The following is a 72,089-nucleotide window of genomic DNA, read 5'->3' as shown; positions in this document are numbered from 1 at the left end:
CTCAGTTCCAGACTCCTTGCGGAATTTCTCAGCAGCTTCAACGAAACCCTCAGTGACAAGGAAATTCATCACCAATTTATTCATGTCTTCTTTCCTAATCTTGACATTATTAAGCTTCCTCTCCCACTCTTCCCTTGGAATCACTTTCTTTGATGCCGCCTATACACATGTATTTTAAAAACAAAAATTATCAGTTTACCGTTTCCTTGACACACACAGGAAATCAGAATCTCTAAATTTCCACCACCCATTGACTATAACCAGTCATATATAACAAAATACTTCCAGCAAAAAGACTAAATTTGACCCCTTAAAAAACACACTTCCGTCTAATGCAAAATAACAGAAATTAACATTCATCATTTTACTTGACTACACATTTACATGTAAACTCATATTCATATCTTCACTTTCCACATCATTTCTAGCAAACTAATACACAAATTCAAGATCCTTATCTAAACATCTTCACTTTCCACATCATTCCTAGCAAATTAATACACAAATTCAAGATCCTTATCTAAACATCTTCACTTTCCACATCATTTCTAGCAAATTAATACACAAATTCAAGATCCTTATCTAAACATCTTCACTTTCCACATCATTCCTAGCAAAGTAATACAAAAATTCAAGATCCTTATCTAAACATCTTCACTTTCCACATCATTTCTAGCAAATTAACACACAAATTCAAGATCCTTATCTAAACCTCTTTAAAAAATCAGAACTTTTAACCAAACACAAATTCAAGATCCTTTGAACATTAAAAATTCATAATGATAATTAATAAACACCAATCCACATATAAAATTTGGGGAAAACAAAAAGTAAAGAGAAAAAGTAAAATACCATTGCCTCAATTTCTGCTAGCTGACGAACTACAATCCAAAACAATGACATCAGTGCACACGCTCGAACCTCATTTTAACCCTAAACAACGCAATACTCCTTCAAAATTCCAACAATTGCACCAAAACTGCAATTCAACATCAAAACCGTCACATTCCTCCGATCAATAATCAATAATTAATTTCAAAAACCTAAATCTTGAAATTCAAAACCCTATTCAATTGATTCAGATTGAAAATTCCGTAAAGAAGAATACGAAGTGAATTTACCTCGGAATGATTCGGATTGGAACGGATTGCTGATCGTTTTCGGTGGAAATTGGAGTGTTGGGGAGTGAATCGGAGAGTGCGGTGACGGTGACGATGGTTTCTTGTTCAACTTCTTCAATCGAACGGTTTCTGAACTTCAAGAACTTGATTGTGCTTCGGCTTGATTTTTTTTTTGGTTTGGTTTCTAATTGGGTTCGGTTTTTGACGTTTTTAATTGGGCCGGGTTTTTATTGCTTTGAAAGTGTAGAAGCTATACTATCCACACCCCCAATAGGTAGGATTATACATCTTTAGTTGAGTTTGAGACTCCTTTGAAAAAGTGATTGAACTAACCCTTTGAACAAAGGTTAAATGATTTATTTTTGTAATTTAATTAATAACGTGTAAAAAAATTAATTTATTATAATGTTTCTACATCATTTAGTTGTGTCCCGCATCATTTAAAATATATCATGTCAATGTAATTTTAGTCCACATAACTAAGAGATGGAACAAAATAATAGAATTTTAAAATTGAATGAACCAGTTTCGTAAGCATGCAAAGAGACCAAAATTTGTTGATGATAAATTTGAATTGCATACATTATACATATTTGTTTTGCCATTAAATAATGTGATATGTGTGTCAAATGTTGTTGTGATACTCCCTCCGTTATCCTTTATAAGCAAATTTTGACTTTTAGATTCACTCATTACCAAATACATCAGTTATTTAATGAATATAAAAGTCAAAAGTTGCTTATAAAAGAGAATAGAGAGAACACCTCAAAACTCATTTCCTCAATCCAATGTGTTTAACTTAAGAAGTTTGTCAAATTTGAGGATCTCGTAATTAGAGACACCAAGGGGAAACTTGGGTATTTTGGGCCTTGAGAGTTCAAAGAAGTATTTTCCTAAATCAAATAAAAACCAAAAGTAAAGAGCTTTTCTCATCGTTCCCTCTTGCACATTCTAACTTGATTAATACCTAATGGTAGAGCATATGGTTGTTATACGAGCTACATATGTCCTGTGAAGAAAAAGGGCAAAAAAAGCTAACTTGATACATATAGAGAAATATATGTCTTGTTGCATATGCCATATGTATAACCTGGAAGCAAGTAGAATCTCACAAAATCGTAGTTAGACGTTGATGAATCCATAAACTAATCTCGAACGTGAGGGACCGTTGCAGTTACGATTTCTGGACTATATAGGTGTATGGGGTAGCATATAATGTTCTTATAGTGTATGGGATTTATTATATCTCGGATCCCCTTTGAAGTGTTAAGCATCTCTTGTATTTGTATGAGTCTTTATCGATAGTGGTAGTATGTTACAGGTGACCTAGCTAGCCATTATGAGTACTTATGTTTGTAGTAAGAACTCCGCTGAGATTGTTTATCTCACCCCATGTTTGCTATTTTCTTACAGATGAGCAGGTAATCGATAAAGGCAGAGGGAATATCTCTTAAAGTAAATCAAATAGTTATCTTTGTGTTTTACTAGTTTCTATTACGTAATGACATAGGATGGACTTATGTCGTGATGTATTATGATACTCTTGTTATGTACCTTCATGTTAATTAATGTATTCGCACTAAAAAAACATTTGTAGTGTTATATTTGCAAAACACATTGCCTATGGTGATACCCCAGGGTCGCCCAAAGAGAAGGCGGCGATACATCGTCGCCTGAAGAGAGGTATTGCCTCACCCTTAATTTTTCCTTGCCCGGGGAGAAAACTATGGGGAAAGACGTGTCTAGGAGAAAGAGAAAATTGGAGTCATTACTGACTCATATCTTCCTTGGAAATATGGATTCAAATGTCTATCCTTTAACTAGGTGGTTAATGGCCTTTCCCTAAAAAACCCTAAATGTTGGAAACTCCTATAAACACATCATCCCTCAAGGGGATGAGGACATACTCTAAGTTATACATATTCTCCACTACTTAGAGAACACTACATTTGCAACCATCATAATGTATCAAATCAATCTAACTGCCTACCTACAATCCAATTATGTCGACCATATACCTGATCTCTCACCCCACGTGAGTGGGTCCCTTAAGCAGCCTAAAAAACCACCATACACAAATATTCTCCATTGTGAGTGTAACACACCCTTTTTTTTAAACAATAACAAGTGTGTGTGTGTGTGTGTGTGTGTGTGTGTGTGTAACAAATGGAGTGTGCTAAATTAAATGGGAAGTCGGCTCTAACACTTCCAAAGGAACCACATCAAACATTTTTATTAAAAGTAGTACAACTGTGTTTAAAACTGAATAGTACTATATGCATCAGTACTGCCTCTCGGGGAAACAAAATGTATGTACCTGAATATTACAATTCCCAAAAGAAATCTCCTAGTTCATGACACCTAAACACTTGTGTGTCATGTACTTAGGGCATACCCTAGCCATATACATAATAAAATTTGCTCACGAAAGTGTAATAACATCAAGTACAATCATCCAAAAGCTACCAAAATAAACTACGACTAGTCATCATCTACGTCAGTGCAGTCATGTCAGAGTAAGTCTATACAATCAAACTGGGAATGCTAGTAGGAACCCTAAACAACGCAATACTCTTCAAAAATCCCAACAATTGCACCAAAACTGCAATTCAAGATCAAAGCCGTCACATTCCTCCGATCAATAATCAATAATTAATTTCAAAAACCTAAATCTTGAAACTCAAAACCCTATTCAATTGATTCATATTGAAAATTCCGTAAAGAAGAATATAAAGTGAATTTACCTCGGAATGATTCGGATTGGAATGGATTGTTGATCATTTTTTGTGGAAATTGGAGTGTTCGGGAGTGAATTGAAGAGTGCGGTGACGGCGACGATGATTTCTTGTTCAACTTCTTCAATTAAATGGTTTCTAAACTTTAAGAAGTTGATTGTCCTTCGGCTTGATTTTTTTTGGTTCGGTTTCTAATTGGGTTTGGTTTTTGCCGTTTTTAATTGGGTCGGGTATTTTATTGCTTTGAAAATGTAGAGGCTATACTATTCACACCCCTATGGTTTATATATAATTTGTCTTTTATCCTAACCGTCCAATATATAATAAAGAGGAATGGAAAACACGCCAAAATATCAAAACACAGAGTGAACACTCGATCTCCTATTGGTGCAAATAGAGGATAAGGTTGCGAAAGTCAATCGCTGAAGTCGAAGGTATAACTTAACCAAAAACTCACATAAAGGGCACGGAATCAAATTATTATCAAGGATCACCTATAACTAAGAAAAATTCTCTCTAGTTGAATGGTGAGGATAAATTGCTAACAAAATTGAAAAAGTTGGCAAGAGAATAACAAGATCTTAGAAGGAGCTCAAATGATCCAAATAAGAGGAAATATCTTACTCACTATTGATAAAGGCACCGAAGAAGTGATCGAACTAACCCTTTGAACAAGGTAAATGGATGCCTCTAAGAAAGTATCCTCTCTGACATGTTCTTAAACCCATTTATCATTATCCAAGGAAAGAGTGATATGTCGAAGCATAGAAAGTAATTCCTCAAAGACAGAAAATCTTTAAGAAAGAAATGTCTTTGTCATCTAAGATCCCAAGTTACAACTCCATTAACCGTCAGACTAATCGCTCCCACCAACCTGTCGAGTTGGACAGAGCTAGAAAATAAATTAGGGAACTTGGATTTTAAATAAATGGTTCCCAACCAATGGTCCTTCCAAAAAGAGGTTTGAAAACCAAAACGCATTTTTTATAATTGTCATACCCCAATTTTTTACCCTAAGATCCCACCTCATTTGAATTGAATTTCAAAGAGTATGATCATCATTATCATCATTCATTCATGCATCATTTGCTAACCAAATATACAGAGATTGTGTTTGCTTGCTCACTTGTTTCACAAGATAGGTTATTGGTCAAGGAGCTCAAGCAATTTAGGGTTTAAAGCTCACAAGGTGACTCAAGCCTTATCATATGCTCAAGTGATTTCCATCATCAATATTCAAGCTCAAGTATGGTTCAATTCAAGACCAAAAACTTTCTAATTCATCTGGTACACAATTAGGGTTTTAACCTAATTCCCTGAGGAAGTTGAATTTTGGTCAAGGCTTATGACTCAAAGCATGATTCATGGATCTAAAATGCTCCATTATAATCCACCCATATCATCCATTTGGCTAGAAGAGCTTAATTTAATTGGTATTTGGAAGAATCCATTCAATTGGAAAAAGTCAACTATCCAAGATCAACTTTGACTTTTGGGAAATTTGCTCAACTGTGGACTTCTAAAGATCAAAATCATGAATATATGATTATTGAAGTCATTTGATCAATATTAATCAAGAAAATTAATCAAAGATTCAAAAGTCAAAGATTATGGTTTTGACTTTTTATAAATGTTGATATTCTGCTCTGTAGAATTGTCTTATTGGCATCCATGCTTGGCTAAAACATAATAGCAGTTGAATGTAATATTGTATAAGTCTTGCAAATATGAAAAGAACAAAACAGGTACTGAAGCAAGATGTTATATGGAATTTCATGACTTCAACCATGACATCGCGCCTGCAGAACTGAGGAAGAAAGATTCAGTTTGATTTAAAACAGATACAGAATATTCCATGAGAATATTATGTAATCCTATGTGGCGCATATTTAAAGGTCAAAGAATCAAATCAGAATATTAAAGAATCAAATCTGAAGATTGAAGATTCAACGGTTTCTAATTTAGGAGATAAATTATGAAACTTATGATTAAAGACCTTATTTGTAACAGCAAGGAATGCTGCGATTGTAAGCTCAAGTCCAATTGGGATCAGGTTATAAATAGAAACCTTTGTAACCTAATTTTGGGATGACAGCCAGAGCTAGAAAGATGTAGTCTCTAGGGTTAGCCGTGTATGTGAACCACCCGGTGTGTGGGATGGTCACTGATTTGTGCCTCAAAGCCTGTAGGTGAGAGGTTTGTTTTAATCACTCAGAAGCTGTGAAGCAATGAGTGAAGTTTTGTTCTTGGAGAAAGCTTGTAAGCAACTTCAAGTTAACGTTGTGTTTATTTGTGCTTAAAGTGTTGGGAATTAGGTTGTCAATGCAGTGGCTGAGTTGTTGACTGCTAGACATCATTGCTATGATTGGGAGTGGAATGGAGATATTCCATATCTAGGGAGAACCTAGGTAGAGATTGCATTGGGTAGGGTTTAAGTGAGAAGTTGTAAACGGGGGAGTTTAGCTTCAAATTAAGACTACTGATAGTGGATTTCCTTCCTGGCTTGGTTGCCCCCAGAGTAGGTTAGTTAGAACCGAACTGGGTGAACAATTACGTGTGTTGTTTATGTTTCTGCATTGTTTATTTGTTTGTTCAGTTTGGATGTCATAACATCGTGCATGACATTAGTGTTTTGCTTAATGACAGTGTTGTCACAGAACCTCTGCAAAGCAGTTTTATTTGTGTTAACTGAACTAATATGATCCCAGCACTCATGGACTTCTGCATGCAAGAAGTAATCAAAATTTGGGGGATCTGTATGTACTGCCTCAGCTAAGCTGATGACAGAAAAGGTGTCGTGACATTGTGTATGACATTCTGAGTCTGTCTTACCAGAATTTTCAAATGGTATCAGAGCAGGCATCCTGTCTGTTTCTGGATGAGATCCATGAAGGATACTTTTTGGTTGCTGAAGGTAGAAGATTATTTGAACAGTCTTGTTCATATTGTATGGTCCCTAGAAGTGTAGGATGGACCTATGTGTGGTAGACTAAACCAATATGACCAAAACAGGTGTACTCTCTTGGCAAGAGAAGATGGTGTTGCTGGATCCAAGAATATCCAAAGGCTTCATGCGGGAGTGAAGAATTTGTATTGCTCTATTCAGCATATAGCAAAGTACAGGAGAAGAGTATCAAAACCTTCATGCGGGAGTGAAGTTAATGATAAGGTAATCTTTGTGCTTATTTTGTTTTTGGTCAGAATATTGGTTAGGTCTCGTTGTGTTGCTTGGAGAAGAATCAAGCATATTGTTGGATTGTCCAACTTCAATCCTTGGCTGTCATGCTTACCACTGGTTCGTGGAGTAAGCATTGTGTAATCTCTGTTGATATATGGCTACTTTCCGCTGCATAGCATCTGATGCAAAATCCTATCTTTGAAAGAAGATGTCTATGGTTATATGGTTTTCAACAGAGTTTGTAGCAGATTTTCCAGCTTTAGTGCAAGTGTCAAAGATACTTGGGATCTCTCTCAAGTCCACTCATAACAGCATGGTTATTAAGGTTGAAAAGGTTCAATTGATCATTGTTCCTCATATTCGTCTACAAAGTTGTTCGATGATCTTCAAGATTGTCAAGTGTTGTGTGTTCCAAGGAAAAAGAACTGATGGTATACTGGTATGCAGCTACCAGTTGAAGAACAGATGTTCTGGTGCTAAACTAATGTAGTGTGAGTACATTCGTTTGGAACCTACTCCTGATCTGGAAGAGGAGACATCTGCCTTGTGTGTTGATTGGTCAGAATACAATCAACTGAACCTTCCATCCCAATTGTCAGTTTATTTCGGAGATATATATGGGAGTGTGGAAGTAAAGCTCAATGCAAGTAAAAGGATTCATTCAGGTTTCCTTTAAAGACCTATATGAGAATGCAAGATGAGCTTATATCTGGTATGCTCTTCTGATCAAAGGAACCAGATATGTGGAAGGTTTTCTTAACCATAGAACAGTTAGTGGTGAAAAACTGAATACTGTGTCTCTTTCACAATGAAATATGGTTTTGAATATTGTGTGATGACTTAAGGGAATCAGATTACTATTAAGAATTTGAGTTGGTTTCAAGTGTTATGTCATAACTGAATCCGTTCCAGAAACCTTATTGAGGGAATCTCCTCTGTAGGTACATATTGTGACATCCATTATCTCAAAATTAGAATGAAAGTCTGAAGAAAAGATTATTGAGATATGGCATATATTATCCCTTAATCATGACTGATGTGTAGCTGAGTTGATGGTGTATGTCGTGCTTTCTCTGTCTTTCCTCAAGTATCATAAAAGAGATGATGAGTGTGAAATCCAAAAAGCCTTAATAAATGATGTCATAACATATGTTGAAACATCATTGCCAAGAAGAATGCTCTTATGTATGAAGAAGAAATCATTTAGAAGGATCTGGTGTGAGCAGTAAATTCTATCTAAGTGTATAATAGGTGCTTTGACGGGAGACTTAGTACTTATTGAATGTACAACCTGAATACAAGACTCATATACTCTGTCGGGAGCTAAGTATGTGTATAAAGTATCCATGGTCTGGTTTGAACTATGTATCAATGGTAGTTCTGTGTTATCTTCTCTTAAGCATTAAGAAGGGCAATGGTTGGCTGGTGAGTTGATTCAAGAAGAAGTAACATGTAAGTGATGATAAATATCTTGATGGGAGCTGGATATTAACATCTACTATTTGATAATTTGAAGAAGAAGATGTATGTAATACTTTGTTTATTACATCACAACACTTGAAGACACCAGTAAAGTTTAGGTTCAGACCTATCTGTTGAAGACATGTTCAGGGCTATTCAAAAGTTTCTTCTATTTCAAGGTACAAGAAGTGGTAGTCTGGATCTTGTGTAGCAAGCAAACTAAGGATTCCAAACTTGGAAAGTGTGGCAAGTTCCAGATGAAGAATGCTTCAAGAATAAGGAAAATCATTCAAAACATCTGTATGTTGTAATCCTCAGGGGGAGTATGAAGCAAGACAAGACATCACATATTTATATAATGCACAGCCTTACATGTTGTAATCCTAATATTTCTTCACCATTTTTCTCCCCTAATATAATGCATAGCCTCACATATTTATATTGATCAGAACTAGGGCAAAAGATTGCTTGAAAATTAAGTTTATAAAAAGATTGAAATTTGATTTAGAAAAATATATGAAACTTCTATTTTAAGCTCAATCTATTTCCAATCTTCTTGAACGAAATTTGATGAGATTATATTTAAATATATTCTCATGATATGATTTTAAAATAAGCCAAATGTGATCTTTTATTTTTCTCACCATTTACTTGATTTAAATTGAATTTTAAGAGAATAAAATCCAAAATAAACTAAATAATAATGATAAAAACAAGATATTAGTCATGTGGGTCGTGGATAAGCTTAGGATCAAGTACCAAGACCAAAAGTTAGGCCCATGGACCCAAAAGATCAAAATTCTTCATTTTGTACTTCATGCATTTTCTCAAAATTGATCAACTTGTGCAAGCCATAACTCCTTCAATATTTGTCATATGGGGATGTTCTAGGACTTTCCCAATATGTCCTTTATAAGCCACTTTGGAACATATTTTGCACTTGAGGAATTTATCTTGAAGATATGGCTTCTGACAAAAAACAGCTTTTTGCGAGCTTTTAGAAGGACCTGTAATGCATTGGTCATATCTCTTATGCGGAAGCATTTCTTGACCTTGAGCCCAACATCAAAGTTGTAGAGAATGAAATTTCCTTGAGAATAGGCTTTGGTTGAGGAATTTATGATAAAGTATGAGAGAGATACGATCAGTCAAAGTTGGGTTGACTTTCTCCTAGAAACCCTAATTTAGCAACTTCAAGATCTGATGATTTATGATCTTTCCTCGACGAGTCATGATCAACCCTTGATCAGATGATGGATGATACTTCAAAATAAGGATGTTGACCAAAAATCAGGGATTTTGACTGTATTTTGATCACAATTGACTTTTAGGTCAAACTAGTCGACTGTTGACTATTTGAGCTTTTGTCTGGGCAATCTTGTGAATCAGAGCTTGAAACTTGATGTGAGGTTTCTTTTAGGCATGTGAGAGGCCATGGGATCTATTTGAGGTATCAGAACCTGATTTTACTTGGAGAGAGACAAAACCCTAGTTTGAGGGTTGTTGTTTAGGAGAGTGTACATTCAGTCAAGTCCTGAGCCTTTGATATTCAAATGAGCTTGAGTATGAAAATGTGGTGGGCAAATTTTGGGGTATGAAAGCTGCCCATGTTCAATCATCTTAAACCTGAGGATGTAGATTGGTTGGTATACCAGTCGGAATCTGAAGGTGGAAGACGATTGAACACTAGAATACCGAGAAATTTGCCCTTGCTGATGTAGGGACCTTTTATAGAGACGGGCTTAAAGATGCCATTTAGTTGATGTATTGACGTGTATTAGCATGAGTCGTACGTTAGACTGTATCTGCGGTGTCAGAATTAAATTGTTGGCTCGATTGCTCTAAGCGTCGGGATCATATAAGTGAATTGATTGAGATGGGCTCAAAAGATGCCATCTGGATGTTGAGAGTATGAAGTGGGCTTAAATATGCCACCTGACTTGATAGGTTGAAAGTTAGAATGAGTCGTACGTTAGACTGTATCTGAAAGGATATACTTAGGATGAGTCGTACGTTAGACTGAATCCACTGTATTGATGAATGTCAAAGTAAACCGTACGTTAGACTGTAGGATATGTCGTACATTAGACCAGGTCCCCTGTGTTGATAGTTGTCAGAATACACCATACTTCAGGTTGTATCCTAGGATGAGTCGTACGCTAGACTGGATCCTTTGTATTGAGAAGTACCAGAATGAGTCGTACGTTAGGCTGTATCTGAGCTCGATGTATTGAGAAGTGTTTGTTGGAGGTTGATCGTGTCAGCACCGTTCGTAGTAACTGAATTAGATCTTGGAAAGATGATCGTGTCTATACCGTTCGTGGGGATAGAATTAGATCTTTGAATGTTGATCGTGTCAGCACCGTTCGTAGTAACTGAATTAGACCTTGGAAAGATGATCGTGTCTACACTATTCGTGATGATAGAATTAGATCTTGGATCGTCGATCGTCTCGGTACCGTGTATAGTAACTGATTTAGATCTCAGAATGTCGATCGTCTCAGCACCTTATGGGGTAACCAATTTAGATCTTGGAATGATCGTCTCCATCATTCGTATTGATGAATTTAGATCTTGGATTGATCGTCTCCACCGTTTGTATTGATGAATTTAGATCTTGGATTGTTGATCGTCTCGGCACCTTGTGGGGTCACCAATTTATATCTTATAATGTCGATCGTCTCAGCACCTTGTGTAGTAACTGATTTAGATCTTAAGAAGATGATTATCTCTGAACTATCTCTAGAGAATACCTGGAACTAATTATCAGAATTAAATCTTTGTCTTGATTATCTCTGAACTATCTCTGGAGAATACCTGGAACTAAGTATCAGAACTAAATCTTTGTCTTGATTATCTCTAAACTATCTCTCGAGAATACCCGGAACTAAGTATCAGAACTAAATCTTTGTCTTGATTATCTCTTAACTATCTCTGGAGAATACCCGGAACTAAGTATCAAAATTAAATCTTGGTCTTGATTATCTCTGAACTATCTCTGGAGAATACCCGGAACTAAGTATTAGAATTAAATCTTTGTCTTGATTATCTTTGAACTATCTCTGGAGAATACCCGAAACTAACTATCAGAATTAAATCTTGGTCTTAATTATCTCTGAACTATCTCTGGAGAATACCCGGAACTAAGTATCAGAATTAAATCTCTGTCTTGAATGAGTGTCAGAATTAAATTGTTGACTTGATTATCTCTGCACTATATCTAGAAGGTAATGTTCACTTGATTTGTAGGAATATACTAAAAAAGCAACATTAGTTTTATGCAGTATCGTGATGCATGTATTGTAATGTTTATTTTTTTGAAGTGAATGAGAGTGTTATGCATATGCCATGAGACGTATGTATGTTATGTGTGTGCCATGAGGCGTATGATGTATGAATGCAAAATGTTGTTAATGATGATAGTAGATTGTAGTAGCGTCTGGCGGGGAAAATGAATCCCTGTCTGTTGTGGAGAATACAGAGTACAAGTCTTTCTTTTTAGTAGGAACTCCCGCTTCATGCTCGAGGATGCTCGGCTGGGGATTTATGATTTCTGCTTGGGGATGAAAGCAAATTGAATGGTTGATCTTGATATACCCTGACTGGGGATAAGAGAGATGAATAGAATCTCTGATGTTCCATTTGACTCAGCTCAAATGTGAGTGCCAGCCTTTATGGAGATAGCTCCTTGAGGACTACTCTGTGGGGATATGATCCAGTGGGAAGACATGGATAGTAACTGCCATTCCTGGGCTTGTATTGATTGGGACACACCAATGAGTATTGATCTAAGTGTCAAACGGGCCTTGCATAGCTTTGCTCTAGCTAGTAGGGACTTTGAAGAGATTCGCCTCGCGAGGACTTTATGAGATGTGTATTATGGAAGACATGCCCCCAGTAATCATAGACTTATGACAATGCCCCATGTCGATTGGGAAGTAGCTTCAGACCCACTGGGATGCATGCCCCTGGTTGTTTGGCATTCTTGAGAGATTCTCGGAATCTTGACCTAATTGCCCCAGATCGACTGGATAAACTGTGTCATGCCCCTTGTACACATAGGAGACGTTGCTTCTGAAATGATTTCGTTTGTCGAGATAACTTTTGGTCATTATTTATACCCTGTGCAAATTCTTCCTGATGCTAACATTTGAAATTATGTAGCAAAATACGTTTAATAATGGATTCATGAGATGCAATGCATATGTTTGTCTTGAGTTTTTGAAAAACATTAAAGCAGGAGATGTAAAAGCGTGATATTTATAAAAACGTGATGTTTGTAAAAACGAAATATCAGCTTAGCATTTATGGCAAACCTTAAGGAGTCAGGATACCTTTTGGTGACAGTACGCTTTCGAACTAACCATGCTTCAGTTAGAACTTTCAAGGGTAGTAACGTGGCTTGGTTCACGGTTTAAGAAACAAAGAATAATGGCTCAAAGTTTATTTATACCCATCTCAATCTTCGTGATGTTCTTCGATCCTATGCTCAGTTAACTTTGTGTTTAAGTCCTAGCAGAGCTTGAAGTCGTAACACCGACATTTGATGATGGTTAAAGCACTGACTGTTTATTTGGACATGCAGTCATCCTTTTTTGTAATGTTTTCTTTTGTTGAGGATTTGTAGTGACCTCTTTTTTGACTTTGCTATCCCTAACTTTTGCCTGAACTGTTTATTTTGATTACGGTCAGCAGGATGTTTTAATTTTCGATAAGTATCCTTCACAGGTTTTGACATAACAGTTTTTTTTCTTTTTGATGGATGTTGACTGCCTGACTCAATGGTTGCGGGAACCCATCACTATTTGTGTAAACAACATCTAGTATAATTGAGTTAAATGAGTAACTACCCTGCCCCAGGTTATGATTAAGGTTTCAATTTGTACGAGAAAGAAAACTTCTACTTCTTAGGTTCAAAGGGGTTGGCGAGGGATTAACATCCTTATATCTCCACTATTTAGGAATTGAAACAATGCATGTACATCGCCAGCATAGTCCGTTCAAAAGCATATTGTATGAGGTTGCGGTATCGTTTTCGTCATCCTCCCTCAAAAGGCTTACAGCTTAGCAGGAGTTGAATATCACAAAACAAAGTAAAGACACAGTTTAAATGAGTGATAGCGAAATAATTTATTCAAGACAACCATATGCAATGCACTAATGATGATTATTAAAACAGATAATGTCTATCATAAGTCGAATGTTTAAACAAACAGAATAGAAGTTGCAAATGAAAGTAGAACTAATGATCTGAAAGTCCATCCTTCTAGCCATTAATCAGTCTTGTCACGACTAGGCGTGGGAGCGGTGATCACCACAGGAGTCTTAGGAGGATTGAACTCAATTTCACCAGCATCGATCATGTCTTGGATCTTAATCTTTAATGCCTAACAGCTATTGGTGTCGTGCCCAGGACTATTGGAATGGTAGGCACTTCGCACGTTTGGATTGTGTTTAGTAGAGGAAGTGTTGATGTGTTGAGGAGGATCCCTCATAGTAATCATTCATGCCTTCAACAGATGTTGCAGCGCCTGATCTAATGACATGTTAATTTTGGTGAATTGACGCTTAGATGCATCTGGCTTGCTTCGTTGTTGTGGAACCGCTCCAACAGATAGGTTGTGTTCATTACGACCTTTCTGGTTGTACATAGCATTAGCCATATGAGGCTTCTCAGGTGAGTTGAAGTCAATGATCTTGTCGTCAATTAAGTCTTGAATCCTATGCTTCAATGGTCCACAATCTTCAGTATCATGACCAGGGCTATTCGAATGATAAGCACGTCTTGCATTATACTTGTACCCAGGAGCAGGATTGGCAGGAACAGAATGTGGAGGCAATAGAGTTATCAAGTTCTGACTGAGCAGTTGTTGCAGAACTTGAGACAACGGTATATGCAATGGAGTAAATGATCGCTTAGGTTTGGATTTCCGATTATCTTTACTACCTTGATGCTTATGTTGATTCTTCTCTTTCTCGATCAGAAGTGCCTTTCAAGGATCTTCTGGTCAAGAAGGAGAAGAATCAACATAAGCATCAAGGTAGTCAAGATCATTGGAAATCTAAATGTAAGCGATCAAACTCCGTTGCACATGCCGCTGTCTCAAGTTCTGCAACAACTGCTCAATCAGAACTCGATAACCCTATTGCCTCCATATTCAGTTCCTGCCAATCCTGCTCCTGGGAACAAGTATCATGCGAGATGTGCTTATCATTCGAATAGTCCTGGTCATGATACAGAGGATTGTGGACCATTGAAGCATAGGATTCAAGACTTAATCGATGACAAGATCATCAATTTCAACTCACCTGAGGAACCTCGTATAACTGACGTTGTGCACAACCAGAAAAGTCGTAATGAACGCAACCAATCTGTGGGGGCAGTTCTGATCTCCACACTGGCGCCACAACAAAGTCGTCTAAACAAGTAAGACACGCCTAAGCGTCAGTTCAAAAAGATCAATATGTCACCGGCTTAGGTATTGCAACATCTGCTGAAGGCAAACTTGATTATTGTAAGGGATCCTCCCGTGAAACCCAACACTTCCACTCCTAGCTATAAGCCCGATGCAAGGTGCGCATAGCATTCCAATAGTCCTGGACATGACACAAATAATTGTTGGTCATTGAAGAACAAGATCCAAGATATGATTGATGCTGGTGAAATTGAGTTCAACCCTCCCAAGACTCCTGTGGTGATCACCGCTCCCATGCCTAGTCATGACAAGACCGATTAATGTCTAGACGGGCGAACTTTTGGATCATTAGATCTACTTTCATTGGCAATTTCTATTCTGTTTGTTTAAACATTTGACTGACATTATTTGTTTTAATAATCATCATTAGTGCATTGCATATGTTTGTCTTAAATAAATCATTTCGCTATCACTCATTTAAACTATGTCTTTACTTTGTTCATATTTTGTGATATTCAATTCCTGCTAAACTGTAAGCCTTTTGATGGAGGATGACGAAAATGATATTGTAACTTCATACAATATGCTTTTGAATAGACTGTGCTGACGATGTACATGCATTGTTTCAATTCCTAAACAGTGGAAATATAAGGATGTTAATCCCTCGTCAACCCCTTTGAGCTTAAGAAGTAGAAGTTTTTCTTTCGCGTACAAATTATTAAAACATTTAAACATAACCTGGGGCAGGGTAGTTACTCAGTTGACTCAATCACACTAGTTGTTGTCTACACAAATAATTATGGGTTCCCGCAACCATTAAGTCAGACAGTCAATATCCATCAAAAGAAAAAAACTATTAAGTTAAAACCTTTGAAGGAGACTTATCAAAAGTTGAAACATCCCGCTGACTGTAATCTCAAAATGAACAATTCAGACAAAAGTTAGGGATAACAAAGTCAAAAAAAAGAGGTCACTACAAATCCTCGACAAAAGAAAAAACATTACAAAAAAAAAGGATGACTGCTTGTCCAAATAAACTTCCGGTTTCAACCATCATTAAATGTCAGTGTCATGACTTCAAAGCTCTGCTAGGACTTAAACGCAAAGTTAACTAAGCATAGGATCGAAGAACATCACGAAGATTAGGAAGGGTACAAATAAACTTTGAGCCTTTATCCTTTGTTTCTTAAACCGTGAACCAAGCCACGTTACAACCCTTGAAAGTCCTAAATGAAGCATGGTTAGTTTGAAATCATACTGTCACCAAAAAAAGGTATCCTGACTCCTTAAGGTTTACCATAAATACTGAGTTGATATCACGCTTTTACATCTTTTGTTTTAATGTTTTTCAAAAATTCAAAACAGACGTATGCATTACATCTCATGAATTCATTATTAAACATATTCTACTACATAATTTCAAATGTTAGCATCAGGAAGAATCTGCACAGGGTACGACTAATGACTGAAAGTCATCCCAACAGACGAAACCACTTCAGCAGCAACATCTCTTACAGCTGACTCAGTTGATTAAAAGTCATTGAATACCAGGGGCATTACAGGCTTTGTCCAATCAATCTGGGGAAATCAGGTCAGGATTCAAAGAATCTCTCAGGAGCATCGAACAATCAGGGGCATTTTCCTAAGTCTATGAGTACTAGGGGCATCACCCATAGTATATATCCCAGAAAGTCCTCACAAGGAAAATCTCTCAAGAGTCCCTACTAGCTGGGGCAAAGCTATGCAAGGCATGTTTGACACTTCGACCAACAAGCACTGGTGTGTCCCAATCTACACAAGTCCAGGAACGACAGTTACTATAACCATTGGGGGCAACATTCAAGGAATTCATGTCTTCCCACAGAGCCGGTTTCACAAGATCATATCCCTACAGAGTAATCCTTGAGAAGATATCTTCAAATGTTCCCTTCCCAACAGAGATTTAGTTCCCCAACGGAGTTAACATCTTCGACACTGCCAGTTCTCCGATATTTCTTTTCTCCAAACAGGGTTATTCATCTCCCTTATCCCCATTTAGGGTACATCAAGATCAATCATTCGAATTACTTTTATCCCCAAGCAGAAATCATAAATCTCCAGTTGTATATCTTCAAAACAAGATCAGGCATCAGAGTCCTGATTGTAACACCCTTCTAAAACCCCGCGGAAAATTTAACAATAATCAGAGTAAAACATGAAAAGGGCATTACAACTTCCAAATAATTAAAACAATACTCATGTCATGCCATAAAAGAGAACGTTAAACCAAAATTATCCAGATTAACATGTTAACACAGCGGAAAATATCTTTAACATCTGAATAATGAAACAACCAGAGTCATAGACTCAAAATACCACCATAAGCAAAACACCCAATGAAAAGAGTTTAACAAGTAACTCTAAATAACGTCCCCAGTGTTACACGACCAGAGCATGACACGGACCCAAGTGACTCTAACGAATTACTTGACAAGCTAATCCTCACCAAGTACAAAGCTACTCCTCAATCTGAAAAATAACAACAGTAAGGGCGAGTCTCATTCACATTTAACCAATGTTATAAGATATAGATAATAAAATATCAATCACATATTATGCACCTAATTACAGTTACGACCAGATTCACAACAACACAATTAGTTACAAAGGATATACAATCAACACGTATTATAACATTGGACAATCTTCCATTCATGTTATAATAACACAAGTAGCCTAATGCAATGCAACTACATGCATGTGGTACCAAATATGGGATAACCCATCTCACCGATCCATCATCGTCAAGGATACGGCAACACCCACTCACTAATTCCACACAATGGGAATTAGCTACCACTGATCCACCATCGTCAAGGATCAGCCACATAATGATTATGAAATGCATGCATCAACCATAACATGCTCGTCATCAATATTAATCAACCAGATGTCATAATCACCAACCAACACAATGATCGCGACTTTACGTGTCTATTAATCTGATGACTGCAAGTGCACAGTCGTGTCGTGTAGTTTTAAAAGATATCGAATCCACAGGGACTATGAATCGATCTACCGTTATCTAAGGTTACTATGTAAAGCTAGGGCTACTAAAATTTGGATTGTTCCTAAGGGAGAGTGATAGTGAAAAATAAAGAATATAATAAAAGACAGGTATCAGTATGTATTTCGTTTAACTTAAGGTAATCCGAAGGTCCATTGGCTTTTGCATAATTTAATTAAAAATCTTTACTAATTAAATTGATTAAAAATCCTCGTCTCAAACTTTCGCTCTGTTGATTCAGATTACTATCCTAATCCTAATGTACGCTTTCGCCATCCCATTAGATTTTAGAAGAGCTTTTTGGAAACAACGTAATTAATAAAACGCCTATTTTATGAAGTTGTTATCTATTTAAATCTCCTAATCTCAAACTTTCGCTCTATTGACTCGGAACAAGCTAATATCCCTAACGTACGCTTTCGCCATCCCGCTCGGGTGTAAAAACAATTTTTGAAAATAAATAAGTCCCAATTAGTTTTAATACGCTTTCGCCATCCTTAAAACTAATGTCCTATGTCTACTATCCAGTTAAAGATCTCAAACTTTCGCTCTATTGATTTTAACCTTTGACCGTCTTAACCCCTCAAATTTTCGCTCTATTGGTTTTAAGACTTACTAATTAAATTAGACATATAAACCAAAAATAAGTGATATTTAATAAAACATAATTAAGCCAATTTATTTCGGATCCCTCGGTTAACTTACTCTACATACCGACACCTTAGTAATTTAGCCAGACATATTAATATGGTTAAGCATGCATAAATAGATTCGGTTTATAATAATAGGCATGTTAATAGGCATACAATATATCATGCAAATAAACATATAAATAAGGCGGTAAATATTAAACCTGAATTAAATAAATGGCAAGTAAATCTTCAAGTATGAACCTCCACCACAAGTTGGCTGGATCGTTCTTCGGAATTTAAACGGGCAGAAAATAAAACAAGGAAATAAAAACGATAAATCTAACGTAAGGCTAGATTTATAAAAATTTCACAACAATTTCCGGTGTAGAAATCGTTGTGAGAAAATAAGTGTTTGAATGAAAGCAGAATGAAAAATATGATTCGCGGTACAATTTCGGCAGCACTTCGTTAGCAGGAAATCGGACACTTTGGACTGAAGTGCTTCTATTTATAGGGGATGCTTTGCAGTGACGTTGCGTGAAAAGAGGAAATTCCTCAGACTGGTTTGGAGACGTGCGTCTCCGATTCTTCAGGAAGACTGGGCGCGTGACTTGAGACGTGCGTCTCAAGTGGAGAAACTTTAGGGAAATGGAGACGTGCGTCTCCCTTTTGCTGATGTGGCATAGGTGTCGCACGCTCGCGAAAAATGAACAGAGTCGCCACCAATATATTTATCCCATAAGGGAAAGGAATATCAGAAAACCTAACAAAGGAAGGAACAAGGTCTTGCGACCAGAGAATCTAGGTGCGGGAGTCGGTTACGCGAGGGGAAGGTACTAGCACCCCTCACGCCCATCGTACTCGATGGTATCCACCTATGTTTGTTTCTATCTAAAGGGTGTGTATCTATGTCTATGTCTAAGTGCGAATGAATGCAAAATGTAGGGAAAAGAAAGAATTGTACTCGCACGGGCCCTACCCTGCTGCCTACGTATCCTTTTCAGGAATCAGAGTTACCGTAGCTCGGCTAAAGATTTTCTGTTTGTTTTTGTGTTTTTTAATTGGGCGGAGTCAACGTTCGCGCTTTTGCATAAGGGATCGACCTAGGATGCGTACAAGCGGAAATGACATTGCCCTTAGGTGCCAACGAGGCAAAAGAAAAAGAAATGCTTGGTTTGTGTCTTTTAGGATAGATGAGTGGTGAACAGTTCCCAATACCGGGCCACTCACCACTTTCTCTACTTTGCTTTAGTCTGAACCATTGTTAGGTGTTTTAAGGGTTTTTGGTTGTGTATTTTTTAGGGGAATTTGTTTGCGATTTGAATCACATAAAAAGTATAATGATTGAGAAGCAGATTAGGGAATGAATCCCACTCACTTCCATCCCATTATGTAATGTTTGAGAAACAGATTAGAGAATGAATCTCACTCATTTCTCTCCCATTAATTAATGTTTGAGAAACAGATTAGGGAATGAATCCCACTCGTTTCTCTCCCATTAAGTAGTGACTGAGAAACAGATTAGGGAATGAATCCCACTTGTTTCTACGCCACTAAGCGATTGAGAAATAGATTAGGGAATGAATCCCACTCATTTCTCTATCACTTTCTTAATGTGATTCGCATCTTCCTTTTATTAACGTTTTAAAGAGTTGAAAAAGAAAAAGAAAAAGAATGCAAAAGGGAACTAGATCTACCATTCTAATCTATGTTATTCTAATCTACTAATGGCCCTAAGGTCAAGGATACCTATCCTATCTCAATTCCTCTTAGCAAAGAAGGAAGAGTCTAAGGGAACATGGCAAGCAAATGGCAAGATGTAATCAAAATCAAAGTAAGAAATGAGAGGCTAAGCATGGAAACAAGAGAAAGAAGCTCCAAGTCAGTAGCAAAACATGGGATTGAATGTCCCAAATCAAATACAAAAGCATCACGGTACCCTACAAAAACATCCACAAGAAATCGTCAAAGCATCGCATGCATCGTTACTTACCAATTAGCGGGCAAACATCAATTAATCAAAACAAAAGCAAGTGAACACAATGAGCTAGACCTCAAGTCAGTAGCAAACTCAATCATCTAGTTCTAATATCCTATATTAATCTATATTAGTCAATTAGCACGAAGCAATACGAAACTCTAACCAAAACTAGACAACACTAGGTTAATACTAGCTAAACGGTTTCAAATTGTGAATGAAGTTAGAAACATGTAATCAAATGGTACAAGTCAGTAGTAAATGGCCTATAATAGATGCCTAAACACTCACAAAATCATGCCAAGGAGTTCCGCACAAAATTACGGGTCATTTGTACAAGTTACGGTGCAATCGTCAACAAAAAGCAAGTTATTTACATGTGATAAAGAAAAATCGAGTAAAATAGGAAAACATGATCTAAAATTTTCAATTCCAGGTCTTAGGACCTCTAAACATCCCTAATCATATGTACAAAAAGGAATCGACATTATTGCATGAATGCATTTCAATTTGAGAGCACAAACGTCACGAACATCTATTAGAAACGCATGTTAATCGAGTCAAACAACACTTAACCAAATACCAATCGAAACAAAGAATTAGAAAATCATTTTTTGCACACAACATCATGGATTAGTCTACAGTAACTATACAAAAATTGGTGATTAAATTCTAATCCTAAGGTACTAAACGAAATGGCTTTGCAAAATCTATCGAAACATGAAGGAGGACGAACATATATGAAGAAAGGATTTATTAGAAATAGCAAAATAAAATCTAAAAATATGAAAAAAATACTACAATCATGTACACACAAAATCCTACTTAAAATCTATTTTTACTCATTTTTTATTGCATAGAAGAATGATTTGGTAAGCAAAAATTAGAGGAACAAAACAATTGCAAACAAGAAATAAATCTGCTGGCCAGGGGGTGTGTATTAGTAAAAGCTTTGAACTGAGTTTTGTTAGAGGCGCGTTTGGGCCTAACTTTGGGGATGTGTGAAAAGCAAAGTGCCAAGCCCAGGTAATGTTTTATTTCCACTTATTCCTTCTACTATGCAGCATGCGTTTTTCATTTTTCATACATAGACTATAGTATTTATTTGAACGTGACATGCATACATGCAGACATTGTATCAATTGGTCCATCTTTATTTAAGTCACTAAAAGACAAACTACACACAAGCCAATCAGAAGCTAACACTGCACCATTCCAATCATGTTAGTAAAACAAAAATGATCAATCTGATGGGAACATGGACCAGTCACGTATCGCCACGTAAGTCCAGCATGAAAAAGAAAGATGAAACCCTCGCCGGACCGTGGCCATTCCGGTCATCTTCTCCGGCGGCTTCACCACGCCGGAGATCGACACTCTGCCCAGAAATCCACGGCACCTACCCTATATGACTCGGATTTTACCACTGAATTCAGATCCGTGCTCGGTTTTACCTAAATCGCACTCTAACATCATGAACAGAAGCCACAAGATTATGCCACAACTCACCGGCTTTCACGAAATGATCTTAAACTATCCTAAACGATTAGCACAACTCACAGAATCAAGATACACTGAATATATACAAGGGAACATGCGCGTATACTGTAAATCAATTGCAATCGAAATCTGAACAAGCAACGCAGCTAACAAACACTATGCGAACCTAACATGGTAGCTAAGGGTTTAGAAAGATTCAGAGATCACACCTGAGAGAATTTAATGTTTCCAGAAAGCTCCTCTACGCTCTGTTGTTCTTGACGTGAGCAGTGATGATTCCAATCGATGCGAACCGTTTCGTTTTGCTTTCTTTGATTATGGCGGTTGATAGTGATTGTTTGGAGTTGGTTTGATGATGGTGAAGGCTGCGTGCTATTGATGATGGTGGAAGAATGATGATGTTGATCGATGGAGATTCTCGAAGGTTGATGGTGAAGGCGGTTACGGTGGTGGTTAAAGTTTGTGGTGGTGGCCGGGAGAAGTTGTTATGGCGGTGGAGGTGGTTGGAAGTTAGTTACAGATTGTAACAAACTTGTTGAGGGTGGAGAGAAGAGCCGTGGGAGAGAAGAAGAGAATGAGAGTGTGGTGAGAATGAATGAGAGTGAAAACTAGAAAAAAGAGTGTGTGTCCGATTTGTGAAGAGTTTTGGCTTTATATGGTGAGTGTGTAGGTAGGTTGTGGTATGGTGTGTTGCATTAGATCTCTCCTCCAAACTTAATGAGCAAGAGTTTCTTCACATGGTAATTTTGTTCATAGCTTTTTCAAATATATGGTATGCATGGCTACTTGTAGTAAAATGCATTGATGACATGCTGGGCTCCATACATGCCATGCCATGCATAAAATCATATTGCCACCCTACCTTTGAGAATCACCTCTGAAGCAGACTTTGAAGCTATACATCTCTTGCCATGGCTCATGATATGACTCATTCTCGAGCTTGTTACGAAGAGGACATGAGATGGACTGACTTTGATGTTTGGAACTTGATGAGATGAGGTTTATAAGTGTGAGAAATATGGCCCTGAACTTAGAACATTAATGCTGCCAATGCCTCATGCGTGTGTGATAGGAGTTTGGCTTACGTCCCAGTCGAAACATGGCTTGGCGATGGCAAGACTTTAGACTCATGTACCTCATTCTATACTTGGTCAATTTCCATGATCATTGTCTTGTTGTGTAGGGGGCATGGGAGAGATTATATTGCCATTGAGTTTGATTCAAATGAACACTTGTAACTTCCAGCCAACGGGTTTGAAAATGGCACGTTAGGTGCTTGATGAAATGCCTGGCGTATGACTAAGACTCTGGCCCAAACTCTTGCTCACGCGTATCTTGGTGAGGTCACGACTTTGAATCTCTCCAATTTGTTCAATACTTGCTCAATCGACTCAATTCTTGTTTTGTTACATAGAGGACATGGCAAAGAATGGGAGCATACCAAGTTTGCTTCCATGGAATTTTTATAGAACTCTAAAATTGGCTTGAGATATGGCACACCACATGTTTGTCAAAATGCTTCACGTATGACCAAAAATCTGCCTAGCTGAATGACTTGAACAAATGCATTTCTTCTAACTTCAAACCAACATAACTCTTGAATCAAGCTTCAAATGGAAAAACTCCCAACTAGAGAATTGTAGAGGGCTATGATTTGAACACTTTTGATGTTGAGCTTGTCTTAAAATTCTGTCGTTTTCAACATGATAATCGGACCTGAAGTCAGCTGCCCAGCCAATTGGAAATTCACTCAAAGTGTAGAACTTTCCTCTTTTGGCAAGTTCCCATTTCAACTAACTTTCCAAATTTGGCAGTTTTGATTATTTCTTGATTTTTTCTCATTTCTTTGACTTTATTTGACCGGTTTTCCACCAAAAGTCAATATTTGAATAATTCTTCTGATTTTGACCCAAAGGTCAACTGTTTTGATTTTCTCTGATTATTGATGAAATTCCCGATTAAATTTTCTCCAGTCAGATCCAGTCAAACGAATGTGTCCTACATGGTCAATATGAAAGCTTCTTACTCATAAGATCCGTTCTTGATTAAATGTTGACCAGAAAGTCAACTGGTTGACTTTGGTCAAAGAAACCCTAATTCAGAATAATCAGATAAGCATCAAGCTTGTACTTCCCAACCAATGCCTTGACTTGAAGGTGAGAAAACCACTGATTCAAGAGTGCCCTCAGAAGGATAGTGCCACGAGACCATACCTCAGATCCTCATATTTAATCAGGAGTTCTTTGCCATAAAGGCTCTTTCTTTCCAGTCTTCGATTGGTAACCATGATATGAATGCGTGAGTTGAATGACCTATATGAAACATGAATGTAAACCAGATAATTAAGGGTAGCACAAATTTGGGGTATGACAGCTGCCCCTATTTAATCGTCTTTAACCTGAAGGTGAGATTGGCGCTAGCCTTTCGAACATTCGAGGTAGAAGAAGATTAAATATCAAGACCAGAAATTTGTCCTAAAAAGGAGATGGTGTAAGTGTTATCTTTATTTTTGATATCTGCTGGGGAAAGAGAAAATTTGTTTTTTCTGATGGAAATATTTACAGTGAGTCGTTGGATGAATGGTGATAGCTTGTAATGTAGCCCAAGGTGCCAATACAAGGTTCTCAAAGGAAATGTTTACTACATGGAAGTGGTCGAAGCAGAAGTATGTCTGGTGGGAAAATAGGATGGACAAGTGTTTTAAAAGAGATACAGACGAGTATCGAAGGAATGACACATACGGGCATCAAAAGGGGATACAGACGAGTATCGAAAGAATGACACATACGAGCATCAAAAGAAGATACAAACGAGTATCGAGAGAATGACACATACGAGCATCAAAAGGAAGATACAGACGAGTATCGAGAGAATGACACAGACGAGCATCAAAAGGAGATACATACGAGTATCGAAAGAATGACACAGACGAGCATCAAGAGGAGATACAGACGAGTATCGAAAGAATGACACATACGAGCATCAAAAGAAAGATACAAACGAGTATCGAAAGAATGACACATACGAGCATCAAAAGGAGATACAGACGAGTATCGGAAGAATGACACATACGAGCATCAAAAGGAGGATACAGACGAGTATCGAGAGAATGACACATACGAGCATCAAAAGAGATACAGACGAGTATCGAAAGAATGACACATACGAGCATCAAAAAGAAGATACAGACGAGTATCGAGAGAATGACACATACGAGCATCAAAAGAGATACAGACGAGTATCGAAAGAATGACACAGACGAGTGTTTGAGAAGCTTGGTAGATGGACCTACTGGGGATTGGAATTTAGTTTTGAAAATGGTGTGCCTGGACGAGAGGCAGGGGATGCACAACACAGGGGTTGGATCTGAAAAATTTTCCCGTACGAGGGAAGGGATCACGGAGACTAGGGACGACTGGGCTCGGCAATAAGATGACAGTAACCATGGGGGTTTACGGGGATACTGATGCTTACGAAGCATAAGAATTACATTAATCCCTCAGGCCAAAGGCGGGGTGTAACTCTTCAAGAGTGGCAATCGTTCGAATTGCCACACACCAAGTATGGTTTATTCAAACGATTGAAAAATGAGATGGGTTGAATACCCACCCTCATACGCACTCTAATCTTCGCGCAGCATGCGGGAAATAACCTCGGAGGCAACGATTCTGACGAAGAAAGGTATTGTATCCGACCCAAATTGGGGAGAGAAAGTAAGATTTCTTTTTGGGGATTGAGAAAACCAAGTATCGGCACCGTGGATGGAGGAGACTTGTAATGGAGTAGCAGATATCAAGTGAAGTTTATACAGATGACAACTTCTATGGGGATGCGCCATTGGCCTGATTTAGCATTGATTTCTGTTATCTGGCTTACATTTTGTATGCATGTTTGAATTTTTCTATGGCGTAATGTTCCGCTTTTGACGGATATGCTACGCTTTTGAGGATGCAATGTTATATGCAATGGAAACTATATGCGGAGTGCCAAATAAAGGCATTGGTGTGATAGGGGAGCAAGATCATTGGGGTCCGTTGCTTGTTGTCTTGAAATGCCGACATGAGTTGACGTTAGAACCCTACAGCACCAAAGACTATTGGAAACTGTGCTGAGGGTTAGAGCATAGCTCTGCTGGGGAGGAAGTGACTTCGCTCGACTTTCCTTACATCCTATACTGCTTGGGGAATCGTGAGTTTTGAGGGACCATTCTTTGTCCGCCATATTGAAGAGGGACATGGATCTTCTCAGGTGCCCCATGTTTACCAGTGTTGTTGGATTACACGTTTGAACTTCCACGCGGGCGGACGATGATGATCTTTGTGATAAGAGAGAGGTCGGAGCGACCATTGGAACCTGCAACCTGCACAGAAAAACAACGTTTGGATGCAAATGGTGCTCCTTAGAGCACTTTTGTGTTTATGTAACATCATGTTTCGTTTTTATTCAAGATTATTATCCCCCATGTTTTCGATGCAATTTTAATAACGAATTAAATCACACCTCGCATGCGAAAAATGAAAGGTAGGAAAGAACGCTTTTTATCAAAAGATCATTTCATTGATGGAATGCCTATGAATAGGCTTCTGTACAAGGAAGCAACTCCTAAATGAGGTAGTTGCGAAAAGAAAATAAAATGCAAAGAGCAAAATAGCAAAGAGAAATGCTCGAATTTCCATTAAAACTGATATTGCTACAGTCCCCATATCCTCGATCTTCTCAATGCTTTGCTTCAGAAGGGTAATGGTTGGATTGATCTGTCCGTTCTGCCAAGGGTGTATAGTGATTTTTGTGAAGAGTATTCAGACTGCAGCCTCTCGCTTTTGATCCCTAACTTTTGCCTGGATCGCCCTTTCGGGTTTTCAATCCAACGGGATACCCCTTTTTGCCTAAGTCGCCCTTTCGGGTTTTCAACTTAGCGGGTTATACTCTTTTTGTTTTATCCCTAATTTTTGCCCAAACCCTTTTGGTTTGCCGGGATGCCCTTATTTTTGCCTAGGTACGTCGACCTAGCGGGTCTTTTATGCGTAGTATTTTTTGACTGAGTCTGAATTGACTGGAAGCGGAACGTCTTCCCCATCCATCTTTGTCAGGATTAAAGCACCACCTGAAAATGCTTTCTTCACAATGTATGGTCCCTCATAGTTGGGAGTCCATTTGCCCCTTGGATCGGTGTGAATTGGCAAGATCTTCTTTACGACTAGGTCACCTGTGTGGAATTCTCGAGGCCGAATCTTCTTGTCATACGCTTTCTTGATCCTCTTTTGGTACAACTGGCCATGGCAGATAGCAGATAAGCGCTTCTCTTCAATTAGATTGAGATGATCAAGCCTCGTTTGAACCCATTCTGTTTCATCGAGTTTGGCATCCATCAAGACTCTCAACGAAGGAATTTCCACTTCGACAGGTAGTACGGCCTCCATACCGTAGACAAGAGAGAAGGGAGTTGCCCCAGTTGAAGTACGAACCGAAGTTCTATAGCCATGCAAGGCAAACGGTAACATTTCATGCCAGTCTTTGTACGTTCTAACCATCTTCTGGACGATCTTCTTTATATTCTTGTTAGCAGCTTCGACTGCGCCATTCATCTTTGGCCGATAGGGTGATGAATTGTGATGTTCAATCTTGAACTCTTCGCACAACTCTACCATCATCTTGTTATTAAGATTAGACCCGTTATCAGTGATGATCTTGTTCGGAACCCCATATCGGCATATGATTTCTTTCTTGATGAAGCGAGTAACGACTTGCTTGGTTACGTTCTTGTAAGAAGCAGCTTCAACCCATTTGGTGAAGTAGTCGATAGCAACAAGAATAAATCTGTGTCCATTTGAAGCTTGTGGCTCAATTCGTCCAATCATGTCTATACCCCACATAGCAAAGGGCCAAGGCGATGTCAGGACATTCAGAGGAGTTGGAGGAACATGAATTCTGTCAGCATACACTTGGCATTTATGACATTTCTTCACATACACGTAACAATCACTTTCAATGATCATCCAATAATATCCTGCTCGCAAGATTTTTTTGGCCATAGCGTGTCCACTGGAATGGGTTCCAAAAGATCCTTCGTGAATTTCCCGCATGATCAATTCTGCTTCGTGTCTATCCACGCATCTGAGCAAAACTGAATCATAGTTTCTTTTGTACAGGACGTCTCCTGACAAGAAGAATTTGGATGCTAACCTTCGAAGCGTTCGCTTATCACCAATCGTAGCATCTTCGGGATACTCTTGCTTCTCAACATACCTTTTGATGTCATGATACCATGGCTTTTCGTCATACACATCTTCAGTAGTAAGACAATGAGCAGGGAATACATGGGCGGGCTCTTTGTAACGGAGGATCCTTATGTCTGGCACTTCTTTAGGGGAACTAACTCTGAACATAGCTGCCAAAGTAGCCAAAGCATCTGCCAGTTGATTCTCCTCTCGTGGGATATGATCGAAAGTGATTTCCTCGAAAGCGGGCAACAACTCCAAGATATAGTCCTTGTAAGGAACTAAGTTGGGGTGTCGTGTCTCCCAATCACCTCTTACTTGATGTATGACCAAGGCAGAATCCCCATAAACCTCAAGGATCTTGATCCTCATATCAATGGCTGCTTCGAGGCCCATTATGCAAGCTTCGTACTCTGCGACATTGTTTGTGCAATCAAAGCATATTCTAGCTGTGAAAGGGATGTGGGTTTGACGAGGAGAAGTCAAAACTGCCCCAATACCATGGCCCATAGCATTTGATGCACCATCGAACGTGAGAGTCCATCGCTCTCCTGGTTCGGGTCCTTCATTATCATCCAGTTTCATGATATCTTCATCAGGAAAGTCAAACTTCATTGACTGATACTCTTCTAATGGCTGATGAGCAAGATGATCTGCAAGGACACTTCCTTTGATGGCCTTCTGTGTGACATACTGGATATCATATTCTGATAAAAGCATTTGCCACCGGGCTAGTCTTCCTGTAAGGGCCGGTTTTTCAAAGATGTACTTTATCGGGTCCATTTTGGAGATCAATAGAGTGGTGTGAGTCAGCATGTACTGCCTCAGTCGGCGAGCAGCCCATACCAAAGCACAGCAAGTTTTCTCGAGTAGTGAGTAGCGGGATTCACAATCGGTAAACTTTTTGCTCAGGTAATAAATGGCGCACTCTTTTCGACCAGACTCGTCATGTTGGCCAAGCACACACCCCATAGATCCTTCAAGCACAGTTAAGTACATAAGAAGTGGTCTTCCAGGAACCGGAGGCATAAGGATTGGTGGCTCTTGGAGATACTGCTTGATCTTTTCAAAGGCTTCTTGACAATGATCATCCCAACGGATATCTTGATTCTTGCGCAGCAATTTAAAGATGGGTTCACAGGTATCAGTGAGATGAGAAATGAACCTGGCTATGTAATTCAATCTCCCAAGGAACCCTCAGACCTCTTTTTCATTCTTTGGTGCTGGCATATTCTGTATTGCTCTTACTTTGTCAGGGTCGACCTCAATCCCTCGTTGACTCACAATGAATCCAAGTAACTTTCCAGATCGCACTCCAAAAGTGCACTTATTTGGATTAAGCCTCAACTTGAATTTTCGCAAACGAGCAAACAATTTCTCAAGGTATACCAAATGTTCCTCCTCAGTTTGGGATTTTGCAATCATATCATCGACGTATACCTCAATCTCCTTATGGATCATATCATGGAAAAGAGTCACCATAGCTCGTTGATATGTTGCACCAGCATTCTTAAGACCAAAAGGCATCACCTTATAACAATACGTACCCCACGGAGTAGTAAAGGTAGTCTTGGTCATATCTTCAGGAGCCATCTTTATTTGATTATAGCCAGAAAAACCATCCATGAAGGAGAACACCGAATACTGAGCAGTGTTGTCGACTAGCACATCAATATGAGGCAGAGGGAAATCATCCTTCGGACTTGCCCTATTCAAATCTCGGTAGTCAACACACATGCGTACCTTTCCGTCCTTCTTAGGAACAGGTACTATGTTTGCAATCCAAGGAGGATACTCACACACAAATAAGAAACCAGCCTTCAACTGTTTTTCAACTTCTTCCTTGATTTTCAAAGCCATATCAGGTCGAGTTCTTCGTGGTTTTTGCTTTACAGGCGGACATTCTGGTTTGAGAGGTAGCCTGTGCATAACTATATCCGTGTCTAAACCAGGCATGTCTTCATATGACCAGGCGAAGATATCAACATACTCTCGAAGCAACTCAATCAACCTTCTCTTTACATCACTTTGCAAAGCGGCACCTATCTTGACTTCTCTCTTTGCTTCTTCTGTACCGAGGTTGATGATTTCTATGGCTTCTTGATGTGGCTGAATAGATTTCTCTTCTTGTCTCAAAAGTCTTGCCAATTCTTCAGGGACTTCACAATCTTCCCCACTATCCTCATCAGCTTGGTCAATTGGATTCTCAAGGATATCAGGACGTGGAACTGTAACATTATCATTTTTGATGGAATTCGAGCCAGATCTGCACGATGGATGATTTATGCCTTAGAATGCAACACATAAAAAGGAAAAAAGGAAAGCTTTGCCATTTTTTGAAAAAGTTTTTAAAGTAAAAAACAAAAAATGAAAGAAATGGAACAGTAATTGCATGCGAAGATATGATTTTCATTCAATATTAAACAAACTGAAACAACATGGGGGCCCTTCTTTATACAAGTGGTCAAAATGCTTAGGGCGAAGCATATGACTTATCGAAACAAGAAAATTACATCTCCATGAAAGTGACTCTAGGGATGTCCAAGATAGTCCAATTGTTGAGTTCCTGTCCAGGCGCAGCATGGCAAATGAATTTGGAGAGATCTTCTTCATCATCATCGTCCACGACGAGAACTTGACTTCCAGAACTGGTGCTTGCACTGACAAACACTTGAGAAATGGGGGGAATCATCTTCTTTCCAGGAATTATGCTGAGCTGAGTAGAAGAAGATGGTTGATACCCAAGGCCATACTTGTCTCGCTTCTCATGAACATCAATCAGCTTGCCCCAGGCACTATGGGGAGTACTAGCTTCTAAGAAGGCCTTAGCATCATTTAAAGACGAGAGGGGTGCTCCGAGTTCCTTCTTATTCTCAACCACGGGGAGTTTATCAACCGACACAATCTCTAAGGCTTGAAAAGGTGTCTCTTGTATCTCCCCCTCCACTTCAACATAACGGTATGATGCCAGATTATTGACTATCAAATCCTCTTCACCAGTGATCACAACAATCTTGTCATTCACCACAAATTTCAAACACTGATGGAGGGTAGATGTCACAGCCCCAGCAGCATGGATCCAAGGACGACCCAAGAGGCAAGTGTATGAAGGACGTATATCCATAACATAGAAGGCAATATAGAACATGTGAGGGCCAATCAAGACAGGCAGATCAATTTCCCCTTCTACGAACCTTCTAGAACCATCAAACGCTTTAACACTCATGGTACAAGGCCTCATCATAACCCCATCCATACTCAGCTTAAACAAAGTAGTTTTTGGCATCACGTTAAGAGAAGAGCCTGTATCAATCAAAACCCGAGACAACACAGCATCCAAACATTTTATGGAGATATGTAATGCTTTGTTGTGGGCTCTACCCTCAGGCGGAAGTTCATCATCACAAAAACCCAAACAATTACCAGCAGCAATGTTGGTCACAACCCCTTCGAACTGAGGCACAGTAATGTCTTGAGTTACGTGAGCAGAAGCCAGGACTTTCATGAGAGCATCATGGTGAGCTTCTGAGTGCACCAAAAGGGACAAGATGGAGATTTTAGCTTGAGTTTGGTCAAGTTGATCAATCACCTTATAGTCACTTTTCTTAATGATTCTCAGAAGTTGCTCAGCGTCTCGTGCAGTACGGGTCTCAGGAGGATCAACAACAACTTGCTTCCCCTTCGTTTGTGCACTGACATCCTTATTGGTCTCCTTAGGAAGTGGAGGAGGGGCAGTAAAAATTCGACCACTACGAGTGATGCCACTAGTCCCAGCAATGTTAGTGACACTCGAATTACCCACTGGAGGACAGTCATACTTCTTCCCTCGAATATACACAGCATTATAACTCCAAGGAACAGCCTTGGAATTACTCACAGGAGAAGGAACGAGAGATGAGGTCGAAGAGGTCAGAGGGGCATCTGGAACCCGAATAACCAACGGAGTTCTCGGGGCCTGAATGACCAAGGGAGTACTCGGAGCACGAATGACCAAAGGGGTGTTTTGATTCTTTGAAACCTCAGCAGGATAGTAAGGTATCTCTAGGGTAGCCACATCTTTGTCAGAAACAACCCTCTCTACTCTAAGAACGCCTTCATTCATCAGCTTTTGAATCTCTTCTTTCAATTTAGCACATTCTTCCGGATTAGAAGAACATTGCAAACAGTAGTCATGTAGCTCACACAAAACTTTTTGTTGCAAAAGATGTTCTCTGATAGTTGCTAGCGGCATCTTAACCTTACTAACATCATTCACCAGGATCTGATCATCACATAACTCAATAGCATTGGTCGCACCAGCATGAGGAGGCATGGGATTATTCTGTACATTAGGACCAGTGGGAGCGAACGAGATAAGCTTGTCATCAAGGAGATCCTGAACTTTGTACTTCAATGCTCTACACCTTTCGATCGTATGGCCTGGAGCACCTGAATGAAATTCACACCGAGCATTAGCATCATATCCGGGAGGAAGAGGGTCAGGTGGAGGACCCATTTCGTGGAGTTGCACTAATTGACCAGCAAGCAATTGGGGGAGAAGCTGAGCATACGGCATTAGAACCGGATCTATACGCCTGTCAGGGTATCTTTGCCTCTGCGGACCTCTTTGACCTTGAGGCCTAGGATTCTGTTGGCGATTCTGAGGAGCAGCAGCTTGTTGTTGTGGCACGAAAGGCTGATGGGGTGCCATCCATGGTTGTGGAAGAGCAGCAGCATATGCCTGAGGGACATATGGACCAGGAACAGCATACGGCATCGGATAATAAGGAGGTGGAACAGAAGAATATGCAGGAGCTCGGCCTTGGTCAACAGAAGCGGTGCTAGTCTCACCTTCCTTCTTCTTCACAAACCCAGAATACGGCTTCTTACCATTACCACCCGAGTTGCTAGGAATAGTAACACCTTGAATGGTACCAGCTTTGACACAGTTCTCGACCCTCTCACCAATGATGACCACATCCGAAAAGGAAGGAGAAGTATTACTAACCATGTGCTGAAGATACGGCCCCTTCAGAGTTCCCATAAACAGATCAATCAACTCACGGTCCAAGAGAGGAGGTTGGACACGAGCAGCAAGTTCACGCCACCTCTGGGCGTATTCCTTAAAGGACTCTTCAGATTTCTGTGACATATTTTGCAGCTGTGCGCGGCTAGGAGCCATAGCAGTATTGTAGTGGTATTGTTTTAAGAAGGCATCAACAAGTTCTCCCCAAGTACTGACATTAGACCTCTCGAGTTTCATATACCACTCCAACGGGGCTCCAGTGAGACTATCCTGAAAGAAATGCATCAGTAATGGTTTATTCTCAGCATGAGCGGCCATCTTACGGCAGTAGGAACGAAGGTGAGTCTCTGGGCAGGTGACTCCTTTGTACTTATCAAAGTTTGGCACCTTGAACTTTGGGGGAATCACAATCCCGGGTACCAGGCATAGAGCAGCAGTGTTGAAACTCGAAGTTTTAGCAACCTCAACGGCCTTAAGGCGTTCTTCAAGAGCTTGGTACATCTTAGCAGTTTCAGTCAACTCAGCAGTAAGATCATGTTCGAGATCAATAACCTCATGATGGTCATCCACTACTTTTGGTATCCCCTCAACAAGAATCTCTTTAGTCTTTACTCCCCCATCAGCAGAGTTGGTAGGAGTATCCTTGACCATCCCAGCGACGCTTTTTCTGAGCTCTTCTTGTCCTTGGACAACGACATGGAGAGTCTCCATAAGTTGAGTCATTCTTTCCCCCATAACATCCATATCCCTACGGAGGGCAGCTTGATTCTGTTCAAATTGGTCCATGATTCTCTTCTCGTTGTTCCTGGTGCGGTAAGGATGAAAGGAAGTCAGCTTTGTCGTTGAAGCAGAAATCTGATCGCTAAAAAGGACCCCAATTAGTTTCTTGTACAATAACCTGAAAATGCAATGTGATAATGTGAATGCATGAGTGCATGTGTGCGTATGACGTGATGTGCCATTTTCAGAGTATCCAAGATTTAATATTGATCCAGAATAGCTAACAACGTGACAAAAGATAAGTATCAAGAGAAACTAGTTCTTTTTCATTCATAACAGAAATTTAAACTTGGGCAAGCCATACATCAACAAGATAGTTCAACAAAGGAAATAAAAGACCCCATCCAACAAGTCTGGTGGTGGTCGAGACATACAAACTCAAACATCAATCCATCTGAACATAAAACAGAGGTCCTCCTTGTCTGAAGTGCTCGTCACTCCACTTCTTAGTTTCATCAAACAGTTTCTTGGTTGCTTCTCGATCTTTTCCTTTAAGAAGGCTTTGAATCACCTCATCTTTGCGAAACAAATGCCCATCCAACTTCTTGCAGCATTCCCTAAGTTCGTCACATCCTTTACATTCTGGGAGATAATCCTTCTCAGGTGCATTCTCCATATTTGCCATTTGATTTCTGAGCTTGACATTCTCTTCTGTTAGTCGTGCGGAGCGGAGGTGACTTCCTTTCAGCTGTGTCTCGACTGCTATTCTCTGAGTAGTCTCATCTTCCAGTTTCTTTTTCATAGTCCTCAGCTGGTATTTAGTCTCTTTTTCTAACTGGAGCTTGTAGGCCTTCAAGTCTTCTCTGTACTCTTGCTTGAGCTTCTCTTCTGCCTCTTTTATGGCCCTTTTTATGATCTTCTCGTTATCCTCGACAATGATAGTGGTAGCTTTTTCACCCCTTTCAGTTCTAGTCCTCTTTTGAACTCTGGAAGATCCTCCTTTCAACATTTTAACCTCATGTGCTAATTCAGCCCTTTTCTGATTCACCAAGAAGTACTCTATCTTAGCATCTTGCCCCTTCTCACGCAACCGGATGTTTTCCACATGTACTTGGGTATAGTCTTCAGCTGGCACGGTGGCAGTTAAAACTTCAGGTGGTTGTTCATACAATGGTTTAACCTTCGGGAAAGGCAACAGGCGCTCCTTGACTCTATCTTTCACCCAATCAGTGTAAGCTTGTTTAGCAACGGCATTCTTCCCTCCTAAGGAAGTTCGGTTATCTGTATGAATACTATTCCAGGCGCTCCTCACTTTTTCTAGACCCTCTGGATCAGCCCCTTTCTTAAAGCAAACGGATTCGAATATTTCTTTGTCTAACGGCTTGTCCTTTAGCGCAAAACCCAACTGGCGCAGCGCTAGCCTTGGATTGTAATTGATAACTCCCTTTGTTCCTATGAGGGGAACGTTGTCAAAACTACCACATCTAGTAATAACTTCCTCTATCCCTTTCCCAAGGTGATACCAAACGATGTCATTCGCTGTAAGCCCCATGATCCTTTGAGGCCATTTCTGTGAGTCTCTTGTTGTGACAAACGGTCCACTTTTAGGCAAGTGTGAAGTGAACCACTCGTATAACAACGGTAAACAGCCTCTAACTGCTCCCTTCGTCCCATACCTGGAATGAACAGCATCATAAGTATCTGCCAAGAGAGTAGGCACGGGGTTTTGATCCATAAAGAGGCAAATGGCAGTGAGATCGACGAAATTCGGGATATTCGGGAACAACACCAAACCATATATCATAACAGCTAAGAGAGCATTGAATTCTTTCCATTTCTTCTCAATAACAAGGGCATCAGCTTTCCTCATCAGAAATTTAACATAGAATCCGTGGGTTCCACCATTAGGCTTCCAGTTATCTGTAACATCTTTCATGCTCAAATAAAGAGCACCAGCAATTCGGTCCATTTTCGGTTTCTCAGGTACACATACAAAAGGAATCCTGTGTTGAACCTTAATCTTGAGGATGTCAGCATATTCTTCAAGGGTTGGTGCCAGTTGGTAATCAGGAAAGGTGAAACATCGTAACTCAGGATCGTAGAACTGAAGAAGTGTGTATAGAGCCCATTCATCAACCCGAGAAGTTAACATATGTAAGATATGGCCATATGTCTTCCTGAACTCATCCAAGTTATGCCCAATAACTGAAGTGCTCAAACGAATCAGAGGCGTTATATCCTCACGGAAGAAACTGCAGCTGAAAGTACGCCTAGTAACCTCTTTGGTAGCGGTCACGTTGTTAGCCATTTCAAGTGAAGAAGATAATAACCTTGGATACCCTGAAAAGAATGGCATGCACATGAGAAATAATAATACTTTTTTCTTTCTTTTTTCTTTTCTTTTCCTTTTTTACATATCTTTTCTTTTCTTTTCTTTTCTTTTTTCCTTTTTTTTTTGAAAGGTAAACATGCCATGATGTAAATGATGCAATGGAGGTTTCCCCACATAGGAGAAGTGTGTGTGGCCTCTGGATGAGATCGCACGTTGCAGGATCAAAGGTCCGGCATAGGCACAATGAAACCATAAGAACACAAGTCACCAACAGAACAGAACGGTCACCAACGGTACCTGTCATGTATATCCCACCCCACTTACAGGTGTAGTCTAGGTCAAGGTAGGTCAATGGCTTCCAGCGTTATCAGTTCTCCTGAAACACCATCATTGTCGCAAATACATGCCAGCAACGGTATCTCATTTGAACCTCGACTGGTCGTGGGTCTCATGATCGCAATCAACAGAACCTGACATTCTGTTGGCGTCATGACTATCCACTCTGTCCTAGGTATCCTATGTGTCACTCTGGCCTGGGTATTGGGCCTTTTACCTCATAGAACATCCCACCCAACCTGCAAACAGTGAAAATATGTGGCCCCCACGGGGACCCATAATATAGTCCAGATGCATGCGGAAAGTAAATATGATATGCAAGCGGGAAAGTAAACAGGACATGCGAAACATAAAATAAATACATAAAATAAATAAAGGCACGTATAGACAAAACATAGCACACCCAGTAAATAAACAAACAAACGGATAGGCTAGGATCGACTCACTAAGGATGGACCAGCAACAGGTCTAGCAACATCCCCAGCAGAGTCGCCAGCTGTCGCACGCTCGCGAAAAATGAACAGAGTCGCCACCAATATATTTATCCCATAAGGGAAAGGAATATCATAAAACCTAACAAAGGAAGGAACAAGGTCTTGCAACCAGAGAATCTAGGTGCGGGAGTCGGTTACGCGAGGGGAAGGTACTAGCACCCCTCACGCCCATCGTACTCGATGGTATCCACCTATGTTTGTTTCTATCTAAAGGGTGTGTATCTATGTCTATGTCTAAGTGCGAATGAATGCAAAATGTAGGGAAAAGAAAGAATTGTACTCGCACGGGCCCTACCCCGCTGCCTACGTATCCTTTTCAGGAATCAGAGTTACCGTAGCTCAGCTAAAGATTTTCTGTTTGTTTTTGTGTTTTTTAATTGGGCGGAGTCAACGTTCGCGCTTTTGCATAAGGGATCGACCTAGGATGCGTACAAGCGGAAATGACATTTCCCTTAGGTGCCAACGAGGCAAAAGAAAAAGAAATGCTTGGTTTGTGTCTTTTAGGATAGATAAGTGGTGAACAGTTCCCAATACCGGGCCACTCACCATTTTCTCTACTTTGCTTTAGTCTGAACCATTGTTAGGTGTTTTAAGGGTTTTTGGTTGTGTATTTTTTAGGGGAATTTGTTTGCGATTTGAATCACATAAAAAGTATAATGATTGAGAAGCAGATTAGGGAATGAATCCCACTCACTTCCATCCCATTATGTAATGTTTGAGAAACAGATTAGAGAATGAATCTCACTCATTTCTCTCCCATTAATTAATGTTTGAGAAACAGATTAGGGAATGAATCCCACTCGTTTCTCTCCCATTAAGTAGTGACTGAGAAACAGATTAGGGAATGAATCCCACTTGTTTCTACGCCACTAAGCGATTGAGAAATAGATTAGGGAATGAATCCCACTCATTTCTCTATCACTTTCTTAATGTGATTCGCATCTTCCTTTTATTAACGTTTTAAAGAGTTGAAAAAGAAAAAGAAAAAGAATGCAAAAGGGAACTAGATCTACCATTCTAATCTATGTTATTCTAATCTACTAATGGCCCTAAGGTCAAGGATACCTATCCTATCTCAATTCCTCTTAGCAAAGAAGGAAGAGTCTAAGGGAACATGGCAAGCAAATGGCAAGATGTAATCAAAATCAAAGTAAGAAATGAGAGGCTAAGCATGGAAACAAGAGAAAGAAGATCCAAGTCAGTAGCAAAACATGGGATTGAATGTCCCAAATCAAATACAAAAGCATCACGGTACCCTACAAAAACATCCACAAGAAATCGTCAAAGCATCGCATGCATCGTTACTTACCAATTAGCGGGCAAACATCAATTAATCAAAACAAAAGCAAGTGAACACAATGAGCTAGGCCTCAAGTCAGTAGCAAACTCAATCATCTAGTTCTAATATCCTATATTAATCTATATTAGTCAATTAGCACGAAGCAATACGAAACTCTAACCAAAACTAGACAACACTAGGTTAATACTAGCTAAACGGTTTCAAATTGTGAATGAAGTTAGAAACATGTAATCAAATGGTACAAGTCAGTAGTAAATGGCCTATAATAGATGCCTAAACACTCACAAAATCATGCCAAGGAGTTCCGCACAAAATTACGAGTCATTTGTACAAGTTACGGTGCAATCGTCAACAAAAAGCAAGTTATTTACATGTGATAAAGAAAAATCGAGTAAAATAGGAAAACATGATCTAAAATTTTCAATTCCAGGTCTTAGGACCTCTAAACATCCCTAATCATATGTACAAAAAGGAATCGACATTATTGCATGAATGCATTTCAATTTGAGAGCACAAACGTCACGAACATCTATTAGAAACGCATGTTAATCGAGTCAAACAACACTTAACCAAATACCAATCGAAACAAAGAATTAGAAAATCATTTTTTGCACACAACATCATGGATTAGTCTACAGTAACTATACAAAAATTGGTGATTAAATTCTAATCCTAAGGTACTAAACGAAATGGCTTTGCAAAATCTATCGAAACATGAAGGAGGACGAACATATATGAAGAAAGGATTTATTAGAAATAGCAAAATAAAATCTAAAAATATGAAAAAAATACTACAATCATGTACACACAAAATCCTACTTAAAATCTATTTTTACTCATTTTTTATTGCATAGAAGAATGATTTGGTAAGCAAAAATTAGAGGAACAAAACAATTGCAAACAAGAAATAAATCTGCTGGCCAGGGGGTGTGTATTAGTAAAAGCTTTGAACTGAGTTTTGTTAGAGGCGCGTTTGGGCCTAACTTTGGGGATGTGTGAAAAGAAAAGTGCCAAGCCCAGGTAATGTTTTATTTCCACTTATTCCTTCTACTATGCAGCATGCGTTTTTCATTTTTCATACATAGACTATAGTATTTATTTGAACGTGACATGCATACATGCAGACATTGTATCAATTGGTCCATCTTTATTTAAGTCACTAAAAGACAAACTACACACAAGCCAATCAGAAGCTAACACTGCACCATTCCAATCATGTTAGTAAAACAAAAATGATCAATCTGATGGGAACATGGACCAGTCACGTATCGCCACGTAAGTCCAGCATGAAAAAGAAAGATGAAACCCTCGCCGGACCGTGGCCATTCCGGTCATCTTCTCCGGCGGCTTCACCACGCCGGAGATCGACACTCTGCCCAGAAATCCACGGCACCTACCCTATATGACTCGGATTTTACCACTGAATTCAGATCCGTGCTCGGTTTTACCTAAATCGCACTCTAACATCATGAACAGAAGCCACAAGATTATGCCACAACTCACCGGCTTTCACGAAATGATCTTAAACTATCCTAAACGATTAGCACAACTCACAGAATCAAGATACACTGAATATATACAAGGGAACATGCGCGTATACTGTAAATCAATTGCAATCGAAATCTGAACAAGCAACGCAGCTAACAAACACTATGCGAACCTAACATGGTAGCTAAGGGTTTAGAAAGATTCAGAGATCACACCTGAGAGAATTTAATGTTTCCAGAAAGCTCCTCTACGCTCTGTTGTTCTTGACGTGAGCAGTGATGATTCCAATCGATGCGAACCGTTTTGTTTTGCTTTCTTTGATTATGGCGGTTGATAGTGATTGTTTGGAGTTGGTTTGATGATGGTGAAGGCTGCGTGCTATTGATGATGGTGGAAGAATGATGATGTTGATCGATGGAGATTCTCGAAGGTTGATGGTGAAGGCGGTTACGGTGGTGGTTAAAGTTTGTGGTGATGGCCGGGAGAAGTTGTTATGGCGGTGGAGGTGGTTGGAAGTTAGTTACAGATTGTAACAAACTTGTTGAGGGTGGAGAGAAGAGCCGTGGGAGAGAAGAAGAGAATGAGAGTGTGGTGAGAATGAATGAGAGTGAAAACTAGAAAAAAGAGTGTGTGTCCGATTTGTGAAGAGTTTTGGCTTTATATGGTGAGTGTGTAGGTAGGTTGTGGTATGGTGTGTTGCATTAGATCTCTCCTCCAAACTTAATGAGCAAGAGTTTCTTCACATGGTAATTTTGTTCATAGCTTTTTCAAATATATGGTATGCATGGCTACTTGTAGTAAAATGCATTGATGACATGCTGGGCTCCATACATGCCATGCCATGCATAAAATCATATTGCCACCCTACCTTTGAGAATCACCTCTGAAGCAGACTTTGAAGCTATACATCTCTTGCCATGGCTCATGATATGACTCATTCTCGAGCTTGTTACGAAGAGGACATGAGATGGACTGACTTTGATGTTTGGAACTTGATGAGATGAGGTTTATAAGTGTGAGAAATATGGCCTTGAACTTAGAACATTAATGCTGCCAATGCCTCATGCGTGTGTGATAGGAGTTTGGCTTACGTCCCAGTCGAAACGTGGCTTGGCGATGGCAAGACTTTAGACTCATGTACCTCATTCTATACTTGGTCAATTTCCATGATCATTGTCTTGTTGTGTAGGGGGCATGGGAGAGATTATATTGCCATTGAGTTTGATTCAAATGAACACTTGTAACTTCCAGCCAACGGGTTTGAAAATGGCACGTTAGGTGCTTGATGAAATGCCTGGCGTATGACTAAGACTCTGGCCCAAACTCTTGCTCACGCGTATCTTGGTGAGGTCACGACTTTGAATCTCTTCAATTTGTTCAATACTTGCTCAATCGACTCAATTCTTGTTTTGTTACATAGAGGACATGGCAAAGAATGAGAGCATACCAAGTTTGCTTCCATGGAATTTTTATAGAACTCTAAAATTGGCTTGAGATATGGCACACCACATGTTTGTCAAAATGCTTCACGTATGACCAAAAATCTGCCTAGCTGAATGACTTGAACAAATGCATTTCTTCTAACTTCAAACCAACATAACTCTTGAATCAAGCTTCAAATGGAAAAACTCCCAACTAGAGAATTGTAGAGGGCTATGATTTGAACACTTTTGATGTTGAGCTTGTCTTAAAATTCTGTCGTTTTCAAAATGATAATCGGACCTGAAGTCAGCTGCCCAGCCAATTGGAAATTCACTCAAAAATTCTTTAAGTGTAGAACTTTCCTCTTTTGGCAAGTTCCCATTTCAACTAACTTTCCAAATTTGGCAGTTTTGATTATTTCTTGATTTTTTCTCATTTCTTTGACTTTATTTGACCGGTTTTCCACCAAAAGTCAATATTTGAATAATTCTTCTGATTTTGACCCAAAGGTCAACTGTTCTGATTTTCTCTGATTATTGATGAAATTCCCGATTAAATTTTCTCCAGTCAGATCCAGTCAAACGAATGTGTCCTACATGGTCAATATGAAAGCTTCTTACTCATAAGATCCGTTCTTGATTAAATGTTGACCAGAAAGTCAACTGGTTGACTTTGGTCAAAGAAACCCTAATTCAGAATAATCAGATAAGCATCAAGCTTGTACTTCCCAACCAATGCCTTGACTTGAAGGTGAGAAAACCACTGATTCAAGAGTGCCCTCAGAAGGATAGTGCCACGAGACCATACCTCAGATCCTCATATTTAATCAGGAGTTCTTTGCCATAAAGGCTCTTTCTTTCCAGTCTTCGATTGGTAACCATGATATGAATGCGTGAGTTGAATGACCTATATGAAACATGAATGTAAACCAGATAATTAAGGGTAGGACAAATTTGGGGTATGACAATAGGGATGTTGGAGACGTGCGTCTCCGCTTACTTGTGTGGATTGGGCTGCTTTCCTTCGTGGGCTGGATTGCTTCATTGGGTCTTTGGGTCTCTTTCAGCACACTTGGGCCTTATTTGCACTCCCTTTTTACTTCAGCACCTATTTTTCGTCTTTTAGGCATAGATATGGGTCGTTTTAGCTCCATTTCTTCTCTTTTTCACAATTAGTCATAATAAGAGTGTAAAACCTGAAACAAAGCAAAAACTCGCGTAATATCATAATAAATCAATATAATAAACGGAAATTGCTATAAATATCTATGAATTTCAAGCTAAATATACGATATAAAATCGTGTTATCAAATTCCCCCAGACTTGAACCTTTGCTTGTCCTCAAGCAAAATAACAAGATAGAAATGGGAGGACAGCGAAATGAAACACGCTTCCACCACATCGTTCGGTCATACTCAGCTACATTGTGTTCTTGTTTGAAAATAATGTTGCAGATCCAAACAATAAACTTATAGTAGCGACACTAGACAACTCCCAGTATGCATACCAATCCGAATCATGCCATTATAGCTCGACCTTTTGACTCTTCATCATGTTTTTACCCTTTTCATTCGCGCGCAATCACATTAAGCCCATTATCTTGACACGCACATAGCAGAGTAGTCGGTTAGTGACTATGATCCTTCTCATGGAGTTCTGGCACAATATGTGGTATACTCCTTAGCATTCACTTGTAGATTGTGGGGAATCGGACAATAGTCCTTCCTACCAAGTTCAATACCAGATGATTTCTGAACCAATCAACAATGAGTTTTTAAATTCTTTGTATTTGAGATTTGTGACCGTTAGGTTAAATGATCTTGTGAGGATCACCTTACTTAGTAGGCACATTTCTTATTATGGTTAAGCACATAATTATTATTATGAGGATCATACACTTATATTCATCGACTCTCTGCGTAGTTTGTATCTAAGACGGTGCCGACTGCTAGAATAAACTACTAAGGGTTACTTCAAAAATTAAAGTCGATGGTTTCGGTATATCGGGTATTCAAATCGGTTACACATACTTGGGGGTTTTAGAGTGTTGGGACAATAAGGGTATTGACTTGAATCAATTTCTATGCGTTGAGTGTTTGAGTAGCTTCGTATTTCTCAAACGTGTGGGGTTTGCGATTATCGTTTAAGAGCAAAATTTTTGTTATGGCTCAAGAAAATGGAAGAAATTGAAATAACTACGGAATTATAAAGATAAGACTTGAAATTCCATAAATATTCTTTATTGAATTAGAAAAAACATTACAAGGAAGGGAAATAAACTAAAAGGAAATAAAACTAAAGCAAGTAATACGACTCCCCCAGACTTAGATGATGCAATGTCCTCAGTGCATGAGAACTACTCCTCAGTGTTGCGGTTGCGTGAACTGCTTGCGCCTCTTGTACGAACACGGCGACGTCTATCAGTAGGAGAGCCATTCACACGAATGTTAAGATCATGCAATTGTGTAGCAATTTCAGTGTATTGGCCTTCGTTCCTAATAGCATAGTCACGATGCTCCTGTTGCATCTCTCGAATAAGCCTCAGTGTTTCATTTTGATTAGTCTGCATAGCTTGAAATAGGTGGTCTTGTCGTTGAATTGCAGCATACATGGCTTCAAGAGTGATAGGCGGAGGGTTGTTTTGAGGAGGTTGGTTGACATCAGCTTGCCCTTGGTTGAGTTCTTCTTCATTTGCATCCACAGGTTCATTAGGATGTTCAGGTTGGTTATCTTGAGGATTGTCTTCAATAAGCCTCCAACGCTGAACATAACGGATGTTGATTCTTTCGGGGCACAGAAGGATGACATAAGGAATCAGAACTTTGTTGACGACCAAAGTGTATCGGCCATCATGGCGGGGTGAAACTAAGTGGGAGTCACGACAATAAGTGAGGTCGAGTGATTGAGCAGGTAGCATGAGATGAGAGAGTGAGAGGAGATCATCACCAAGACCTAGAGCACATGCCAAGGTGGTAATAAGTCCGCCAAACAAAAAGGGGTTTGTAGCGGGGGTGTTGACACAGCCTTGGATATGTTGGAGCATAAAAGGTGCGGCATTGAAGCGGATATTGTTTAGCGCACAGTAAAGGAAAAATAGTTCATGTTGATTTACCTTATGGTTGTTGGATCTCGCAAAAATAGTGTGCCCCAAAACACGCTGAAAATAACGTATAGCGGGGTTTTGAATGTGAGAAGCATGTAGAGCCCTCCAACCAGTAGGAACTTCGCCAGTGAGATTAAACCACAGGTCGAAAGCATGTTGCTCCCATGAACGACCATTGAGTTCTTGAAAGATAGTGCGGAGAGCATTTGGTGACGTATTAAAGTGCAAGTACGTAGCCACTACTTCTTGATCCAAAGTATATTCACGGTTGAACATCCGAAATTGGATGCTACCGGTTGAGAGCGGTTGATTAGAAGGAGTGTCGTAGTTGAAAGAACTCAAGAACTCTAAGACGAGCGGCTCATAAGTGGGTACGGGTTCGGTACAAAGATGGTGTAGGCTAGATTTAGTGAGTAAACGGGTGACACCATCAATGAGGCCTAGAGTTTCTAGACATTCGGTGTTTACAAATTTTGTGGGAACAACCGAACGTTCATAGAAAGCGAGGTATTTGGTTCTTTGAGCATCATTGTCGTCTTCTCGGAAAATAATATTTGAAAGGTCGGGAGGTGGTCTCTCAGGACGCACACTACGGATGATTGAACGTGGAGGCATGGTGAGTTTGAAAATGGAAAATAGAAATGAGAGTAGAATGGTAGAAAATGGTATGAAGGTTGTGAAAAGTAAGAGTGGTGGTGGTGTGGTTTTATAGTGAGGTTTGAGAATGGTGTGGTTAATGTAGAATTAAAATGGAATTATGGTGGTGTTTGAAGTTTGAATGGAATAGAAGATTGGGAAATGATGAAGAATTAAGAGGTGAATGATGGAGGATGAATGATGTTTATGGTGTTTAAATGGAATAAATAGGGGAAGAATGAGGAAGATTGAATGATGAATTTTGAAATTCAAATTCAAAATTCAAGAGGGAATAAAGATGGTCTTTATGCATGGTCAAATGGTGCAGACTGCTGGCCTTGGGAGACGCGCGTCTCAGGCAGTCAGTCTGCTGGGGGACAGGGCATGGAGACGTGCGTCTCCTGTCCTTTGCATGCTGAGGTCTGGTCCCACAGAGGTGGAGACGTGCGTCTCCTAGCTTAGGGAGGTGATCTCCACGCATGCAATGGTCAAGACAGGTTCTGACAGATAACAATAAGTATGGAATAATAGTTCAGAACAGTGTCATTGTTTCATACTATAAACAACAAAAATAATGGTAACCAGGAATATATGGCAGTTAATAGTAATGCAGTAAAACACAGTAGCAGTAATAAATAGAATATTGCATTTAAAATTAAACCGGTACTGAGTGTTAACAGGAGCAGAATGTAAAAGTGCAGAAAATTAAATTCTAAACTAGGAATATGAAATTACTAAAACTAGAAATAAAATCTAATAATCTAAACGGTAACATCTAGCCACGTCTATTGTTATGCATATTAGAATAAATGTGTTTGAAAACTTCGTCGAACTGAGCATTGACGGTGTTGATGAAATCGAAGAAATGCATTTGCAAAGTGTGAAGCTCGTTGCGCACATGTTGTACATCTTGTTGTAGTGCAGTGATGGCTTGCTCGTGCGTGTTCAGATTAGGCATTCTTTGATTTACTGATGCGGTGGATGCAGCGGGTTGTTGTTGCTCGAGCTCGACATCAGTCATATCAACAGTGTAATCATCAACAGAATCTTCAGAGGGAGTTTCAGGCTCATACTCAGGTATAGGTTCATCTTCAGAAAGAGGTTCATAATCAGGAATGGGTTCATCTTCAGGATTAGGGTCATAGTATCCAGGAGGAGTGTCAGGCTCAGATTCCGATACGTGCATTTCCTCATCAAAATGTTCATAAGCTTGAGGGGTTTCAGGTGAGGGTTCTCTCTCAGGAATCTGACCATAGTAAAGCCAGTTAGCAGGGTTGTGCACACTCGTCCTTGGACTCGGTAAAGTGAATTGATCCAATACTTTGTTATCAATGAGTAAATCAAACTGATCAGGTCCAAGGTTACCGATGATACCTCGGTTAAAGCAGAAATGAATGTCCATAGAATTGTGGGAACCAAGAGGTGTCAATCTAAGCAAAGGTACTCTCATTCCTATAGCATTAGCAATCATAGTGACAAATCCGCCGATCCTAATAGGTGAAACTTCGTCTTGCGTGATGCGCTCGAAGTTTGTTAGCATGAATGCGATGGCATTGACCGGGCGATTCTGAGAGGAGCAGAACATGATGAATAACTCTTCTCTAGAAACTTCAGTGATATTATCAGGTTTTCCAAAGATGTAGTGAGCAATGATCTTATGGAAGTATCTGAAAGCAGGGTTATGGATGTTCTCAGATTGGAATTCGTTCTCTTCAGGGTTGTCGTTTCCAGTGATCTTGCCCCAGTATCTTTCCAACTCCCAGTAAGCAAGACTGTCTTCAGCTACTTTGGTGTATGCATCTGATCCATGAGGTAGCTCTAGCATTTCAGCAAAATCTCGGATGCAAAAATTAAATTCCATACCAAAGAGTCTAAAGAGAATGACTCCTTTTCTCAGTCCTTGTCCACAGTTAGGAAGATAGGTCAGGGAGCTCAAGAATTCTAGAGTGAGCTTCCGGTAGGTACTAAACTTGCGGAACAGGTGAGAACCAGTCCAACCAATTTGGTTTAGCAGGTGCAAAACGCTTTCTTCGATACCAAGTCGTACCATAGTCGGTTGGTGAGGGTAGCAAGTCAAATCCATTTGTCTTTCAGCCAGCTTATCAAATCTTGCTTCTTGTCCTCTACCACGGAACACAACTTCCATATTATCGACTTCTTGCATCTTAGTTAGTAGTTAAGAAAAACCTAGAAGTTGAAAATATTAAGATTAAGTTAGAACTAGGCTAGTGTTTATTTAAAATAAAAATAAAAATATAAAATTAAGTAACAAGTTATAATAATAAATATAATTATAAAAAGGAAATATTTTCTCGAATTAAGATATCAGTTATAATTATAATAATTATTATAAGATGTATGAAAAAAGTAAAAATGATTAAAATTAAAAAATAGAATAGATTATTTAAATGAAAATTAAAAGGTTAAAAATAGAAATAAAGTAAAATAAAAGAATAAATAAATGTGGGTTGTCTCCCACCAAGCGCTTTGTTTTATGTCGTAAGCTCGACGATTTTAAAAATAGAAAACTATTTTTTCGAAAGAGTGGGCAGCTCGTCAAGTTTAAAAACTTCGATGTTTTCATCGTGTTCGAGGTGATGGTAATACTTTAGACGTTGCCCATTTACGACAAAAGGTTTGACGGTTTCACCTTTGATTTCTATCGCTCCACTCGGAAATATGTTAGTTATTTCGAAAGGGCCAGACCATCTAGATCGTAACTTACCAGGAAATAATTTTAGTCTAGAATTAAATAAAAGTACTTTATCGCCTATGCTAAAATTTTTCCTAGATATACACTTGACGTGCCATTTTTTCGTTCTCTCTTTATAGATTTTGGCGTTTTCGTAAGCGTCTTGTCTAAGTTCTTCCAATTCGTTTATGTCTAGTAGTCGTTTCTCACCAGCGGCAATGTAGTTTAGGTTTAAGTTCTTAATGGCCCAATAGGCTTTATGTTCTAACTCTACCGGTAGGTGGCATGATTTTCCATAAACGAGTTTGAATGGGGTAGTTCCTATTGGAGTTTTGAAAGCTGTTCTATAAGCCCATAAAGCTTCATTTAGCTTGGTTGACCAATCTTTCCTAGATATAGCAACAGTTTTCTCCAATATTTGTTTTATTTCGCGGTTAGATACTTCTACTTGTCCGCTTGTTTGTGGGTGGTATGGTGTAGCTATTCGATGATTTACTCCATATTTTCGAAGGAGTTTCTCAAGTATTCTTGAAATGAAATGGGAACCACCATCGCTAATTACCAATCTTGGCACACTGAACCTAGGGAAGATGACGTTTTTGAAGAGTTTGATAACTACTCGTGTATCGTTTGTAGGAGAAGCGATAGCTTCTATCCATTTTGAAACGTAATCGACAGCTACGAGTATATATTGATTTCCAAACGACGACGGAAACGGCCCATAAAGTCTATTCCCCAGACGTCAAATATTTCTACTTCAAGAATGCCTTTTTGAGGCATTTCATCACGTCTCGAAATGTTTCCGGTTCGTTGGCATCTATCACAGTTTATTACAGCAAAATAAACGTCTTTCCACAGGTTGGGCCAGAAAAGTCCAGATTGAAGGATTTTGGCGCAGGTTCTAGATGTGCTATGGTGTCCTCCACACGGTGCAGAATGGCAGTGTGTTATTATGCTTCCTATTTCTTCCTCGGGTACACAACGTCTAAAGATTCCATCGGGGCCTCTTTTGAACAGGAGTGGGTCGTCCCAATAGTAATGTTTTAGGTCATGGAAGAATTTCTTCTTCTGTTGGTAACTTAGATCAGGAGGAAGCACACCAGCAGCTAGGTAGTTTACGAAATCTGCATACCAAGGTGTGTCAGAGCGGGCTAAAGCTATTTCGGCTAAGTTGTTGGTTTCAGCGTTTGGATGGTATGGTTCGAATTCATTTGCTTCTAATTGAGCGATGAGTCTTTCATAAGGGAAATCATTGTCAATTGGTACTTGTTCGGGTTTTAGATTTTCCAATCGAGAGAGGTGATCTGCTACGACATTTTCAGTACCCTTTTTATCTTTAATTTCCAGGTCGAACTCTTGTAGTAACAAGATCCATCTCAAAAGTCTTGGTTTGGCGTCCTTTTTGGTTAGGAGGTACCTAATGGCGGCATGGTCAGTGTATATGATTATTTTGGCTCCTACCAGGTAAGAACGGAACTTGTCTAGTGCAAATACGACAGCTAATAATTCTTTTTCTGTCGTGGCATAATTCATTTGAGCTTCGTCTAGGGTTCTACTCGCATAGTATATGACATGTAGTTTCTTATCTTTTCTTTGCCCTAGAACGGCTCCTACAGCATAATCACTCGCGTCACACATTATTTCGAAAGGCTCATTCCAGTCGGGAGGTTGCATAATTGGCGCAGAGATTAATGCTCGTTTAAGCGTATGAAATGCTTCAGTGCATTTATCGGTAAAAATGAATTCGGCGTCTTTCATTAGTAGTTCAGTTAAGGGTTTTGTAATTTTAGAGAAATCCTTAATGAAACGTCGGTAAAAACCAGCGTGTCCTAGAAAACTTCTTATTTCTCTAACGGTTTTGGGAGGTTGAAGGTTTTCGATAATTTCGATTTTAGCTTTATCTACTTCGATCCCTCTATCGGATACGATGTGTCCAAGTACAATTCCTTGTCGAACCATGAAATGGCATTTTTCCCAATTAAGGACTAGGTTAACGCTTACGCATCGTTTAAGTACCAGTTCAAGGTTCTCTAAACATGTTTCGAAACTTACTCCACAGACAGAGAAGTCGTCCATAAAGACCTCCATTATTCCATCTAGGAAGTCGGCAAATATTGCCATCATGCATCTTTGGAAGGTCGCGGGTGCATTGCATAGTCCAAAAGGCATTCGTCTATAAGCGAATGTACCATAAGGACAGGTAAACGTGGTCTTCTCTTGGTCGTCAGGGTGGATAGGAATTTGGAAAAATCCGGAGTATCCATCCAAATAACAGAAATGCGAGTGTTTAGCTAGGCGTTCGAGCATTTGATCTATGAAAGGTAAAGGGAAATGGTCTTTTCGGGTAGCTTTGTTTAGCTTCCTATAGTCAATGCACATTCTCCATCCAGTTTGGGTACGTTGTGCTACAGATTCGCCTTTAGCGTTGGTGATTACAGTAACTCCTCCTTTCTTTGGTACGACGTGAACAGGGCTAACCCATTTACTATCGGATATAGGATATATTATTCCGGCTTCTAGCAGTTTTTGGATTTCCTTTTTAACCACATCGCTCATAATAGGATTTATCCGCCTTTGATGTTCCCTAGAGGTTTTACTATCGTCTTCGAGCATAATGCGGTGCATACACAGAGAAGGGCTTATACCTTTCAGATCTGATATGTTATATCCTAAAGCGGTCGGGTATTTTCTTAGGACATTAAGTAATTTTTCAGTCTCGGTTCGTCCTAAGTTGGCGTTCACTATAACTGGTCGATTTAGTTCTTCGTCTAGAAATTCGTATCTAAGATCGGTAGGAAGTGTTTTCAGCTCTATAGCAGGTTTCTTAGGTCCAGGTATAGGATCGGGAGTTAAAGCTAAGCATTCACTCAGGTGGTCATCTTGATATTCCTCACGCCAGTTGTCATCTTCAAGAATTGGCGGCATAGGAATTCTTAGGATCTCAGTTTCCTTATTTGGTTCGGATTTTATTTCTTTGACACACTCGTCGATTATGTCAGCAGAACAGCATGTGTCAATTATAGAAGGTGCTTTTAGGAATTGGGAAAGGATAAATTCTATTTTCTCTTCTCCTACTTCGAAAGTAAGCTTTCCTCGCTTTACATCTATAATTGCACCAGCGGTTGCTAAGAACGGTCTTCCTAATATGATCGGGATGTTAGAATCTTCTTGGATATCCATTATGATGAAGTCAGTTGGGATGTAGAATTGACCTACACGAACAAGGATATTTTCTAACATTCCTACAGGGTATTTTACTGAACGGTCAGCTAGTTGAAGAGACATTCTCGTTGCTTTAAGCTCACCTAGATTTAGTTTCTTACAGGTTGAAAGAGGCATCAAACTAACACTAGCTCCTAAATCGCACAAGGCCTTCTCTATAATGGTTTTACCTATTACGCAGGGTATAGAGAAACTACCAGGGTCTTTGAGTTTTGGAGACATGTTATTTTGGATGATAGCGCTACATTCAGCGGTAAGCGTTACGGTTTCGTTATCCTCGAGTTTCTTTTTGTTTGATAAGATTTCTTTTAGGAATTTAGCGTACGAAGGCATTTCAGTTATGGCTTCTGTGAATGGTATGGTTATGTTTAATTGTTTCAGAAGTTCTACAAATCTTTTAAATTGCGCTTCGGTTTTTGATTTAGCTAATCTTTGAGGATAAGGAATTGGTGGCTTATAAGGTGGTGGTGGAACATAAGGTTTCTCTTTTTCAGGTTCCACTTCGTTATTGTTCTCTTTAGTCTTAGCAGTTTGGTCATCAGTTGATGTCTTTTGGGTTTCCTTTGGCTCTTGTTGTGACATGGGTACGTTTTGAGTTCTAGGATCAATGGGTCCATCGTAATTCATTCCACTTCGCAATGTTATCGCGTTCGCATGTCCTTTAGGATTAGGTTGTGGTTGAGCAGGAAACGTGCCAGCAGGGGCAGCAGTAGGTGCTTGTTGTTGGGCTACTTGTGAGATTTGAGTTTCTAGCATTTTGTTATGAGTAGCTAAAGCATCTACTTTGTTCGATAGTTGTTTTAGTTGCTCGCTGTTGTGGATGTTTTGGTTCAGGAAGTCTTTATTGGTTTGTTGTTGGGAAGCTATAAAGTTCTCCATCATGATTTCTAGATTCGACTTCCTAGGGGTATTTTGAGCAGCTACAGGCGCTTTTTGGTAGCCAGGTGGTACAGCAGGTGCTTGTCCAGGCAAGGTTGTTAAACTCGCGAGTCTACTCAGACTCGTAAAGTGACCTTAGACTCGACTCGCAGACTCGACTCGCAAACTCGTACGAGTCTATGGAAAATTAAAAATTACTTTAAATTTTTTGTAAGTGACACATACATACATTTTCATTCTTGTAAATGCCTCATATATTACACAAATATATATAATAGAACACCAATTAACATCAAAATTTAAATTTCATACTCCATAACAAATTTCTTAACAAAAAAAACTCAATAAAACAAACAAAATAACAAAGTATGTAGTTAAAGACTTAAAGTACTAATTTCTTCTTAATTCACTACTACATAAAACAAAATAAAAATCATAAAACAAATATGCTAATGGCTTTTAAAATCCAAAGCTCTTGTAAAAGCATCACCACTAATATCAATGTGTATCACAACAACCACAATGATTGCAATCACAATATTAGCAACCGCATCTGCGACCATAATTTAAAACTATGGTTATGCTCAAAGTTCTTCAGCCTTATAATTATTATCAATAATTAATTAATTCGTAAAAATTATAGCAAGTTTTCATTATTTCAAAATTGTGAGTAATGCATTTCATCATAACTCGTAAATCAAAATTTTGTCAAAACTATAGCAATATATTATTTCAAAAAATAAAAAAATATTTTTTCCCATAAATCATAAAATTTTAAAACTATTTTGTCACATCAAATTGATAGACGGAAATTAGGATCAGTGGACCTGATTGAGCAATGGCACATTACCTTTACACAAGAGAACATATGAGAGAAACATCTAAGTGAAACAAAAAAAGAAAATATTAACACAATGAAGGATTGATTTATGACAACAAACACGGACAAATAAAGAGCCCAGACAAATGCACGACATCAATGAACAGAGAAAGAAACTTTTCCGATATCAGAGACTAGGAGAGAGACTTTCTAATTCCCGTACGAGCAAAATAAATAAGGGTTTTTTTCAATAATATAAAATCTTTGGTGGGAATTAGGATCTTTTGAGTTTTTTGAAAAAACTTTAAAGACTCGTAAACTCGCCATAGACTCGCGAGTCTATACGAGTTTGTGCGAGTCTACCCGAATCTACTCGAGTCTATGAAAAATGATTCTATGCATGAGTCTACTCGTTTTCTCTTCTTAGACTCGTAAACTCGTACGGGTTTACGAGTCTACCCGCGAGTTTGACAACCATGTGTCCAGGTGCGTACAACGCATTGTTGTTCTTATAAGAAAAGTTCGGGTGGTTTTTCCATCCAGGGTTGTACGTGTTAGAATAAGGGTTTCCTTGAGCATAGTTTACTTGATCGGATGGGACTCCAGTCAAGAGTTGACATTCGGCAACTACATGTCCAATCAATCCACAGATCTCGCAGTTAGGTGTTACAGCAGCAGCGGTGGCTGAAGGAGTGATGGTTAAGTTCTCGATCTTTTGAGTTAAGGCGTCTACTTTAGCGTTAACGCGGTCTATACCACTTACTTCGTACATTCCTCCTTTGGTTTGGGTTTTCTCTAGAGCGGCTCGTTCTCCACCCCATTGGTAATGGTTTTGTGCCATGTTCTCTATGAGTTTGTATGCTTCATCATGGGGTTTGTCCATTAATGCTCCGCCAGCAGCGGCATCTATAGTCATTTTAGTGTTATATAAGAGACCACCATAGAAAGTATGGATGATCAGCCATGGTTCGAGTCCATGATGAGGGCATATTCTAAGCATGTCCTTGTAACGTTCCCAAGCTTCGAAGAGTGATTCGTTATCTTTCTGGGTAAATCCGTTGATTTGACCTCTAAGCATAGCAGTTTTGCTAGGCGGAAAGTATCTCGCTGAGAATACTCTCTTCAATTCGTCCCATGTAGTTATGGAATTAGAAGGCAGGGATTGAAGCCACGCTCTAGCTCTATCTCTCAAGGAGAAAGGAAAGAGACGTAATCGAATAGCTTCGGGACTAACGTTGTTAGCTTTGACAATGTCGGCGTATTGCACGAACACAGATAAATGAAGGTTAGGGTCGTCTACAGGGCTTCCAGAGAATTGATTCTGTTGAACAGCTTGGACCAACGAAGGTTTCAGTTCGAAATTGTTTGCCTCAATCGCAGGTGGTGCGATACTTGAGTGCGGTTCAGCGCGCGAAGGAGCGGCATAGTCTCTAAGAGGACGAATAGCAGCCATCTCTAACTTCGGGATAATTTGATTAATTTGATCAGTAAAAGTCAATTCCTGATTAATAGGAATTGGTGCTACTTCGGGAAGATTGCGAGCTCGATGTTTGACGTTAATGAAACGTTCGATCTCGTTAATTCGTTGTATTAAATCTCCTCCTTGTGAACGAGTATTTGGCATACAATCGTTCAGAAAGAAAGGGAAGAATTGTCCTAGTCTCTACGGTGTAACAGTGAGTTACGATATCGACTTAAATAGTCCCCGGCAACGGCGCCAAAAACTTGATCGCGACTTTACGTGTCTATTAATCTGATGACTGCAAGTGCACAGTCGTGTCGTGTAGTTTTAAAAGATATCGAATCCACAGGGACTATGAATCGATCTACCGTTATCTAAGGTTACTATGTAAAGCTAGGGCTACTAAAATTTGGATTGTTCCTAAGGGAGAGTGATAGTGAAAAATAAAGAATATAATAAAAGACAGGTATCAGTATGTATTTCGTTTAACTTAAGGTAATCCGAAGGTCCATTGGCTTTTGCATAATTTAATTAAAAATCTTTACTAATTAAATTGATTAAAAATCCTCGTCTCAAACTTTCGCTCTGTTGATTCAGATTACTATCCTAATCCTAATGTACGCTTTCGCCATCCCATTAGATTTTAGAAGAGCTTTTTGGAAACAACGTAATTAATAAAACGCCTATTTTATGAAGTTGTTATCTATTTAAATCTCCTAATCTCAAACTTTCGCTCTATTGACTCGGAACAAGCTAATATCCCTAACGTACGCTTTCGCCATCCCGCTCGGGTGTAAAAACAATTTTTGAAAATAAATAAGTCCCAATTAGTTTTAATACGCTTTCGCCATCCTTAAAACTAATGTCCTATGTCTACTATCCAGTTAAAGATCTCAAACTTTCGCTCTATTGATTTTAAACTTTGACCGTCTTAACCCCTCAAACTTTCGCTCTATTGGTTTTAAGACTTACTAATTAAATTAGACATATAAACCAAAAACAAGTGATATTTAATAAAACATAATTAAGCCAATTTATTTCGGATCCCTCGGTTAACTTACTCTACATACCGACACCTTAGTAATTTAGCCAGACATATTAATATGGTTAAGCATGCATAAATAGATTCGGTTTATAATAATAGGCATGTTAATAGGCATACCATATATCATGCAAATAAACATATAAATAAGGCGGTAAATATTAAACCTGAATTAAATAAATGGCAAGTAAATCTTCAAGTATGAACCTCCACCACAAGTTGGCTGGATCGTTCTTCGGAATTTAAACGGGCAGAAAATAAAACAAGGAAATAAAAACGATAAATCTAACGTAAGGCTAGATTTATAAAAAGTTCACAACAATTTCCGGTGTAGAAATCGTTGTGAGAAAATAAGTGTTTGAATGAAAGCAGAATGAAAAATATGATTCGCGGTACAATTTCGGCAGCACTTCGTTAACAGGAAATCGGACACTTTGGACTGAAGTGACTGCTTCTATTTATAGGGGATGCTTTGCAGTGACGTTGCGTGAAAAGAGGAAATTCTTCAGACTGGCTTGGAGACGTGCGTCTCCGATTCTTCAGGAAGACTGGGCGCGTGACTTGAGACGTGCGTCTCAAGTGGAGAAACTTTAGGGAAATGGAGACGTGCGTCTCCCTTTTGCTGATGTGGCATAGGGACGTTGGAGACGTGCATCTCCGCTTACTTGTGTGGATTGGGCTGCTTTCCTTCGTGGGCTGGATTGCTTCATTGGGTCTTTGGGTCTCTTTCAGCACACTTGGGCCTTATTTGCACTCCCTTTTTACTTCAGCACCTATTTTTCGTCTTTTAGGCATAGATATGGGTCGTTTTAGCTCCATTTCTTCTCTTTTTCACAATTAGTCATAATAAGAGTGTAAAACCTGAAACAAAGCAAAAACTCGCGTAATATCATAATAAATCAATATAATAAACGGAAATTGCTATAAATATCTATGAATTTCAAGCTAAATATACGATATAAAATCGTGTTATCAAATTCCCCCAGACTTGAACCTTTGCTTGTCCTCAAGCAAAATAACAAGATAGAAATGGGAGGACAGCGAAATGAAACACGCTTCCACCACATCGTTCGGTCATACTCAGCTACATTGTGTTCTTGTTTGAAAATAATGTTGCAGATCCAAACAATAAACTTATAGTAGCGACACTAGACAACTCCCAGTATGCATACCAATCCGAATCATGCCATTATAGCTCGACCTTTTGACTCGTCATCATGTTTTTACCCTTTTCATTCGCGCGCAATCACATTAAGCCCATTATCTTGACACGCACATAGCAGAGTAGTCGGTTAGTGACTATGATCCTTCTCATGGAGTTCTGGCACAATATGTGGTATACTCCTTAGCATTCACTTGTAGATTGTGGGGAATCGGACAATAGTCCTTCCTACCAAGTTCAGTACCAGATGATTTCTGAACCAATCAACAATGAGTCCAATAGCTATATTTCCAATATTTCTCAATAATTCTCATAACATCAATTATTCCAATTAAATAATTATCCTATTTAAATTAAATAATTAGAAATAATTTTCGGGGTGTTACAACTCTCCCCCACTAAAAGAGTTTTCGTCCTCGAAAACATACCTTAAGTGAAAAGTTCCGGATAGGAGTCCTTCATCTAACTCTCTAACTCCCATGTAACATTTCCACCTGCTGCTCCTCCCCAAGCTACTCTGACCAATGTTATATCTTTACCACGTAATTGCTTTATTTTCCGATCTTCAATCCTTGTAGGCAAAGTTTCAACTGTCAGATTATCCCTTACCTGCACATCATCTACTTGAATCACATGAGATAGGTCAGCAATGTATTTCCTCAACTGTGATACATGGAATACATCGTGCAAATTTGCAAGCGTTGGTGGCAACGCAATACGGTAAGCCACCTCTCCAACACTCTCTGTAATCTGATATGGACCAATGAAACGTGGAGTCAACTTCCTTGATTTCAGTGCTCTACCAACGCCAGTCGTAGGAGTCACCCTCAAGAACACATGATCTCCTTCTTAAAATTCAAGTGTCATTTGTCTTTTATCATGGTAACTCTTCTGGCGACTCTGAGAAGCCTTCATCTTCTCCTGAATCATTTTAATCTTCTATGTAGTCTCTTGTACAATTTCTGGTCCAATCACTGTACTCTCACCAGATTCATACCAACACAAAGGTGTTCCACATCTCCTTCCATACAAAGCTTTAAATGGAGCCATACCAATGCTCGAATGAAAACTATTATTGTAGGTAAATTCAATCAACGACAAATAACTATCCTAAGCACCATCTTTTTCCAATACACAAGCACGCAACAGATCTTCCAATGATTGAATTGTCCTCTCAGTTTGACCATCAGTCTGCAGATGATAAGCATAACTCAACCTCAGTTTAGTACCCAAAGCCTTCTGCAAACCCTCCCAGAATCGAGATGTAAACCTTGGATCTCTATCTGACACGATACTCGAAGGAATACCATGCAGACTAACTATCCTCTCAATATACAATTGAGCTAACCTCTGCATTGGATAATCCATCCTCATCGGTATGAAGTGAGCAGACTTCGTCAACCTGTTTACAATAACCCAAATAGCTTCACAATTCTTCACTGTCCTCGGCAAACCAGAAACAAAATCCATAGATATACTATCCCACTTCCATTCAGGAATAAATAACAGTTGCATAGCTCCATACGGCTTCTGATGCTCAATCTTCGACTTCTGGAAAGTCAAACAAGCATAAACAAATTCAGCTATTTCCTTTTTCATTCCAGGCCACCAAAACAGCTTCTTTAAATCATGATACATCTTGGTAGCACCAGGATGAATACTCAATCCACTACGATGTCCTTCCTCAAGAATACTTCTTCTCAATTCGGCAACATCAGGAACACAAACACGATTGCCAAACCTGATTATACCATTCTCGTCGATTCTGAATTCACCTCTCTTACCTTGGTTAATCAGAGTCAACTTATCAACCAACTCTATATCGGTTTTCTGACCTTCTCGAATTTCCTTTAGAATATCACTAGTCAGCTTCAGCACACCCAATTTAACACTGTTAGGAGTGTCTTCGCATACTAAACTCAAATCTCTGAATTGTTCAATTAAGTCCAATTCTCTCACCATCAACATAGACATATGCAAGGACTTCCTACTCAAAGCATCAGCAACAACGTTTGCTTTACCCGGATGGTAATTCATCCCAAAATCATAATCCTTGAGAAATTCTAACCATCTTCTTTGCCTCATATTTAGCTCTTTTTGATCAAAGAGATACTTCAAGCTCTTGTGATCACTAAATACTTCAAACCTTGAACCATACAGATAATGCCTTCACAGTTTCAACACAAATACTACTGCTGCCAACTCTAAGTCGCGAGTCGGGTAATTCCTCTCATGCACTTTGAGTTGTCTCAACGCATAAGCGACTACCTGTTGATTCTGCATTAGTACACCTCCTAATCCCATCAACGAAGCATCACAATAAACAACAAAAGATTCCGCCGGATTCGGCAAAATCAAAATTGGCGCACTAGTCAACCTCTTCTTCAACTCTTGGAATCCTTCTTCACATTTCGAATCCCAGATGAACGCTTGACCCTTCCTAGTCAACTTAGTTAACGGCAACGCTAACTTTGAAAAGCTTTCAATGAACTTTCTATAGTAACCCGCAAGACCCAGAAAACTACGGATTTTGGAAACTGACTTCGGAGCTTCCCACTGAGACACAACTTCTACCTTCGTCGGGTCCACAGCAATACCATTCTTGCATGCTCTTCTTCATTCTTAGAATATATTAAAATATCATCTATAAACACCACCACGAACTGGTCGAGATAGGGATGAAAGATCCTATTCATATATTCCATAAAAACACCAGGTGCATTAGTAACTCCAAATGGCATCACAGTATATTCGTAATGACCATACCTTGTTCTAAATGCAGTCTTCTGAATATCGTCTGTCTTCACCCTGATCTGATGATATCCCGACCTCAGACCAATCTTACTGAACACGCACGCCCCAACTAATTGATCCATTAAATCATCAACCCTCGGCAACAGATATCGATTCTTGATAGTAGCTTTATTCAGCAGTCTATAATCCACACACAACCTCATCGAGCCTTCTTTCTTCTTTACTAGTAACACCGGTGCACCCCACGGTGAAACACTAGGTCGAATAAATTCCTTCTCAAGTAACTCTTCCAATTGACTCTTCAATTCAGACAATTTAGATGCTGACATACGATAAGGTGCCATCGACACAGGACTAGTTCCCGGAATTAACTCAATAGCAAATTCCACTTCTCTCTCAGGTGGCAACTCTCTAACATCTTCTGGTAAGACTTCGGTAAAGTCGCATACTACCGGTAATTCACCACTCACCACTTTCTATTTCCATGCCATAAATGCAATCAACATAAACACGACAGCCTCGTCCTTCATTGCTTCATCCACCTGCCTAGCAGTCATCGCCAAATCCTCCACACTCACATCTTCAGGAAAAATAACCGTCTTCGCGAAGCAGTTGATATGAACCCGATTGAATTGCAACTAGTTCATTCCCAGAATAACATCAAGTTGTTCCAACGGAAGGCACACTAAGTCCATTCCGAACTCTCTACCAAAAATATCAATTGGATAGTTCAAACAAGCAAACAAAGTAGACACTGAACCCGATGCAGGAGTGTCAATAATCATACTTCCATATAAATCAGATATTTCTAAATTCAATCTCTTAGCACAGTCTATAGAAATAAAAGAATGTGTCGTGCCAATGTCTATAATCGCAATTAAAGGAGTGCCATGGATAAAACACGTACCTTTAATCAACCGATCCTCTGGAGTAGTCTCGGAACCAAATAAGGCGAACACCTTACCATCAGCTTGATTCTTCCTCGGCTTAGGACACTTAGGACTAATATGACCCTCTTCTCAGCAGTTGAAACAAGTTACAGTGTTCCCTTTGCACTCAATAGCAATGTGACCTGCCTTCCCACATTTATATCACTTCTTCTCTTCACTTTTGCACTTGTGAATGTGATGTCCAGGTTCTCCACACTTAAAGCCCTTAATAGGGGCACTAGAGTCTCCCCCACTAGGCTTCTTCCAGCCTCCAGCTTTCTGGTTACCTTTACCATATGGCTTACCACGGTCCATATGCTTATTCCCTTTCTTGTCGACCAACTCGCGAGAGTGCGACGACTTCAGCTTAACATTGTCCTCTTCAAAGATTCGGCTGCAGTCAACCAAATCAACAAACCTGCGAATCCTTTGATATCTGATACCCTGTTTAATCTCGTCACGGAGACCATTCTCAAACTTAACACACTTCGAGAACTCGCTAGCCTCATCATTGTTGTAGTGGACATAACACTTCGCCAACTCAACAAACTTGGAAGCATACTCCGGTACGGTCATGTTACCTTGCGTCAGCTCCAAAAATTCAATCTCTTTCCTGCCTCTAACATCTTCAGGAAAGTACCTCCGCAAGAATTCTCTCTTGAACACAGCCCAAGTAATTGCAACACCAGCATCTTCTAGTTCATCCCTACTAGCCATCCACCAATCATCAGCTTCTTCAGACAGCATGTGAGTACCATATCTCACCTTCAAATGTTCATCGCAATCAATCACTCGGAAGATTCTCTCAATTTCCTTCGCCACTTCTGAGCACCTTCGGGATCGTGAGTGCCTTTGAACAACAGAGGGTTGTTCCTCTGAAAACTGTTCAGCTGCCTGTCAGCACCAATTCCAGCTCCATTGGCGTTCCCTCCCAGTATACCAGCAATCATGCCTAGAGCCTCAGCAATCGCATCGTCGTTCCTTCCACCTTTTCCGGCCATTGTTCTGCTAAATATTAAAACAATATTCATTAGAACAAGAAGTATCGATAGTGTCAACCTTACACTAATCACATACGAGGGATGCTCTGATACCACTATTGTAACACCCTTCTAAAACCCCGCGGAAAATTTAACAATAATCAGAGTAAAACATGAAAAGGGCATTACAACTTCCAAATAATTAAAATAATACTCATGTCATGCCATAAAAGAGAACTTTAAACCAAAATTATCCAAATTAACATGTTAACACAGCGGAAAATATCTTTAACATCTGAATAATAAAACAACCAGAGTCATAGACTCAAAATACCACCATAAGCAAAACACCCAATGAAAATAGTTTAACAAGTAACTCTAAATAACGTCCCCAGTGTTACACGACCAGAGCATGACACAGACCCAACTGACTCTAACAAATTACTTGACGAGCTAATCCTCACCAAGTACAAAGCTACTCCTCAATCTGAAAAATAACAACAGTAAGGGTGAGTCTCATTCACATTTAGCCAATGTTATAAGATATAGATAATAAAATATCAATCACATATTATTCACCCAATTACAGTTACGATCAGATTCACAACAACACAATTAGTTACGAAGGATATACAATCAACACGTATTATAACATTGGACAATCTTCCATTCATGTTATAATAACACAAATAGCCTAATGCAATGCAACTACATGCATGTGGTACCAAATATGGGATAACCCATCTCACCGATCCACCATCGCCAAGGATACGGCAACACCCACTCACTAATTCCACAGAATGGGAATTAGCTACCACTGATCCACCATCGTCAAGGATCAGCCACATAATGATTATGAAATGCATGCATCAACCATAACATGCTCGTCATCAATATTAATCAACCAGATGTCATAATCATTAACCAACACAACAATCAATAGCCACACACGGTTTATGCTATCCTCAACCATAATAAACACATATTTTACATCGACAATATATGTATATCAACCACCAGTTACAATCACGACATCACAACAGATAAAATATTCACCATTGTACCTGTACGCATAAACTATCACCACTAATTAAAAATCGAGAGTTTTAATATAAAATTCGAGTCACGAATCAAAACACCATTTTATTGTATAAATCATTTAATTAGCTTCGCTATGCTCGAAATGGCACCAAAATCGGACAAACGGATCAAAAGTTATGACCTTCAGAATATTTTTTCAAAAATTGCGTGCAGTGCGTCGATGCATAGCCTCCTTCAAGTCGACGCATAGAACTTCTACCACTCTCGGGTAAGTGCACGCTGACACTATAGGTTGACGCATGTTGACACTCAGGTCAACGCAACTGACACTTAGGTCAACGCATGCTGCGTTTTATGCAAAATTTTGCTGCGATTTTGACATCCTTCCACTCTCAATCTCAGTCCAATCACACCATAATCATACCCACATCAAAACATCATCAAATGACATAATATACTACAATTATAACACATTTCAAACATTCAATTAGCACCATACATGATCAATATAACCAATATTAACCAATTCCCCAAAACCTAACATCCCACAACCTAAACATAACCTAATTGATATAAACAACATGATCAATCCATCCTACTACCTATAATCCCATAATAGAAGATAAATGGAAGAGTCCCCCCTTACCTGAAGGTTGATTCTTCACTCTTCCTCTTTTCACACTTCTCCGCTTCTCTGCTCTTTCACGTGTTTTCTCTTTTCCCAAATGTTGTAACCTTCTCTATTCCACAACTCCTTCTATTTTATTAAAAAATAGAATAACTTTGGTTAATGGGCTTAATAAGTTAACACCTCCCTTTTTATTAACCACCACATGAGCCCAATAGCTATATTTCCAATATTTCTCAATAATTCTCATAACATTAATTATTCAAATTAAATAATTATCCTATTTAAATTAAATAATTAGAAATAATTTTCGGGGTGTTACACCGATCAAGATACTCCATATAACATAAATCATGTTCATGCATCATATATACATATCCATACATTGCATATAGTGTCTCATGATAAACTCATGCACAACATACAGGTTTCTCATTTATTTTGAGAAACTTATCACATAATACATGCATCATGACATTGCATAGAGACTAACTTTACCTTTTTCAGGATACAAGTACAAGTGAATAAACAATATCTCTACTTTTCAAAGATCTAATTCTATCATCACGAACGGTGTAGACACGATCATCTTTCCAAGATCTAATTCAGTTACTACAAACGGTGCTGACACAATCAACATTCAAGGATCTAATTCTATCATCAAGAACAGTGTTGACACGATCACTAGTACAGAAAATACTTTTTAAATCGGTTAAAAATGACTTTTTAAATCGGTTGGTGTTTCGATTTAATTCACGACTATTTAGAAAGTTTTCCGTTTTTAAATCGGTTTGTGATCCAATTTAAAATATTTTATTAAATCGATTAGTATGATTTAGAAGCGTTCATTTAAATCGGTTTGACACATTTAAAAAAAAATCAAAAAGTAATGAAATTTTATAAATCTATATGACCTGATTTAAAATCTCAAATTTAAACCGGCTCACCTGATTTAGTAATTCTTTTTAAATCGTTTGGTCCAATTTAAAATCATAATATCATTTTATTTACTAATTATGAATACTATAAAATTTTGTTTCTACCACAATATTGTAAAGTAATTAAAAAATTATGAATAATATAAAATTTCATCACAATCAATTACTAATAAAATATTTCATACATAATCATTAATACAAACAATACCTTAGAACAATGTTTTAAATAAATTCTATCATTTTTCAATTAGTCAGGAAACTATGTCACAAATAGTACCATGAAACTAAATACCACTTGTCAAAATCAAACTATGAGGCCTACAACAAAAGCACAAAAGCAAATGGCAATTATGAGGCCTACAACAAAAGCACAAAATAAGGTATAGATGCCATTACTGGATTTTTATCTTTTGAACTAGAAAAGTGCATGGACTCAGCTACGACCATCACCCCACTGTTTTGTACGACACTTTTGTCATCTTGAGTCTTTGTATAAAATGAAAAATTGTTGATATCATAACCAGACCAAGTTATGACATCAAAGTTAGGCTCCCTTGATAGCCATTTTAATGTAACAGAAGCTGAATTGTCATTTAAAATGGTTTCTTTGAACCACTTTAAAAAATTCTTGTTATGCTCATTCATCAACCATTTTTCATTCACTCTAGGATTTTTTTCCCTTCACAATGACTTTATGAGCAGAAAGGTAAGGCTGAACCTCGTCAGTGTTATTCAATATATACAATTGTGCTTGAAGTACTTCTGCATGCCCCATGCTCTTAAGTTTTAAACCTCGTGTACCCTTACCTGCACATCTTCCTTCATGACAATATTTAGGAATTCCTATTGATTCCGCTTCAGACATATAGTCAGAACAAAACTCAATAGCTTCTTCTGCGATATACCTTTCAACAATAGATGCTTCGGGACGACGTAGATTCTTCACATACCCTTTTAAAATCTTCATGTATCGTTCAACTGGATACATCCACCTTAAATAGACAGGACCGCACAACCTAATCTCCCTCACTAAATGAACAAATAAGTGAACCATTATGTCAAAGAAAGAAGGAGGGAAATACATCTCTAATTGGCACAAGATAATTGCACCCTCATTTTCCAACTCATCTAATTTATTAGGATCAATGACTTTGCTGCAAATAGAATTGAAGAATAAGGATAATCTTGTCAAGACATCTCTAACTTTTTTAGGCAATATTCCACGAATTGCCACTGGTAGGAATTGTTGCATCAATATGTGACAATCATGAGACTTCAATCCAACTAGTTTCAAATCTTTCATTGAGACAAGACTCTTGAAATTTGAAGAGTAGCCTTGTGGAACTTTTATGCCGTGTAGACATTCACAAAAGCTTCTTCTCTCATTTTTTGACAAAGTATGACATGCGGGAGGCAAATATGTTCGCTTACCTGCTGATTATGGAGCTAATTGTTGTCTTATACCCATATCAACCATATCTAGACAAGCATTCAAACCATCCTTTGTTTTTCCCTGAATGTTGAGAAGTGTTCCTATTACACTATCACACACATTTTTTTCAACATGCATTACATCGATACAATGTCTAACATCTAGACCAGACCAATAAGGAAGATTAAAGAAAATAGACCTCTTCTTCCATATGCTTTTCTCAGTGGTTTGTTTTTGGTCCTTCCCAAATATAACATTGACATCTTTCAACTTTTCATAAACTTGCTCTCCAGTTAAGGCTTTTGGAGCAATTTCATTTTCTGGGTGTCCATTAAATGCTTTTCTCAACCTCCGATATGGGTGAAATCGTTTGAGAAATTTACGATGCCCAAGGTAAACTGTCTTCCTTCCATTTTTCAATTGTTGGAAGCAAGTGCGTTCTTCACATATGGGACATGCTTTATGCCCCTTCACGCTATAGCCGCACAAATTCCCATATGCAGGAAAATCATTAATGGTGCAAAATATCATCGTGCGCAACTTGAATGTATTACAAGAATGGGCATCAAACACATTAACACCTTCCTCCCAAAGCACTTTCAAGTCTTCGATCAATGGACTAAGATAAACATCTATGTCATTTCCCGGTTGCTTTGGACCCAAAATCATCATAGATAACATAATGTATTTGCGTTTCATGCAAATTGAAGGAGGTAGATTGTAGATCATTAAGAGAATGGGCCATGAACTGTGGTTACTACTTAAGTTCCCATATGGGCTCATTCCATCTGTAGCAAGTCCAAGCCTAAGGTTTCTTGGCTCATTCCCGAATTCCGGATACAAAGTGTCAATTTTCTTCCATTGTAATGAATCGGCCGGATGACGAATGTACCCGTCACATTTCCTCTCTTCTGCATGCCATCTTAGATTCTTTGCATCATTTACGTTATTGAACAATCGTTTAAGCCTTGGAATTATTGGAAGATACCATAACACCTTCGCAGGAGGACGTTGTATGCTTTCATCATAATTGAACTCATTGTCCTTCTCTTTATAGCGTGATAGTCCACACTTAGGGCACCTCTTCAACTCTTCAAACTCATTTCGATATAATATACAATCATTAGGGCATGCATGTATTTTCTTATACTCCATACCCATCGGACATAATATCTTCTTTGCCTCGTAGTTACGATTGGGTAATGTGTTACCTTCTGGGAGCATTTCCTTCAACAACTCAAGTAACTCAGTGAAGCTTTTATCTGTCCATCCATTTCTCGCCTTCAAGTTGAACAATCTTAACACCGCAGACAACCGTGTGAAGTTAATGCACCCCGGATACAAAGTCTCTTCTCTATCTTTGCACAAATTATCATACATATGTGCCCGCTGGAAAGACTCTGGGCCTATATCACGAATCATATCATCTAGCCGATCGTTCATATCTACATTGACTTCATTTGTATTCGATGCACTTGGCATGTTTACCGACTCGCCATGCCATATCCATTTGGTATAATTTTGATTAATCCCATGACAAATAAGATGACTTTTTATCAACTCAAAATGTAACGAGGGAATATTCAAACATTTAACACAAGGACAGTAAAATTTTCCTTTATTATCAGGAATTTTTTCAGAAGCAAATTTAATAAACTTTTCCACTCCTTTTTTATACTCTTCACTCAAACGGTTAGAATTCATCCAACTACGATCCATAACTACTTCTGGAAAAAAATACATACACACATAGTAAGTTATGGTGCTTACTTAGTCTAATGTAATTAACAAATAATATTTATTATATACTTTTGCAAAAGAGAGAAAAACTCATGAACAATATAGCATGTAACAATTAATAAACTAGAAGACGGACTAGTAAATAATAGAAAAAGAAATTCAACAAAATGACTAGTTACTCTCCATTACCATCTATTTAAGAGAAAACAAAAGACTTGAAAATTCTTAGTGATGAAAACTTCTAAAGTGTAGATTTTATAATACCTAGAACTTAATGGCCTTGTAACTACCTAAATTAAAAATTAACATTTACATTAGCATATTAACATAAACTACATGTTAACAATTTGGAGACTATTGTAAATCATTATGAGTGCAGCCACATATAAAGACCAAATTATTGAAAAAACAATTATTCTTAAATTGTTTTTAAATTTGAGATAGCTTATTATTTTAAATAAAAAAATAAGTTATTGGGTTTTGCTCGAGATGGGATACATATCAAGGAAACTAATATTGCATGTAATCAAATCCATAAGTGCAGAATTGACTGATGGTTGGATTATTGGTTTTGTAATTTATATTTTTTTAATGGTGGATTATTGGTTTTTTATTTTTTTAATGGTGGATTATTGGGCTTTGAATGAATAAATGAGTTATTTAAGTTTGGTCTTTCATTGACTGAATAAAAATGTTTCTATGAACCATTTACTGGTACCTATTAAAGTTATAAAGCATGATTGAACACTATAACCAACTCACTTAATTTTTCCTCTGATTTTTGTTTTAGGATTTATATATTTAATATTTTAAAAATGTTGCTCTCTTCCATTACATCATATATATATATATATATATATATATATATATATATATATATATATATATATATATATATATATATATATATATATATATATATATATATATATATACTAAAATAACCGAGAACTAACACTTAGTTACTCTGGTTTCTCAATTATTTAAAAGGCTATTGTCTTACTGGACAAATAATATGGTTAAGATAACATTACCTACTCTGGTTTCTCAATTATTTAAAAGGCTATTGTCTTACTGGACAAATAATATGGTTAAGATAACATTACCTATATATTTGATTAGGATACCTACTATTGCTATATTGTAATCTCTAATTTCATTAGTCAATACTTATTTGCTAGTGTTGGTTTGATCTGCATTTGAATGCCCAACATGCCTTTCACATAGAGAGAAGTGATATCCATATGCAATCATATATATACATGTATTCCCATATGTTTACCCTCTTCTCATCCATATATAGTCATCTAAATTTAACTATTATTTGGTTTCAGCCTCCTAAAGTCAAAGCCTTTATTAAGAAGGCCATCCAGTGTCCATTATAAGACATTGCGCTATCTGGCTTTCGGTGGGAGTATAGTATGACAAGGTAATATTAGTGTAATAGTTTTGCTGTATCAAGTCTTTTTTTCTATTTTCAAGATGCCTTATACCTTGTTTTTCACATCAGGGGAATGTTTATCACTGGAGGAGACCATTGCTACTTCATTTTAATACATACTTCAAGACTTATTTGTCGTGTAGAAACGAAATGACTTTGTTAGATAATCTAGAAGATGATAGCCCATTACCTAAACATGCAGTTCTACAAATATTATAGGGGATGCAAATAATTTTAGAGAACTGTCCAAACAAGAGCACCTTTGATGACATAGAGGTTAGTTGAACAAAAATCGTTTCTTTATAAGTATGGTCTTAACTATAATTTTATTTTAATTCAATGGTTTGGTCATATATATGTATATGTATATCTGATACTATATTTTAATACTCTCTCAGTTTCCCCAACATTTTAAACTTTTGCTAGCATCTACCGATCCCGAGATTCTTATTGCGGCATTAAAAACTCTTTCTGCACTTGTAAAAATTAATCCATCTAAGCTTCACAAAAATGCAAAGATGGTTGGTTGTGGTTCACAGTGAACAACTCTCTCTTATCCCAAAGAACATTAAGACATGATTGTTTCAGGCTATTAAATTCACTCTACAATCTAATCAATTAATTGATTCAATCAAACAATCATTGTTTACAATCTTACTATTTACTATCATCAACAACCAGGGGTCATTTCTATTTTCTAGGTCATGTTATCAGATTTTGGGCATTTACACAAAAAATGACGTGAAAAAACCTAGGAGCAAAAATTCAACAACAACACAAACATCACCAATTCCAATTCCTAACAACACCCCGCTTATCTCCTAAAAATTCAGCAGAAAGAGAAAACAAAACCTAAGTTAACCTTGAAAAAGACCAAATTATGAACTAACCTTGGAATATCTGAACAGAGGAAGGGGTGGAGAATCAGGAACTCTCAATGTCGATAGAAACTACGGTATTGTGTTCTTAGAGAGAAAGTTCTTTCAGCGTTGAGAGAGAAGTAGAAGGAAACGTGGTTAGGGATTCTCTTCGCCGCCTGAGAGATGGAGAAAAGGAAAAGGGTTTTTCCGCCGCCAGAGAGATGGAGAAAAGGAAAAGGGTTTTTGAGTTTGATGTGAGAAGAGAGGGAATAGGAATGTTTTTGCGGAGAACAGAGGGAAAAATTGAAGTATTTGGCGCTTTTGTTTCTTAATTTTTTTTAATTATCAAAAGTTCTTTTTAAATCAAATTAACTAATTTAAATGATATTCACTAAGTATGTGTTCCGTGGATCCTAGTTTTTCAATTTTTTAAATCAAGTGGAAAGCATATGATTTAAAATGTCTAATTTAAAAAGTATTTTTTGTACTAGTGGATCATCTTTCCAAGATCTAATTCAGTTACTACGAACGGTGCTGACACGATCAACATTCAAAGATCTAATTCTATCATCACGAACGGTGTAGACACGACCATCTTTCCAAGATCTATTTCAGTTACTACGAACGGTGTTGACACGATCAACATTCAAAGATCTAATTCTATCATCATGGACGGTGTAGACACGATCATCTTTCCAAGGTCTAATTCAGTTACTACGAACGGTGCTGGCACAATCAACATTCAAAGATCTAATTCTATCATCACGAATGGCGTAGACACGATCATCCTTCCAAGGTCTAATTCAGTTACTACGAACGGTGCTGACTCGATCAACATTCAAAGATCTAATTCTATCATCACGAACGGTGTAGACACGATAAAAGAAAGAGACAGACTTAATTTTGGCACTCCTTCAGATAGGGTCTAATGTATGACTCGTCTTGACATTCATATGGTCTAATGTACGACTCACTCCTTCAGATAGGGTCTACTGTATGACTCGTCCTGACATTCATAGGGTCTAATGTACGACTCACTCCTTCAGATAGAGTCTAATGTATGACTCGTCCTAACATTCATAGGGTCTAATGTACGACTCGCTCATTCATATATGGTCTAATGTATGGCTCGCCTAATGTACGGCCTATTCTAAAATAGCCTAATGTATGGTGTCTTCTAATATAGCCTAATGAATGGCTCGCCTAATGTATGGCCTCTTCCGATATAGTCTAATGTACGGCTCGCCTAATGTACGGCTCGCCTAATGTACGGCTCGCCTAATGTACGACCTTGTCTAATATAGCCTAATGTATGGCTCGCCTAATGTATGGTCCCTTAAGATATAGCCTAATGTATGGCTCACTTTGTTATAGTCTAATGGATGGCTCACTCTCTGACATAGCCTGATGGATGGCTCACTTTGTTATGGCCTAATGGATGGCTCGCTCTGATAAAACCTAATAGATGGCTCTCTCTAATACAGTCTAATGAATAGTACTCTCTAATATAGCCTAATGGACGACTCGTTCTAAGATTCTTCAACATGCACATGGCATAGTGTATGGCTCATCATTACACCTCTCAAGCTCAGATACAATCTAATGAACGACTCATTCTTACTCTCATATTATCAAAACCAGATGGCATTTTTAAGCCCATCTCATACATCCTTCTGCCAACATCTGGATGGCATCTTCAAACCCATCTCTGGCAAAGGTCCCCACCTCAGCAAGGGCAAATTTCTGGGTACTCTAGTGTTCAATCCTCTTCCACCTTCAGATACCAATTCGCATACAAACCATTCTACATCCTCAGGTTTAAGAAGATTGAACAGGGGCAACTGTCATACCTCAAAATTGGCCCACCATATTCAAATATTCAAATTATTTCAAAATTGGATTTTTTATAAAATTTTGGAGGTAATTCACATTGACGTCTTGAATTTTATAAATATTCGATTTAAAGTCTATTTTAAAATATAATAATTTACTCTTAAATTATTTATATTTAATAAATAGCAAAATGTTTTCTCATGCTTCATACACTTTCAATTGACTTTTATTTCAAACAAATAATATAGCGCAATTGGTAAGGAGGTTTTCTATGGATTGACCAAGTGGATGGTGCCCCAATTGCTTTTTTGGCCAAAAACTTTTTGGTATTTGACCAAATTAAGGTTATTCATATTTGGCCAACAACCTTTTGGTATTTGGCCAAATCAAAGTTATTTGTAATTTTGTCCATAATTTAATTTGCTAAACCCCAATTCTTTTCTTGTGTTATTATTATTACTAATATTCTTATTCTTATTATTATTATTATTATTTTATTTTTGCAGGTACCTCCTTTGGCCAAAGGGGAGCAGGTGTCAATTCTTTCTTACACTAATTTGTTTGCTTCATTGCCCTTGAAAACCTTGGTAAAATCTCTTTTTTTAACCATTAACCCTAAAATATATATAATAGGTAGATGTTGTCCATTTTCATGAATTAGGGTTAGGATTTTATCACATTCTTTATTTTTAGGCTAATAATTATTTTTAGGCTAATAATTATTTTAGGCTAATTAATTTATTTTTAGGCTAATAATTATTTTAGGCTAATTAATTTATTTTTAGGCTAATAATTATTTTTAGGCTAATTAATTTAATTTTAGGTTAACCTTTAGAGATTTAGTGTTTATCGCCACAAATACTTTCAACCCTTCATTTTCCCTCGCGATTTCTTTTCTCACCTCATACTCCAATGTTTGACGCATGCTTGTTTCAATTCTCGGCCTTTGGGTAAAACTTGTTTATTTATTTATTTTTTGCCATTTAAATTCTAGAAAATGTGTATAGATCACACAAAGTTTTCTTGTAATAGTCTTAGGTTTATATTTCTGCCTTTATTTTTGCATTTATTTTCTGCCTTTTCCCCCCGGTTTTTGGTTTGTAATCCCCCTCCC

At 38.5% G+C, this 72,089-nt stretch overlaps 2 protein-coding genes and 1 non-coding gene across 3 annotated transcripts in view; 1 reads left to right on the top strand and 2 right to left on the bottom strand.

Moving 5' to 3' along the window:
• LOC131644993 (protein GID8 homolog) overlaps positions 1-1,291 on the bottom strand; it is a 4,354-nt gene extending 3,063 nt beyond the window's left edge. The window contains exons 1-3 of the mRNA XM_058915634.1: positions 1,122-1,291; positions 853-979; positions 1-159 (exon numbers count right to left, since the gene is read on the bottom strand). The exon at positions 1-159 is cut by the window's left edge and continues 1 nt beyond it. Of these exons, the coding sequence (XP_058771617.1) occupies positions 1-159; positions 853-903 (210 nt within the window). The 5' untranslated portion in view covers positions 904-979; positions 1,122-1,291. The remainder of the gene's footprint in view (positions 160-852; positions 980-1,121) is intronic.
• Positions 1,292-53,704: 52,413 nt separating this feature from the next.
• LOC131645343 (small nucleolar RNA R71) lies at positions 53,705-53,811 on the top strand. The gene has a single exon (XR_009296972.1). It is a non-coding gene; the product is annotated as a small nucleolar RNA R71 (small nucleolar RNA).
• Positions 53,812-65,107: 11,296 nt separating this feature from the next.
• Positions 65,108-66,583, bottom strand: LOC131597037 (uncharacterized). Its single transcript, XM_058869760.1, has one exon. The coding sequence runs from the start codon at positions 66,581-66,583 to the stop codon at positions 65,108-65,110; it is 1,476 nt and encodes a 491-aa protein (XP_058725743.1).
• Between the last annotated feature and the right edge of the window lie 5,506 nt (positions 66,584-72,089).

This window comes from Vicia villosa, linkage group LG1 (genome assembly GCF_029867415.1).
Source record: "Vicia villosa cultivar HV-30 ecotype Madison, WI linkage group LG1, Vvil1.0, whole genome shotgun sequence".
Lineage (NCBI taxonomy): Eukaryota > Viridiplantae > Streptophyta > Magnoliopsida > Fabales > Fabaceae > Vicia > Vicia villosa.
This window is presented reverse-complemented; position numbering and strand designations above follow the sequence as displayed.

Bases quoted from the DNA above. Each gene is read 5' to 3' on its own strand.
- LOC131597037 (XM_058869760.1), bottom strand. From the start codon at position 66,583: ATGCCAAGTGCATCGAATACAAATGAAGTCAATGTAGATATGAACGAT.